The sequence below is a fragment of the Cervus canadensis genome, chromosome X (assembly GCF_019320065.1).
Source record: "Cervus canadensis isolate Bull #8, Minnesota chromosome X, ASM1932006v1, whole genome shotgun sequence".
NCBI classification, from domain to species: domain Eukaryota; kingdom Metazoa; phylum Chordata; class Mammalia; order Artiodactyla; family Cervidae; genus Cervus; species Cervus canadensis.
In genome coordinates, this window is record NC_057419.1 from 104,279,592 (window position 1) to 104,351,680 (window position 72,089).

The 72,089-nt window shown below is 39.3% G+C and overlaps 2 protein-coding genes across 2 annotated transcripts; one reads left to right on the top strand and one right to left on the bottom strand.

Annotated features, from left to right (window-relative positions):
* Window positions 1–27,203: 27,203 nt before the first annotated feature.
* On the bottom strand, window positions 27,204–28,160 carry LOC122435131 (putative monooxygenase p33MONOX). Its single transcript, XM_043459049.1, has one exon. The coding sequence runs from the start codon at window positions 28,116–28,118 to the stop codon at window positions 27,204–27,206; it is 915 nt and encodes a 304-aa protein (XP_043314984.1). The 5' UTR covers window positions 28,119–28,160.
* Window positions 28,161–42,080: 13,920 nt separating this feature from the next.
* Window positions 42,081–42,595, top strand: LOC122435132 (spermatid nuclear transition protein 4-like). The gene is made up of 2 exons (XM_043459050.1): window positions 42,081–42,203; window positions 42,416–42,595. Exons 1-2 carry the CDS (start codon window positions 42,081–42,083, stop codon window positions 42,593–42,595), a joined length of 303 nt encoding a protein of 100 aa, XP_043314985.1.
* Window positions 42,596–72,089: the final 29,494 nt, after the last annotated feature.

Below are 72,089 nucleotides of genomic sequence, written 5' to 3' on the forward strand. Positions count from 1 at the left end.
CTGCAAATGGTGAAAGTTTTCTTTTTTTCCAATTTGGATTCCTTTTATTTCTTTTTCTGCTCTGATTGCTGTGGCCAAAACTTCCAAAACTATGTTGAATAGTAGTGGTGAGAGTGGGCACACTTGCCTTGTTCCTGACCTTAGGGGAAATGCTTTCAAGTTTTCACCATTGAGGATAATGTTTGCTGTCAGTTTATCATATATTATGTTGAGGTATGTTCCTTCTATGCCTGCTTCCTGGAGGGTTTTATCATAAATGGATGTTGAATTTTGTCAAAGGCTTTCTCTGAATCTACTGAGATAATCATATGGTTTTTAATCTTTCAATTTGTTAATGTGGTGTATTACATTGATTGATTTGCGGATATTGAAGAATCCTTGCATCCCTGGGATAAAGCCCACTTGGTCATGATGTATGATCTTTTTAATATGTTGTTGGATTCTGTTTGCTAGAAATTTGTTAAGGATTTTTGCATCTATGTTCATCAGTGATATTGGCCTATAGTTTTCAATTTTTGTGGCATCTTTGTCTGGTTTTGGTATTAGCGTGATGGTGGGCTCATAGAATGAGTTTGGAAGTTTACCTTCCTCTGCAATTTTCTGGAAGAGTTTGAGTAAGATAGGTGTTAGCTCTTCTCTAAATTTTTGGTGGAATTCAACTGTGAAGCTGTCTGGTCCTGGGCTTTTGTTTGCTGGAAGATTTCTGATTACAGTTTCATTTTCCATGCTTGTGATGTGTCTGTTAATAGTTTGTATTTCTTCCTGTTTCAGTTTTGGAAAGTTGTGCTTTTCTAAGAATTTGCCTATTTCTTCCAAGTTGTCCATTTTATTGGCATATAGCTGCTGATAATAATCTCTTATGATCCTTTGTATTTCTGTGTTGTCTGTTGTGATTTCTCCATTTTCATTTCTAATTTTGCTGATTTATTTCTTTTCCCTTTGTTTTTTGATGAGTCTGGCTAATGGTTTGTCAATCAATTTTATTTATCTTCTCAAAGAACCAGCTTTTAGCTTTGTTGATTTTTGCTATGGCCTCTTTATTTCTTCAGCATTTATTTCTGCCCTCATTTTTAAGATTTCTTTCATTCTACTAACCCTGAGGTTATTCATTTCTTCCTTTTCTAGTTGCTTTAAGTGTAGAGTTAGGTTATTTCATTGACTTTTTTCTTGTTTCTTGAGGTAAGCCTGTATTGCTATGAACCTTCCCCTTGCACTGCTTTTACAGTGTCCCATAGGTTTCGGGTTCTTGTGTTTTCATTTTCATTCATTCCTATGCATATTTTGATTTCTTTTTTGATTTATTCTGTGATTTGTTGGTTATTCAGCAGTGTGTTGTTCAGCCTCCTTCTGTTAGAATTTGTACTAGCTTTTCTCCTGTAATTGACATCTAATCTTACTGTATTGTGGTCAGAAAAGATGCTTGGAATGATTTCAATTTTTTCAATTTACCAAGGCAAGTTTTATGGGGCAGTATGTGATCTATCCTGGAGAAGGTTCCATGTGCACTTGAGAAAAAGGTGAAATTCATTGTTTGGGGGTGAAAGGTCCTATAGATATCAATTAGGTCAACTGGTGTATTGCATCATCTAAGCTTGTGTTTCCTTGTTAATTTTCTGTTTAGTTGATCTATCCATAGGTGTGAGTGGGGTATTAAAGCCTCCCACTATTATTGTGTTATTGTTAATTTCCCCTTTCGTACTTGTGAGCATTTGCCTTAGATATTGCTGTGCTCCTATGTTGGGTGCGTATATAATTTTTATATGTTCTTGTTGGATTGATCCTTTGAGCATTATGTAGTGTCCTTCTTTGTTTCTTTTCACAGCCTTTATTTTAAAGTCTATTTTATCTGATATGAGTATTGCGACTCCTGCTTTCTTTTGGTCTCTATTTGCATGGAATATCTTTTTCCAGCCTTTCACTTTCTGTCTGCTTGTGTCCTTGTTTTGAGGTGGCTCTCTTATAGACAACATATATAGGGGTCTTGTTTTTTAACCATTCTGCAAGTCTTTGTCTTATGGTTGGGGCATTCAACCCTTTTACATTTAAGGTAATTATTGGTAAGTATGATCCTGTTGCCATTTATTTTGTTGTTTTGGGCTTGAGTTTATACACCCTTTCTGTGCTTCCTGTCTAGAGAAGATCCTTTAACATTTGTTGGAGAGCTGGTTTGGTGGTGCTGAGTCCTCTCAGCTTTTGCTTGTCTGTAAAGCTTTTAATTTCTCCTTCATATTTGAATGAGATCCTTGCTGGTTACAGTAATCTGGGCTGTAGGTTTTTCTCTTTCATCACTTTAAGTATGTTCTGCCATTCCCTTCTGGCCTGAAGAGTTTCTATTGGAAGATCAGCTGTTATCCTTATGGGAATCCCCTTGTGTGTTATTTGTTGTTTTTCCCTTGCTTCTTTCAATATCTATTCTTTGTGTTTAATCTTTATTAATTTGATTAATATTTTGGGGGTGTTTTGCCTTGGGTATATCCTGTTATGGGACTCTCTGGTTTCTTGGACTTTGGCGACTATTTCCTTCCTCATTTTAGGGAAGTTTTCAACTATTATGTCCTCAAGTATTTTATCATGGTCTTTCTTTTTGTTGTCTTCTTCTGGGACTCCTATGATTCAAATGTTGGGGCGTTTAGCATTGTCCCAGAGGTCTCTGAGGTTGTCCTCATATCTTTTCTTTTTTTCTTTTTTCCTCTCTGCTTCATTTATTTCTACCATTTTATCTTCTACCTCACTTATCCTATCTTCTGCCTCCGTTATTCTACTGTTGGTTCCCTCCAGAGTGTTTTTGATCTCATTTATTGCATTATTCATTATATACTGACTCTCTTTTATTTTTTCTCGATCCTTGTTAAACTTTTCTTGCATCTTCTCAATCCATGTCTCCAGGCTATTTATCTGTAACTTCATTTTGTTTTCAAGATTTTGGATCATTTTTACTGTCATTATTTTGAATTCCTTTTCAGGTAGATTCCCTATCTCTTCTTTTGTTCTGTTTGGTGGGCATTTATCCTGTTCTTTACCTGCTGAGTATTTCTCTGCCTTTTCATCTTGTTTAGATTGCTGTGTTTGGGGTGGCCTTTCCATATTCTGGCAGTTTGTGGTTCTTCTTTATTGTGGAGGTTCCTCACTGTGGGTGGGGTTAGATGGGTGGCTTGTCAATGTTTCCTGGTTAGGGAAGCTTGTGTCTGTCTTTTCGTGGGTGGAGCTGGAATTTTTCTCTGTACAGTGCAATGAAGTGTCCAGTAGTGAGATCTGAGATGTCAGTGGGTTTGGTGTGACTTTGGGCAGCCTGTATATTGAAGCTCAGAGCTATGTTCCTGTGTTGCTGGAGAATTTGCGTGCTATGTCTTGCTCTGGAACTTGGGTCTTGGGTGGTGCTTGGTTTCAGTGTAGGTATGGAGGCTTTTGGATGAGCTCTTATCGATTAATGTTCCCTGGAGTCAGGAGTTCTCTGGTGTTCTCAGGTTTTGGACTTAAGCCTCCTGCCTCTGGTTTTCAGTCTTATTCTTACAGTAGCCTCAATACTTCTCCATCTATACAGCACCAATGATAAAACATCTAGGTTAACGATGAAAAGTTTCTCCACAGTGAGGGACACCCAGAGAGCTTCACAGAGTTACATGGAGAAGAGAAGTAGGAGGATAGAGATAGAGGTAATCAGAAGGATAAGAGGGGGAATCAAAAGGGGAGAGAGCAAGCTAGCCAGTAATCAATTCCCTATGTGTTCTCCACAGTTTGAACCCCTCAGAGATGTTCAGGGAGTTACACAGAGAAGAGAAGAGGGAGGAAGGAGACAGAGATGACCTGGAGGAGAAAAGGCGGAATCAAAAAGAGAGAGACAGATCCAGCCAGTAATCAGTTCCCTAAGTGTTCTCCATAGCCTGGAACACACAAAGAGCTTCACAAAGTTTGGTAGAGAAGAGAAGGGGGAGGAAGGAGATAGAGGTGACCTTGTGGAGAAAAAGGATAGTCCAAAGAGGGAGAGAGCAATCAAGCCAGTAATCACACTCCCAAGTAAGTACTGAAGATTGGGTTCTTAAAGGTACAAAATTGATAACAAATACTAAAAGGCAAAGATTAAAAATCTAGAGTAGAGGTTAAACTCTCAAAAATACAATATTAAAAATAAAGTCACAAAAATATATAATATATATATATGAAATTTACTCTAAAAATAGGGCCTTTTATTGCAAGATAATAGTTACAAAAATGAAAATTAAAGGAGTAATAGAGGACTTAAACAAAAAAAATTTTAAAGTTTAAAAAATGATAATAGTAAAATTATACCTAGGAATTGCTCTGGAGCTGTTGCAGACAGTGTAGGGTCAGTTCCTTTTCAGATAGTTCCTTGATCTAGCTTATCCTTCTCAAGATCTACAGGCCCTTTCCAATGTAGTTGGTGCTCACTACCAGGTTTTAATCTGCTGCACCTGTCACTTCCAAAGCAGTTCCCTCTGTTTATTTTAGCTTCTTCTGTTTGCTGGTCTCTTCAGTGTCTAATTTCCACCCTGACACAGGGTGGCGATGGTGGTCACTTTTTTAGGCTCACTTGTTCAGTCGTGCTATGGGGAGGGAGGAACACTGCAAACAAATATCACTGGCATGTGTGGGAAGTGCTTGCAGTATTTCAGTCATACTGGGTTTGCCCCGGCTAATGGTGTGTGTGCTTTCATGGTCTACACTTCTCAGGGTGTAGGTTGCTCTGCTGGGAACTGTCTGATGCAGGCCCTGGGTTGCATTCACTTCCCAGGTCTAAGCCACTCAGGTTTAGGTTCTCCAGTACTCCCCAAAGGTGCAGACTTGGTTGGGCCTGCATCTTGTGCCCTTCCCAGGTCCAAGCAGCTCAGGTGACCAGGTGCTTGGCAAGAGCATCACCCCCAGGTGGGGGGTGTGTCTTATGGCCTTCCCCATCCCAGCCACTCGGTTTTCTGGGTGTACAACTGGCACACTTTCTCAGGTGTGCCGTGTGTCTCTTCTGGGGAGCTGATCTCTGGCTGCAACCCTCCCGGCTGATGTCAACCTTCCAAAATCCCAAGAAGTCTGGGCTAGCAACGAAGCCTGCTTGCAGTTTGGTAGTGGCTGCCTTACTGGGGCCACGATTGCCCCTTTCCAGCTCTGGCTGCCCCTCTGCCTGCTTGTCTCCAGTGGGGGATGGACTGGCCGCAGCCTGATAGCTCTCCTCTGGTATTCGCTCAGTCCTTTGTTCTGTGAGCAGGCCTGGCAGTGTCTTAGGTTAGGGCTTTTCATGGGATTGTTCTCTCTCTCTCTCTCTCTCTTGCACGCGTGCATGTGCACGCATGCATTCTTTTTGTTGTTTTTTTCTCTCTCTCTCTGGCTGTCGCACAGTCTGGGTTGCTATCTCTAGTTAGTTCCCTCAGATTGCCATCAGGGCATTTGGCCAGGTCCTTACCCTAAGCAATGCAGCCCACGCTTTCCTTTTCAGCCGCCTCTTGCTGGTGGCGGCTGTGAGCTCTGGCAGTTGCCCTTAGGCATGTAATCTGTGGGTTTTAATTATTTATTTATCAATTTTTCTTCCCGGTTATGTTGCCCTCTGAGGTTCTAAGGCTTGACACACACTCACTGATGAGAGTGTCTCCTGGTATTCGGACACTTCTCTCTTTTTTAAGACTCCCTTCCTGGGATGGATCGCCATCCCTACCTCCTTTGTCTCTCTTTTTCTTTTATATTTTGCCCTACCTCCCTTGGAAGACAATGGGCTGCCTTTCTGGGTGCCCCATATCCTCTTCCAGCATTCAGAAGTTGTTTTGTGGAATTTGCTTAGTGTTCAAATGTTCTTTTGATGAATTTGTGGGGGAGAAAGTGGTCTTCCCATCCTATTCCTCCACCATCTTAGGACCACAACCGGTAGAGAAGATTTTGGGGACAAATTTACACTTGAGCAGCATGTAAAAAGATGACAAAGATATTAGTAGGCAAGCAAAAGTAAAGGTCTTTTACATAAAGAGAAAAATACATTTTGAGAATGTGTAATATTTGCATGTTTGGAGAAGAAAGAGAAGTACTTTTGCTAGAGAGTTGGATGTTTAGTTGGATTGGGTGATAAGTGAGCAGCTAAAACAAAGCTTGGATAGTTAATACTGAATGGTCATGTATGGAATTGAAAGTTGGACTATAACGCTTAGTGCTCAAGAATTGATGCTTTTGAACTGTGGTGCTGGAGAAGACTCTTGAGAGTCCCATGGACTGCAAGGAAATCCAACCAGTCCATCCTAAAGGAGATCTGTCCTGGGTGTTCATTTGGTAGGACTGATGTTGAAGCTGAAACTCCAATACTTTGGCCACCTGATGTGAATAGCTGACTCATTTGAAGACCCTGATGCTAGGAAAGATTGAGGGCAGGAGGAGAAGGGGACGACAGAGGATGAGATAGTTGGATGGCATCACCAACTCAATGGACATGGGTTTGGGTGGACTCTGGGAGTTGGTGATAGACAGGGAGGCCTGGCATTCTGCGGCTCATGGGGTCGCAAAGAGTCGGACATGACTGAACAACTGAACTGAACTAAATACAGTCTTTGTACTTTATAATTTAAAATGTTGACTCCTCCTGGTAACTGAAAGGGATTCATCAAAACTGTATAAAATGAGATGATGGTAGCTTGAACAAAGCAGTCATAGAGGGAAAGGCAATGAAATATTGAATTTAATATACATTTTTCATGAGGAATCAACAGATCTTGGTATGTAGGTGACAGAGTAAATTTGCTAGAAAAGGGGGACTTGAAGATGGCTGTACAGGATGAACCAGGATGGTTAGATAGATCATTATATCAAAATTTTGGGAAAAAGGGAAACAAAGGAAGCAAGATGAATGTGGTAAAGTCACTTTCCTTCACAGAGCTTCAGTTTACTCAACTCCAAGTAGTTAAATATTGAACAAGTCATCTTAAAAACTGTGCCCAACTGTAAAGATGTATGGAAAATAATTTGGTTTTATGTAAAAAAATACTTCCTAGTGAGTTTCCAAAGGTTTTCATATTTATTTAGATGCTATTACTAAGGCTGAAGGTTGATTTCAGCTATTGCCAAGTGCAGTTATCAGTGGAGAGGGATGGGAGAGAAATATTCTCATTATTGAAAACCTATTCCCAGAGAACAATTGAATGAAGTATTCACTGAGTGACAGAGCTTAGAATTTTTAGCATAATTTTGCTTATATGCTTTCAGATTTGCTCTGCCATAATTGAGATTCTTATAAGTTTGCCAAAGTTAGAAGTGAATCAAAAGAAGAATTCTCTATTTGATTTTTAGTATTGATGCTGCTAAATATCTGTATTAAAATCTTGCCTTTTGGCTGAATTCCAAGGACATTTAAATAATAAATAATTCCAAGGACATATTGAAGGACATTTAAATATTTTCTATGAATAATGAAATTTGGTGATAAAGATTTTACTTTGCCTCAAATTAAGGTTGCATTTCTACCCCTACTTTCATTTTAGTTTCATAGTAAAAGTGAAGTTGCTCAGTCGTGTCCAACTCTCTGAGACCCCATGGACTGTAGCCTACCACGCTCCTCCATCCACGGGATTCTCCAGGCAAGAATACTGGAGTGGGTTGCCATTTCCTTCTGCAGAGGATCTTCCCGGCCCAGAAATCGAATCTGGGTCTCCCGCACGGGTAGGCAGACGCTTTATCGTCTGAGCCACCAGGCAAGTAATACATTTCACTAAAATATGTTTCAGAACAGAAAAACTTTACCTTGATGACGAATGGTTTTGACAGAAGAAAATAATATAAATACTTCAAATTTAAGATGAGAAATTGTTGCCAAAAACAGCAAAAGCCTCAACAAGAATTTTGCTTCACTTTAGAAGAGATCTGCTTATTTAACTTATATGCAGAGTACATCATGAGAAACGCTGGGCTGGAAGAAGCACACGCTGGGATCAAGATTGCCAGGAGAAATATCAATAACCTCAGATATGCAGATGACACCACCCTTATGGCAGAAAGTGAACAGGAACTAAAAAGCCTCTTGATAAAAGTGAAAGAGGAGAGTGAAAAAGTTGGCTTAAAGCTCAACATTCAGAAAACTAAGATCATGGCATCTGGTCCCATCACTTCATGGCAAATAGATGGGAAAACAGTGGAAACAGTGTCAGACTTTATTTTTTTGGATTCGAAAATCACTGCAGATGGTGATTGCAGCCATGAAATTAAAAGATGCTTACTCCTTGGAAGGAAAGTTATGACCAACCTAGATAGCATATTAAAAAGTAGAGACATTACTTTGCCAACAAAGTTCCGTCTAGTCAAGGCTCTGGTTTTTCCAGTGGTCATGTATGGATGTGAGTTGGACTGTAAAGAAAGCTGAGCGCCGAAAAATTGATGCTTTTGAACTGTGGTGCTGGAGAAGACTCTTGAGAGTCCCTTGAACTGCAAGGAGATCCAACCATTCCACCCTAAAGGACGTTCATTGAAAGGGTGTTCATTGAAAGGACTGATGCTGAAGCTGAAACTCCAATATTTTGGCCACCTGATGCGAAGAGCTGACTCACTTGAAAAGACGCTGATGCTGGGAAAGTTTGAGGGCAGGAGGAGAAGGGGACGACAGAGGTTAAGATGGCTGGATGGCATCACCGACTCAATGGACATGGGTTTGGGTAGACTCTGGCATTTGGTGATGGACAGGGAGGCCTGGCGTGCTGTGGTTCATGGGGTCACAAAGAGTCGGACACGACTGAGTGACTGAACTGACTGAACTAAATGTACACCAGGGGCTTCCCTGGTGGCTCAGACAGTAAAGCATCTGCCTACAAGGCAGGAGACCTGGGTTCAATCCCTGGGTCGGGAAGATCCCCTGGCAACCTCCTCCAGTATTCTTGCCTGGAGAATTCCCTGGACAGAGGAACCTGGCAGGCTACCTCCCATGGGATTGCAGAGTCAGACATGACTGAGTGACTCACACATACACACACACACACACACACACACACACACACACAGTGTACAGTCAATTCTCAGTATGTTTCCATCTGCCCCACCCCCAGACCAAATTCTTGGAGATCAGAATTTTGTCCCAGATAGGTTAGTCAAGTCCAAGGAATTGACATTTCCCAATAAAGGTTCTAGGATTTCAGTTCCAGTTAACCTGAATACTTCCTGATTGTCCTATTCCTATTTTAATGACACTTCTATGAAACCTTTATTTCTCCAACCCTCAGTCATATTCTAATAGTTTCCTCCTTCATGATATTACAAAGCATTGATTATTCTTGCAATTTCCAGAGATCTGGACACTTATATTTTAGTTAGGTATTTATATGTGTGTATGTATTATATGTATACATACATGCATATATACCTATATATATACACACACATGTGTATACATCTATACACATATCTATAATACTCATGTATAGCTATGTATGCATATACACATATATGATACATAAACTTGTGACACACATACACATATGACACAAAGACATGTATGTATGTAAATCATACTCAACTGTGGTCTCCTTAAGACGTCTAATTTATCTCTGAGTCATCGTGCCCTAGAAGCTTCAGATTTTAAATAGACTCCTGGATCTTGGTAAGCTCTAAAGCCACAGCAGAACATAGGCCTTTGGATGTTTATAAGCTAGAGGTAGGTGTGTCTCAAAATCACTAACTTATCTTCTTCATCTAGTTCACTTCTTTTACAGGAGGACTGTAGTTGTTAATAGAAGTGTCTCTCCTATCCAATTAGAATCTTATCAAGGCAGAACTATGTAAGATTGAAATGCTTCATGAAAAACCCATGGACACTGAAATCATTTACACTTGGGTTCAAATTCTGTAAGTGTTATTTATTGTGTGGCCTTGTGTACTGGATATGTATGTGCCTCCGTATATATTTTCCACCCTCCTCCATCCAACTTTCTGCCCCGTGGACTGACTGATAGGAAATCCATACACATGCTCATCTGATTTGAGGTTGTTTGGTCAACAGAAAACCCCAAGGAGATTGAAGGAGGGAGGGCAGCAAGATCAAAGGGCTGATCCCCCTGGTCACCTCTCTGTTAGGTGGTTGATGCCAGATTGTCCCTAGATAGACTGTCACTGTTCCTCTTCAGGAGTCCACCTTTACCCAACCACCCCAACCCCTGCCCTGCTCCTTTCACACTATGGGTAGGGACAATTTTGCCACTTTTAGCCCAGTTTCCTGCAGTATCCTTTGAGTTTCCTCTGTACCCTACCCACACCTTTACAATTAATTCCTTTATAAAATCCTGCCCTCCTCCACAAATGATCCTAATCTGAATAGGTTGTTTCTTATGGAGACCCTTTAACTGATAAATATTAGAAAAGTCATTAGGAATAATAATAACTGTCATTCAAAGTCCTTGTGAGGAATAAATAAGAAAGGGCATGTTAATAGCCTGCCTACCATAAGTACTGTTGCATAATAAGCACTCAGTAGACAGTAGTAATTATTATTATTCTCAGGTCTATATTCCAGGCACCAAGCAGAGAATCCAGCATGAGCAATATTGGTAAATGAATGAATAAAGCTGCAAAAAATAAGGCCAATTTAGAGCTATCATTTAAAAATCAATCCAGCATCCTTCCACTGACTTCAATCTTCCTATATTCTTCCTCATAATTTTCTCTCACATTGAAATGATATAGATATATGGATGTCAGCTGTGTCTTTATGACCTGACTTATATTTTAAATTCTTTTAGATTAGGAACTGTAATTTTAGCACCTGTTCTTATCATTTCTATTCCTTCTAAAGACTGCGCCCCACACTGTGGGCACATGCCTTTTGTGGACTTTAGGGATGGATTACCCATTCTGAAAAGTAATTTCATGTCTTTCTGATGTTACGCTTTGAATGAGTAACATTTAACACATGACAGGTTGAAATATTTTGCCACCTAAATTCCAACAACAGTCCAAGAGCAGTATGTTCTTGGAGAAAACAAATACATTGGTGGCAAAACCTAGTAACTACTCCTTTACAGTTCATATTTTTCATCTCATTTCATCCCAACAGAACACAATTTCCTTTTGGTATTGTACATTTGTGCCCCTTGTCCTGTTAAGTCACACAGTACAGCCAGAAAAACTTTGTTCTTCTCTTGGTTGCAAACAATGCTAATAACCTCAATTTATGGCATAATATGACATTATCTCCAAGTAATCATCACACCTATCTCACGTGGAATTGTTTGAAGTGACAAGCCTATTGCCAGAACAAGGACTAAATGTTTTAAATAATTTTGCCAACTTAATAAATAGGAAGTTAGCCCCTTTACTTGACATCAAAGGAATAGAATCTCCATTAAAATATGTGTTTAGCCTTCAAAATTAAAGTCTAAAAGACAAACTGGAAACAATAAAGCCTTATTTTCTTTCATTGTATATATATTTTTATTTAATTCCTTGAGGAATTCAGAGGTAGCTCATTTCCAAATTAATGTAGTTTATATATGCAAATCCCTGCCATGAAGAATACTCCAGGTTTTACTAGATATGTAAATCCCTCATGCTTAGTCCAGTGGTATAAGATAATAAGATGGGAGACTGAATATACACATCTAATTTCAATTCCTCTGAAAACCACAAGAAAAATAAATGCAAAAAAGCCAACTGGCTACTTGAGGAGGCCTAGGAAATAGCTGTGAAAAGAAGATAAGTGAAAAGCAAAGGAGAAAAGAAAAGATATACCCATTTGAATACAGAGTTCCAAAGAATAGCTAGGAGAGATAAGAAAGCCTTCCTCAGTGATCAATGCAAAGAAATATAGGAAAACAACAGAATGGGAAAGACTAGAGATCTCTTCAAGAAAATTAGAGATACCAAGGGAAAATTTCATGCAAAGATGGGCTCAATAAAGGACAGAAATGGTATGGACCTTAAAGAAGTGGAAGATATTAAGAAGAGGGGGCAAGAATACACAGAAGAACTATACAAAAAAGATCTTCATGACCCAGATAATCACAATGGTGTGATCAATCACACTCACCTAGAGCCAGACATCCTGGAATGTGAAGTCAAGTGGGCCTTAGAAAGCATCACTACGAACAAAGCTAGTGGATGTGATGGAATTCCAGTTGAGCTATTTCAAATCCTGAAAGTTGATGCTGTAAAAGTGCTGCACTCAATATGTCGACAAATTTGGAAAACTCAGCAGTGTCCACAGGACTGGAAAAGGTCCGTTTTCATTCCAATCCCAAAGAAAGGCAATGCCAAAGAATGCTCAAACTACCACACAATTGCAGTCATCTCACAAGCTAGTAAAGTAATACTCGAAATTCTTCAAGCCAGGCTTCAGCCATATGTGAAATATGAAATTCCAGTTGTTCAAGCTGGTTTTAGAAAAGGCAGAACCAGAGATCAAACTGCCAACATCTGCTGGATCATCGAAAAAAACAAGAGAGTTTCAGAAAAAAACATCTCTTTCTGCTTTATTGACTATGCTAAAGCCTTTGACTGTGTGGATCACAATAAACTGTGGAAAATTCTGAAGGAGATGGGAATACCAGACAAACTGAACTACCTCTTGAGAAACCTGTGTGCAGGTCAGGAAGCAACAGTTAGAACTGGACATGGAACAACAAACTGGTTCCAAGTAGGAAAAGGAGTATGTAAGGCTGTATATTGTCACCCTCCTAATTTAACTTATATGCAGAGTAAATCATGAGAGACGCTGGGCTGGAGGAAGCACAAGATGGATTCAAGATTGCTGGGAGAAATATCAATAACCTCAGATATGCAGATGACACTACCCTTATGGCAGAAAGTGGAGAAGAACTAAAGAGCCTCTTGATGAAAGTGAAAGAGGAGAGTGGAAAAGTTGGCTTAAAGCTCAACATTCAGAAGACTAAGATCATGGCATCCAGTCCCAGCATGTAATGGCAAATAGATGGGGAACAGTGGACACAGTGGCTGACTTCATTTTTTTTTGGGGGGGGGGTTCCAAAATCACTGCAGATGGTGACTGCAGGCATGAAATTAAAAGATGCTTACTCTTTGGAAGGAAAGTTATGACCAACCTAGATAGCATATTAAAACGCAAAGACATTACTTTGTCAACAAAGGTCCGTCTAGTCAAGGCTATGATTTTTCCAGTGGTCATGTATGGATGTGAGAGTTAGACTGTAAAGAAAGCTGAGCACCAAAAAATTGATGCTTTGAACTGTGGTGCTGGAGAAGACTCTTGAGAGTCCCTTGGACTGCAAGGAGATCCAACCAGTCCATCCTAAAGGAGATCAGTCCTGGGTGTTTGTTGAAAGGACTGATGTTGAAGCTGAAACTCCAATACTTTAGCCACCTGATGTGAAGAGCTGACTCATTTAAAAAGACGCTGATGCTGGGAAAGTTTGAGGGCAGGAGGAGAAGGGGACGACAGAGGATAAGATGGCTGGATGGCATCACTGACTCAATGGACATGGGTTTGGGTAGACTCCGGCATTTGGTGATGGACAGGGAGGCCTGCTGTGCTGTGGTTCATGGGGTCACAAAGAGTCAAACTCGACTGAGTGACTGAACTGAACTGAAAACTCTACTAGGATCCAGAAGGACAGAGGGTATAAACAAAAACAGCATTTTTTAAGTTAGAAAGCAAATGAACCAGTGATAATTAACTTAGCAGAATTAAGAAAAGTGAATCTCAAACAGACCTTAGGAAAAGCTGAAAACCAAGCAGATGTATATTATTGAATCCTCAAAGATTCAGGAAATACTAGCCCCAGATACTTATGGAATGGGGCATGAACGGTTCAGTTCAGTTACTCAGTAATACCCGACTCTTTGCAAGCCCGTGGACTGCAGCACGCCAGGCTTCCCTGTCCATCATCAACTCCCAGAGCAGACTCAAACTCATGTCCATTGAATTGGTGATGCCATCCAACCATCTCATCCTCTGTCGTCCCCTTCTCCTCCCACCTTTAATCTTTCCTAGCATCTGAGTCTTTTCCAATGAGTCAGTTCTTCGCATCAGGTGGCCAAAGTATTGGAGTTTCAGCTTCAACATCAGTCCTTCCAATGAATATTCAGGACTGATTTCCTTTAGGATTGACCAATTGGATCTCATTGCAGTCCAAGGGACTCTCAAGAGTCTTCTCCAGCACCACATGTCAAAACCATCAATACTCTGGTGTTCAGCTTTCTTTATAGTCCAACTCACACATGCATACATGACTCCTGGAAAAAAACATAGCTTTGACCAGACAGACCTTTGTTGGCAAAGTAACATCTCTGCTTTTTAATATGCTGTCTAGGTTGGTCATAGCTTTTCTTCCAAGGAGCAAGCATCTTTTAATTTTGTGGCTGCAGCAAACTTCTGCAGTGGTTTTGGAGCCCAAAAAAATAGAGGAAAAGGAGAGGCTCAAGTAAAGGTTAGAGTAAGAATTGTCAATAAACACTCAGATTTCTTGATCTCCTTACTAGTCTCTGTCCTTAGGGAACTCTTTGTCTCCCACTCCAGCAGATACATGAAAGTTTATTCTCTGGAAATACCTGGCACAGTTGAGGGTATGGGTACTAAAAATTAGGGATATTAAGTGACCATGCACCATGTGCATATCGAAAAATGAGAATTTCAGGCTTCACTTCCTCCATTCTCTTTGAGTGCTTCTCCCAAACCTCTGGCAACCAGGTTTTTACCATCCAGATAGCAGATTAGAAATCTCTCTTCAGTTAAACTTCATCAGACACAAAATAACTGCATATAAATACAAAAATGTGGCATTATTGATTTAAGAATTTGCATCCAGATAATTATACAGCAAAATTCAAAGTCAACCAGTTAGATGCACAGACTCAGAACTTACAAACCTCATTTTATTCCCCTATCTTTAAGTATAAACAGACAATCAAGGATTACCAGACATCTGAGAAAAACTTCAAGCAAGAAAAATGAATAATCCAGACATGAACAAAGCAAAAAAAAAAACAAAAAACAAAAAAACCAAACAGCTATTGGAAGCACCAGAGACTACAGTGGGAAAAGAAAACTTCAAAAGACTCTTATCATTGCAATATCAAGTGATATAATAATCACTCAATCAAAGAGATTAGACTAGGTTCTATTTACTACATTTCCATGGGTGGAGAATTTTAGGATTTGTAGAAGCTGAAAGACTTGTTAATATTACATAGAAAGTGATTTAGAATATATATTCAACTGAAAATTTTATATGTAGAGTGATACATCATAGCTTAAGCACTGATATGTGGTAGTGGCTTATAAGGTATATAATGCAGCATTTTATAATCTTCCACTATATAGTTTTCTCTTTATATCCAATTTTAACCTCCAACATCTACCACATAGGTTTCATTGAAATATATTTGTCAAAAAAAAAAAAAAAAGAAATATATTTGTCATATACAAAGAAAGAGATAGAGGGGAGGAAGAAGGGAAGGAGAGAAATTCCACTATAGACCCCAGGATGGGGTATTTTATTTTCCTATAAATATTAGAAAACACTACACACATAACTATACAGCTCATTTACCCTTTGGATCACTCAACTGACAGCCATGCCAAGATTTATACATCAGTGAAGAGTGAACAGATATATAAATATCTATTATATTTATATAATATAAATAGTAGTGAAGTGAATAATAGTGAATAATAGTGAATATTCATTATTCACTAATAGTGAATAGATACGTAAATAGATATAGAGAGCAGATTTTAAAATTAGTCTCTGGATGCTACAAACAATATCTTGTGAGAAGAGTTAGTTTTTGTAATATGGAATTTTGATTTTTGAATATGAATTCAAATTTATTTAATAGCATTTTATGTGTTCATTTATTTCCCTATTTACACTTCACTGAAACTCTAGCTATATATATATATTTTTAAAAACTAGATAATGTCATATTTTTTAAATGAATATATGACAAAGCCTTCATATATTTTGGTTTCTGCTATTGCCAATCTCCTTAGCAGGCTCCTTTTTTTTATGGTAAATCTAGATTTTTTGCTTGCTCAGTGGTAAAGAATTGGCCTGCCAATGCATGAGATGCAGGTTCAATCCCTGGGTTGGGAAGATTGCCGGGAGAAGGAAATGGCAACCCACTTCAGTATTCTTGCCTGAGAAATCTCATGGACAGAGGAGCCAGACAGGCTACAGTCCATGGAGTCATATAAGAGTCGGACATAAGTTAGCGACTAAACAGCAACAAAGACTTCGTGGGGCAAATAACTAAAAGTTGTCCAGGTTTGCAAATACCAGTTGTGCTGACTGGAGATTTGACATATAAAAAAATGAAAATAAAATGCAATAACGAATATTTTGGAAAAAATGAAAAGCTGTGACCATTGGTGAGAATTTGAGGGTAATAATAGCCTGATAAGATAATAAGGAATTATGATACACACATTATAAGCAGAGGCCCTAGAATCTGGGAGATTGGATCTAAGTCTCAGTTCTATCGTTACACAATAGTGCAAATTAGGGCAGGTTACTGAACTGCTCTGAGATTCACTGTTCTGATCTTTAAAATACTGGAATAGCAAACATTTCTGTAATGGGCCAGGTAGTCAATACTCTAGGTTCTGTAGGCGATATAGGGTTCTTCTGTATTAGCACAAAAGCAATCACAGACACTACGTAAATGCATGGTATGGCTATGTTCCAACAAAGTTTTATTTGTAAAAAAAAAAGCAGCTAAAGTCTATATTTGACCTTCACATGGACACTGGTTTTCTGGCCAATAAATAACAGTGATAATTCATTTATCAGTTCAGTTGAGTCGCTCAGTTGTGTCCAACTCTTTGAAACCCCACAGAGTGCAACACACCAGACTTCCCTGTCCATCACCAACTCCCAGAGCTTGCTCAAATTCATGTCCATCGAGTCAGTGATGTCATCCAACCATCTCATCCTTGGTCATCCCCTTCTCCTCCTGCTTTTAGTCTTTCCCAGCAAGAGGGTCTTTTCCAATGAGTCAGTTCTTTGCATCAGGTGGCCAAAGTATTGGAACTTAAGCTTCAGCATCTTTCCTTCCAATACTCTTATATTCAGGACTGATTCAGGAATATCCAAGAATATTCAGGATTGAATTTCTTTAGGATGGACTAGTTTGATCTCCTTGCAGTTCAAGGGACTCTCAAGAGTCTTCTCCAACACCACAGTTCAAAAGTGTCAATTCTTCAGCACTCAGCTTTCTTTATAGTCCAACTTTCACATCCATACTTGACTACTTGAAAAACCATAGTTTTTACTAGATGGGCATTTGTCAGCAAAGTAATGGTATCTCTTGACTTCCTACTTTTGCATTCCAGTCCCCTATGATGAAAAGGACATCTTTTTTTTGTTTTGGTGTTATTTCTAGAAGGTCTTGTAGGTCTTCATAGAACCAGTCAACTTCAGCTTCTTCAGCGTTGGTGATTGGGGCATAGATTTGGATTACTGTGATATAGAATGGTTTGCCTTGGAAATGAACAGAGATCATTCTGTCACTTTTGAGATTGCACCCAAGTACTGCATTTTGGACTCTTGTTTACTATGAGGGCTACTCTGCTTCTTCCTAGGGATTCTTGCCCACAGTAGTAGTTATAATGGTCATCTGAATTAAATTCACCCATTCCGGTCCATTTTAGTTCACTGATTCCTATAATGTTGATGTTCACTCTTGCCATCTCCTATTTGACCATTTCCAATTTACCTTGATATATATATATACATATTTTTCAATAATTGTCATTAAGAAAGAAGAGTTCAAGCAATAATGTAAAATATCCCAACATAATAAACACACATAAAAGAGATTTTAAAATGAAGGATTATTATAAGCCACTCTAAGATAATAAGTTTGAAAAATGCAGTCTAATAGAGTTCTTGAAAATTATAAAATACCAATATTCACATATTAAACTTCAAAAAAAGAAAGAAAGCTGAAATAATTGATCCAAATATGAAGGCATTAGATATATTCTATAAATCTCATTTGGTACTTGATACAAAATACAGTAAAGGAGAGTTCACTCTAAAGGCTGCTTTAACATAAAGGCAAAACTCTGACAATCTTGCCTATCAGTACACACCCAAATAATTTAATTTTGATGTAAATAAAATATAATATAGAAGTACAACATTATTGATTAAAGAGGAAAACATTTGATTTTTAGAAAATATATTATTTAAAATTATTTGTTAGTCTTGGATTTATATTTAGAAAGATAGATTACTCATATCCTAAAACTGCTTTACCAGAGACAGAGCATTTTTTTTTTACCAGTAATAAGAAATATTAATCATTCCATCAGGTCATTACTAACAGTCCTATATTGACTATTTCTTGGCATTATATACAAAAAGAATATTTTATTCATTAATACTTTACTATTAGAAGTTCTTCTGGGTTTGAAAGTTAATTCAGTTTCCAGAAAGACTTAATTTTAAATATTGAGTTATGTAAAGCTCAACACTTAAAAATATTCCTCCTTTGCAGTCATCCCATTGCACATTGTTTTTTTATTATTTATCATGAAATTTCTGGGAAGTACCTAATGTCACAAAATAATTGTTTTATCTTTGCAACAAATAGTTACTGAGTGTCTACTATGCACTTAATTTGAATGATGATTAAAAAATTATAAAAAACAAGAGAACATTAGGAAATATTAGAAAAAATGCTTAAGCAGATCATACAGAAATACAGCATATTTGTATTTTACCTGTGAAAGAATGATGATAATTCCTGTCTGAAAACCTTTCTATGCTTCACTTGGCTTCCTTTGTATTTGCATTAGAATCCATTTACGGCTTTATAATACACATGGACTTGGCACTGATGAATAAGTCTTCCTCACTGTGGAAAGAAGTAACTGACCTTCCTAAAAATATAGCACAAAGACAGCCTAAATGAGCTTTCAATTTCATGGCCCAAAGTCTCAGTTGGTACAGGAAATCTAGTCTCAAGAGCGATGGGATTCTACCCTTAGTTCTCATCTCCATTCTAATCATGTTATTACTTTGAGAAATTAAAACAACACCTGAAGGGAAAGTACAGTGATAATGCTGTAGATGTTTGAATTAGCATGTTATTTGAGACAATGATATGGTTGTTAGTATTCAACAGTGGTGCCTTCATTGGAAATGTTTTCTTATTTTACTTATTTTCAACTTATTGTTTCTAGATATTTCAAGGATACCAGCTAAAGAACATCAATCACCACCTGGTTCTACAAGGACTAAGTCATTAGGCACTGCATTCATTTACCTTCAACACACTTTGAAAGGAATTCAGAGTGAAGATGAGGAACAAGGCACTCTGTGCTCTAGGAGAACTGGCAGAACAGTCATTCAGTTAGTTAGATATTTTCAGGAGAAGATTTTTATGAACCTGAATTCTTGCATCTTCCCATATTAGATAAGCTCTGAAATAATTAGCTGAGACCTCTGCTCTTCATTACTAACAGCAACCTTCTACAAAGATGTGTGCTTGACTGCATGTACTCCCTTGGCCAAAATCACATATACTGACCTCCACCCTACCTCTTCAGAACAGTTTCCCAGAGCTATCCAAGAGACTGTCTCTCAGACTATAGTCCTCAGTAAGACACTGAATAAATTCAACTCACAGCTCTAAAGTTCTGGGTTTCTTTTATGTTTGTTTTGGTTTTTCAGTTCATAAGGATCAATCAAATGCTGTCATCTGAAAGAAGACACAGATAAATTAAACCTAGATTCTGCCTTCAGAAAGCTCATGAACCTACCGCATGGTGGACAATTTTTTTTTTTTTTTCTATTCACCTAGATGGCAAATAATTTTGGCTTTGTGTACCATATGATCTCCACCAAAACTACTCAACTCTGCCTCCATAGCATGAAATTAGCCATAGAAAATAGAAACATGAATGTGTATATGGTTATTTTGGTTTGTTCTCTTTTGGCCTAACCGGGCAGCCAAACTGAATTTCGTATACTGGCTGTCATTTCACTAACTATTGATCTGGCCTCAGGAAAACAGATAAGTTGTATATGTTTGGTCAATGCTTGTCCACTTGTAAGGACTATCTACAAGTTGTTTTTTTTTTTTTTTTCATTTATTTGTATTACTTGGAGGCTAATTACTTTACAATATTGTAGTGGTTTTTGCCATACATTGACATGAATCAGCCATGGATTTACATGTGTTCCCCATCCCGATTCCCCCTCCCGCCTACCTCCCCATCCCATCCCTCTGGGTCTTCCCAGTGCACCAGCTCTGAGCACTTGTCTCATGCATCCAACCTGGGTTGGTGATCTGTTTCACCCTTGATAGTATACTTGTTTCAATGCTATTCTCTCAGAACATCCCACCCTCGCCTTCTTCCACAGAGTCCAAAAATCTGTTCTGTACATCTGTGTCTCGTTTTCTGTTTTGCGTATAGGGTTATCATTACCATCTTTTAAAATTCCATATATATGTGTTAGTATACTGTATTGGTGTTTATCTTTCTGGCTTACTTCACTCTGTATAATGGGCTCCAGTTTCATCCATCTCATTAGGACTGGTTCAAATGAATTCTTTTTAATGGCTGAGTAATATTCCATGGTGTATATGTACCATAGCTTCCTTATCCATTCGTCTACTGATGGGCATCTAGGTTGTTTCCATGTCCTGGCAATTATAAACAGTGTTGTGATGAACATTGGGGTGCACGTGTCTCTTTCAGATCTGGTTTCCTCAGTGTGTATGCCCAGTAGTGGTATTGCTGGGTCATATGGCAGTTCTATTTCCAGTTTTCTAAGGAATCTCTGCACTGTTCTCCATATTAGCTGTATTAGTTTGCATTCCCACCAACAGTGTAAGAGGGTTCCCTTTTCTCCACACCCTCTGCAGCATTTATTGCTTGTAGACTTCTTGACAGCAGCCATTCTGACTGGAATGAAATGGTACCTCATTGTGGTTTTGATTTGCATTTCTCTGATAATGAGTGATGTTGAGCACCTTTTCATGTGTTTGTTAGCCATCTGTATGTCTTCTTTGGAGAAATGTCTGTTTAGTTCTTTGGCCCATTTTTTGATTGGGTCATTTATTTTTCTGGAATTGAGCTGCAGGAGTTGCTTGTATATTTTTGAGATTAATCCTTTGTCTGTTGCTTCATTTGCTATTATTTTCTCCCATTCTGTGGGCTGTATTTTCACCTTACTTATAGTTTCCTTTGTTGTGCAAAAGCTTTTAAGTTTAATTAGGTCCCATTTGTGTATTTTTGCTTTTATTTCCAATATTCTGGGAGGAGGGTCATAGAGGATCCTGCTGTGATTTATGTCAGAGAGTGTTTTGCCTTTATTCTCCTCTAGGAGTTTTATAGTTTCTGGTCTTACATTTAGATCTTTAATCCATTTTGAGTTTTTTGTGTGTATTGTGTTAGAAGGTGATCTAGTTTCATTCTTTTACAAGTGGTTGACCAGTTTTCCCAGCACCACTTGTTAAAGAGGTTGTCTTTTTTCCATTGTATATCCTTGCCTCCTTTGTCGAAGATAAGGTGTCTGTAGGTATGTGGATTTATCTCTGGGCTTTCAATTCTGTTCCATTGATCTATATTTCTGTCTTTGTGCCAGCATCATACTGTCTTGATGACTGTGGCTTTGTAGTAGAGCCTGAAGTCAAGCAGGTTGATTCCTCCAGTTTCATTCTTCTTTCTCAAGATTGCTTTGGTTATTCGAGGTTATTTGTATTTTCATACAAATTGTGAAACTATTTGTTATAGTTCTGTGAAAAATACCATTGGTAGCTTGATAGGGATTGCATTGAGTCTATAGATTGCTTTGGGTAGTACAGCCATTTTCATAATATTGAGTCATCCAATCCATGAACATGGTATATTTCTCCTTCTATTTGTGTCCTCTTTGATTTCTTTCATCGGTGATTTATAGTTTTCTATATATAGGTCTTTTGTTTCTTTAGTTAGATTTACTCCTAAGTATTTTATTCTTTTTGTTGCAATGGTGAATGGTATTGGTTCCTTAATTTCTCTTTCTGTTTTCTCATTGTTAGTGTATAGGAATGCAAGGGATTTCTGTGTGTTAATTTTATATCCTGCAACATTACTGTATTCATTGATTAGCTGTAGTAATTTTCTGGTTGAGTATTTAGGGTTTTCCATGTAGAAGATCATGTCTCCAAACAGTGAGAGTTTTACTTCTTTTCCTATCTGGATTCTTTTATTTCTTTTTCTGCTCTGATTGCTGTGGCCAACACTTCCAAAACTATGTTGAATAGTATTGGTGAGAGTGGGCACCCTTGTCTTGTTCCTGACTTTAAGGGAAATGTTTTCAATTTTTAACCATTGAGTATAACGTTTGCTGTGGGTTTGTCATATATAGGTTTTATTATGTTGAGGTATGTTCCTTCTATGTCTGCTTTCTGGAGAGTTTTTTATCATAAATGGATTTTGAATTTTGTCAAAGGCTTTTTCTGTATCTATTGAGATAATCATATGGTTTTTATCTTTCAATTTGTTAATGTGGTGTATTACATTGATTGATTTGCAGACATTAAAAAATCCTTGCATTCCTGGGGTAAAGCCCACTTGGTCATGATGTATGATCTTTTTAATATGTTGTTGGATTCTGTTTGCTAGAAATTTGTTAAGGATTTTTGCATCTATGTTCATCAGTGATATTGGCCTGTAGTTTTCTTTTTTTGTAGCATCTTTGTCTGGTTTTGGAATTAGGGTGATGGTGGCCTCATAGAATGAGTTTGGAAGTTTACCTTCTGCAATTTTCTGGAAGAGTTTGAGTAAGATAGGTGTTAACTCTTCTCTAAATTTTTGGTAGAATTCACCTGTGAAGCCGTCTAGTCCTGGGCTTTTGTTTGCTGGAACATTTCTGATTACAGTTTCGATTTCTTTGCTTGTGATGGGTTTGTTAAGATCTTCTATTTCTTCCTGGTTCAGTTTTGGAAAGTTATACTTTTCTAAGAATTTGTCCATTTCTTCCAAGTTGTCCATTTTATTGGCATATAGTTGCTGATAGTAGTCTCTTATGATCCTTTGCATTTCAGAGTTGTCTGTTGTGATCTCTCCATTTTCGTTTCTAATTTTGTTGATTTGGTTCTTCTCCCTTTGTTTCTTGATGAGTCTGGCTAACGACTTGTCAATTTTATTTACCTTTTCAAAAAGCCAACTTTTAGCTTTGTTGATTTTTGCTATGGTCTCTTTAGTTTCTTTTGCATTTATTTCTGTCCTAATTTTTAAGATTTCTTTCTGTCTACTAACCCTGGGGTTCTTCATTTCTTCCTTCTCTAGTTGCTTTAGGTGTAAAGTTAGGTTATTTATTTGACTTTTTTCTTGTTTCTTGAGGTAAGCCTGTATTGCTATGAACCTTCCCCTTAGCACTGCTTTTATAGTGTCCCATAGGTTTTGGGTTTTGGTGTTTTCATTTTCATTCGTTTCTATGCATGGTTTGATTTCTTTTTTGATTTCTTCTATGATTTGTTGGTTATTCAGAAGCGTGTTATTTAGCCTCCATATGTTGGAATTTTTAATAGTTTTTTTCCTGTAATTGAGATCTAATCTTACTGAATTGTGGTCAGAAAAGATGACTGGAACGATTTGAATTTTTCTGAATTTACCAAGGCTAGATTTATGGGGCAGTATGTGATCTATCCTGGAGAAGGTTCCATGTGCACTTGAGAAAAAGGTGAAATTGGTTGTTTTGGGGTGAAATGTCCTATAGATATCAATTAGGTCTAGCTGGACCATTGTGTAATTTAAGTTTGTGTTTCCTTGTTAATTTTCTGTTTAGTTGATCTGTCCATAGGTGTGAGTGTGGTATTAAAGCCTCCCACTATTATTGTGTTATTGTTAATTTCCCCCTTCATTCTTGTTAGCATTTGCCTTACATATTGTGGTACTCCTATGTTGGGTGCATATATATTTATACTTGTTATATCTTCTTCTTGGATTGATCCTTTGATCATTATATAGTGTCCTTCTTTGTCTCTTTTCACAGCCTTTATTTGAAAGTCTATTTTATCTGATACGAGTATTGAGACTCCTGCTTTCTTTTTGTCTCCGTTTGCGTGGAATATTTTTTCCAGCCCTTTACTTTCAGTTTGTATGTGTCCCTTGCTTTGAGGTGGGCCTCTTGTAGATAGCATATATAGGGGTCTTGCTTTTGTATCCATTCAGTCAGTCTTTGTCTTTTGGTTGGGGCATTCAACCCATTTACATTTAAGGTAATTATTGATAGGTATGGTCCCATTGCCATTTACTTTGTTGTTTTGGGTTCATGTTTATACACCCTTTCTCTGTTTCCTGTCTAGAGAAGATCCTTTAGCATTTGTTGAAGAGCTGGTTTGGTGGTGCTGAATTCTCTCAGCTTTTGCTTGTCTGTAAAGCTTTTGAATTCTCCTTCATATCTGAATGAGATCCTTGCTGGGTACAGTAATCTAGGTTGTAGGTATTCTCTTTCATTACTTTAAGTATGTCCTGCCATTCCCTTCTGGCCTGGAGGGTTTCTGTTGATAGATCAGCTGTTATCCTTATGGGAATCCCTTTGTGTGTTATTTGTTGTTTCTCCCTTGCTGCTTTTAATATTTGTTCTTTGTGTTTGATCTTTGTTAATTTGATTAATATGTGTCTTGGGGTGTTTCGCCTTGGGTTTATCCTGTTTGGGACTCTCTGGGTTTCTTGGATCTGTGTAAATATTTCCTTCCCCAGTTTAGGGAAGTTTTCAGCTATTATCTCCTCGAGTATTTTCTCATGACCTTTCTTTTTGTCTTCTTCTTCTGAGACTCCTATGATTCGAATGTTGGGGCGTTTCACATTGTCCCAGAGGTCCCTGAGGTTGTCCTCATTTCTTTTGATTCTTTTTTCTTTTTTCCTCTCTGCTTCATTTATTTCCACCACTTTATCTTCTACCTCACTTATGCTATCTTCTCTCTCCATTATTCTACTCTTGGTTCCCTCCAGAGTGTTTTTGATCTCATTTATTGCATTATTCATTTTTAATTGACTCTTTATTTCTTCTAGGTCCTTGTTAAAAATTTATTGCATCTTCTCAATCCTTGTCTCTAGGTTATTTATCTGTAACTCCATTTTGTTTTCAAGATTTTGGATCATTTTTATTATCATTATTTTAAATTCTTTTTCAGGTAGATTCCCTGTCTCCTCCTCTTTTGTTTGGCTTGGTGGGCATTTTTCATGTTTCTTTACCTACTGGGTATTTCTCTGTCTTTTCATCTTATTTAGATTGCTGGGTTTGGGGTGAACTTTTTGTTTTCTGGTAGTCTGTGGTTCCTTTTTATTGTAGAGGTTTCTCCCAGTGGGTGGGGCTGGGTGTTTGGCTTGTCAAGGTTTGCTGGTTAGAGAAGCTTGTGTTCTGGTGGGTGGAGCTGGATTTCTTCTCTCTGGAGTGCAATGGAGTGTCCAGTAGTGTGTTTTGAGATGGGTCTATGGGTTTGGTGTGCCTTTGGGCAACCTGTATATTGAAGCTCAGGGCTATGTTCCTGCGTTGCTGGAGAATTTGTGTGGTATGTCTTGCTCTGGAACTTATTGGCTCTTGGGTGGTGGTTGGTTTCAGTGTAGGTATGGAGGCTTTTGGATGTTCTCTTATTAGTTAATGTTCCCTGTAGTCAGGAGCTCTCTGGTGTTCTCAGGTTTTGGGCTTAAGCCTCTTGCTTCTGGGTTTCAGTGTTATTCTTTTAGTCGCCTCAAGACTTCTCCCTCCATACAGCACTGATAATAAAACCTCTAGGTTAATGGTGAAAAGATTCTCCACAGTGAGGGAAACCCAGAGCAGTTCAGAGTTACATGAAGAAGAGGAGAGAGAGGAAGGAGATAGAGGTGAGCAGGAGGAGAAAAAGGGGGATTCAAGGAGGAGAGACAGATCTAGGTTGTACTCTGTTCCCTAAGTGTTCTCCGCAGCCCAGAATACCAAGAGAGATTCACAGAATTGGATTGAGAAGAGAAGGGGGAGGGAGGAAATAGAGGTGATCTGGGGGATAAAAAGGAGAATCAAAAGGGGGAGAGAGTGATCAAACCAGTAATCACACTCCTGAGTAAAAATGGGTACTGAAGGTTGGATTATTTTTTTTTTTTTTTGAAAGTAGTAAGGATTTTTATTGTCAAAACAAGTAAGAGATACAAGCATAACAGAAGACACAAATAAATTAATTCTGATCATTTGAGACTCCAGGGTGCCTCTGGGGGAAGGTCAGCTCGGCTCCTTGAGTAGACACAATAACGTCCAAAGCAAAAGACAGCAGGATGGGAGACAGCGCTCAAGACAGTGTTTGTACATGTACACAGTGAAGAGAAATGAAAAAGTGGCTTCCCCAGTTCCTTTCCTCAGTGAGGTACATGTTTACAAAGGTATGAGGCTCATTTGAGGGGAAAATGATTGCATACAGAAATTTTTTAATTCTTCCACCTCCCAGGAAAAAAATTTTCAAGCCCTAGCCTGAACAAGAAAATCAAAATAGAGTGACACTAGTTTCATATGAACCTCAAGACTATATCCAAACCGCAGTTGCCACCTCTTTTTTAAAAAAGTTTAACATCCATTTATCTATAGCAAGCAAGTAGACTGAATTTTCTCCTTAGGAAGTTTTCAACCAAATGGAAGTTAAATTAATCTCACTTTAAAGTGCAACAAAGGATATGTTAAGACTAGTGTTTGTTCTGTGACATGCAGAAGAGAAGCACCCCTCCTGCAGCACGGGCCCCAGAGGTCCCAGAGGAAAGGCTGGCTGCGGGACTCAGGGGCCCGTGAGGTCCCCCAGAACTTGAGGAGGCTGCTGCCAGCACAAACGGGGGGTCCCTGCCGGGCTGGCTCCTAGCTGCACCCACATCTCCAGCGGGCCTAGGGTTCCCTAACAGCAGACCGGAGCACCCAGCACCAGCACAGCCGCAAGGGCCGAAGCTGCCTGCACTAGTCCGCTGGACATCCCTATGCCATGGTCTGTCCATGCATACCTGGACAGTGCTGAAGGAATCCTGAAGCCTTGGTTTTGGAACATTGCAGACAGTCACCTAGTAAGCAGTGGCCCAAGTTCTAGAGAGGTCCCCATACATCACTGCTCAAGTTTAGTCTAAAGCTAGAGCAATACAAAAATGGCTTTTCCACACAAGGACAAGCTTTGCACTAATGTTTCGCAAAAAACAATTATGTCTCCACCTAGCCTCAGTTTGATTTTCACAAAGACAAAACTTTTCCTACGTCAGAGCCACGGTAAAGGGAGCTGGGCTCGACACCCTCGATGCAGCATCCCCGGGACAGAAAGCTCTAAAAGCCAGTGGGTGTGAGAACATTCAGGTCGCGGGGCTTGAGGCTGTGGGCCCGCGGCAGCTGTCTCGTCCCTTCCGTCGCTGGGATGTCCATCTTGGGCGGCTTGGACGCTGCTGGCTCCTCCGCCCTTCGGGCGGCTTGTGCGTGCATCACTTCCATTGGAGAAGGCTTCTGAGCTCCTCGGTAGGCTTGGATGGCAAAGCCTCCTGACTCAGACTTCTGGAGTGATCTTGATCCAAAGAGGCTCCATTTATCAGTCGAGCTTCTGTCTTTATCCCCGCTTCCAGAATCCATGGTGCTAAGACTGGGGCCAGGTAAGGCTGTGGAAGAACCAGAAGTGAACCAGCCTCTGGTCTTCTGCTTAGGAGAGGCCTGGGGACTGCTGCTCGGGGTGGACTGCGTGGAGGCTGGCTGCCTCTCCTCTCTTGCTGTCTCTCCACTCTGGAGCTTTAGTTTGTGGAGTGTTTCTGCCACTCGAAGGTACTTGGTCTCCTCAGTGGTGAGGCCCTTGTGAGGGGTGTAGCCAGCATCTCGCAGCCCTGCCTGTTGCTCAAAATGCTGAATGCTCTCCTGGGTCTGTTTTGTGATCAAAGAGCTCATGATGACGTGGGTAGCTTTGGCCTTCACCACAGGGGCCTTCTCACTGTTGCTGGCCGACGGCAGGGCCGGGGCACATGGGGAGACACCGGGCTCTCCCTCCTCCACCTTGGTGAGGTGCTGATACTTGCGCTCTGGAATCACTGGCTTCCAGGGGATGCTGCCCATGTCCGATGTTGGAGGAGTCATGGGCTTAGGGTCCTCGAGGGCATCATCATAGCTGAATGCCCGGCGGTACATCCCGATGGGCAGGGACATCTTGCCTAGAGGCCCACTAGGCTCAAGAGCAGGCACTTCTGGTTGTCTTGAAACCATTGAGAGACTGGGATCCAGGCGTTTTTCCTACACAGATTTTGAGCCGAGTCCCCGCCACCAGAGAAAGGATGTAACGATTATGCCGACAGACAGGTAAATGTCCAAAATTGATATCAAATACTGAAAAACAAAGATTAAAAGAGTAGATTAAAAGATTAAAACAGGGGGAGGAGCCAAGATGGCGGAGGAGTAGGACGGGGAGACCACTTTCTCTCCTACAAATTTATCAAAAGAATATCTGAACGCAGAGCAAACTTCACAAAACAACTTCTGATCGCTAGCTGAGGTCATCAGGTGCCCAGAAAAGCAGCCCATTGTCTTCAAAAGGAGGTAGGACAAAATATAAAAGATAAAAAGTGAGACAAAAGAGCTAAGGACGGAGATCCGTCCCGGGAAGCGGGTCTTTAGAGGACGTTTCCAGACAACAGGAAACCCTCGCACTGTCGGGCCTGGGGGAAGTGTTTGAATCTAGGAGGGCAACCTGACTGGGAGGGAAACAATAAATAAAACCCACAGATTACGTGCCTAAAAGCAACTCTCAACAGAAAAGTGCCCCAGACACCCGCATCCGCCGCCAGCAAGTGGGGGCGGCACGGAGAGGAGCGGGCGGCATTGTTTGGGGCAGGGTCCGGGCCTGAGTGCCCTGAGGACAATTGGAGGGAGCTTTTGTGAGTTGCCAACTTGAACTGTGGGAGAGCAGGGAAGAGAGAGAAAATTAACTGGCCCGAACACGCTGCCGGCCGTTCGCAGAACAAAGGGACCGAGAGAGTCCAGAGAAGAGCTCGCAGACTGCGGACCTGCCCAGACCCGCCGGAGGCGGGAGCAGGTCGCAGCGAGACACAGGGCGCAGGCACCCGACCGACGCGGGCGGGGACTGGGGCTGGGGACGCGGAGGGCAGAAGGCGCATGCACCCGACTGGCGCCCGCGGAAACCAAGATTGGGACCGCGGAAGGTAGTGGGTGCGCCGCACCCGGGGAAAGTGCGCCTGTCAAGCTCCTGGCTGCCTGGACCGCTCTGACGGGGAAGGCACAAGAGCGGACGCAGCCTTTTGTTCCACGCTTTTGTGGAGCACCCGAGGGGAGCTGCGCGCGGCGCGCTCCATATAGAGCAGCCGGGATCCTGAGCAGCGCAGACCGAGAAAGCAGCTCCTCTCCCGGCAGCGCCAGCCCATCCCCGCAGCGTCAGCCCATCCCAGCAGCGCGACAGAACTAGCTACCTGAATAAGAGTCCACCTCCGCCCGCCTGTGTCAGGGCGGAAATGAGGCTCTGAAGAAACCGGCAAACAGAAGCCAAATAAACAAAGGGAACCACTTCAGAAGGGACCGGTGCAACAGATTAAAATCCCCAAGTGTAAGCTGGAACGAGGAGATATCTGAAACTGAGCCGAACTGACACTGACCTCAACAGCTCCAGAGAAATTCCTAGATATATTTTTACTTTTTTTTTTTTAATAAGAAAAAAAAAATTATTTTTTCTTTTTTATTTTTTCTCTTTTATTTTCCTTCAAAATTCCCTATTACTCCCCCATCACTCCTTAACTTTCATTTTCATAGATTTTTACGATTTTTTTTAATTAGGGAAAAATCTTTTTTTTTTCTTTTTTTCTCCTTTTTCTCTTCTATTTTCTATTTTTCTTTTTCTCTTATTTCTTTTATAGTCCTCTAGTACTCCTCTACTACTCCTTAATTTTCATTTTCAATACACTATAACCTTACAAAAAAAAAAGAGAGAAGCCCTATTTTTTAAACTGAACTTCATATATATTTAAAAAAAAATTTTTGTGTGTGTTTTGGTTTTTGTTTTTAATATAGTATTTTTAAGAGTCTAATCTCTACTCTAGATTTTTAATTTTTGTTTTTCAATATATGATATAAATTGTGAACATTTAAGAATCCAATATTCAGTTCCCATTTTTATTCAGGAGTGTGTTGATTATTCTCTCCCAATCTTGACTCTCTGTTTTCTACCTCAGAACACCTCTATTTCCTCCTTTCCCCTTTTCTTCCCAATCCAATTCTGTGAATCTTGGTGGGTGTCTGGGCTACAGAGAACATTCTGGGAATAGACAACTGCGTAGATCTGTCTCTCTCTCCTCTTGAGTCCCCTTTTTTCTCCTCCTGCTCAACACTATCTCCCTCCTCCCTCTCCTCTTCTTCATGTAACTCTGTGAACCTCTCTGGGTGTCCCTAACGGGGGAGAATCTTTTCGCCATTAACCTAGAAGTTTTATTATCAGTGCTGTGTAGTTGGAGAAGTCCTGAGACTACAGGAAGAATAAAACTGAAATCCAGAGGCAGGAGACTTAAGCCCAAAACCTGAGAACATCAGAAAACTCCTGACTACAAGGAACTTTAAGTAATAAGTGACCGTCCAAAAGCCTCCATACCTACGCTGAAACCAACCACCACCCAAGAGCCAATAAGTTTTAGAGCAAGACATACCAAGCAAATTCTCCAGCAACACAGGAACATAGCCCTAAACGTCAACATACAGGCTGCCCAAGGTGACACCTAACACATAGACCCATCTCAAAACTCATTACTGAGCACTCCATTGCTCCCCAGAGAGAAGAAATCAAGTTCCACGCACCAGAACACTGACGCAAACTTTCCTAACCAGGAAACATTGACAAGCCAATCGTCTAACCCCACCCACTGGGAAAAACCTCCACAATAAAAAGGAACCACAGACCTCCAGAAATACAAAAAGCTCAGTCCAGACACAGCAATCTAAACAAGATGAAAAGGCAGAGAAATACCCAACAGGTAAAGGAACATGAAAAAGGCCAACCAAGTCAGGCAAAAGAGGAGGAGATAGGGAATCTACCTGAAAAAGAATTTAGAATAATGATAATAAAAATGATCCAAAATATTGAAAACAAAATGGAGTTACAGATAAATAGCCTGGAGACAAAGATTGAAAAGATGCAAGAAATGTTTAATAAAGACCTAGAAGAAATAAAAAAGAGTCAATTAAAAATGAATAATGCAATAAATGAGATCAAAAACACTCTGGAGGGAACCAAGAGTAGAATAACGGAGACAGAAGATAGGATAAGTGAGGTAAAAGATAAAATAGTGGAAATAAATGAAGCAGAGAGGAAAAAAGAAAAAAGGATCAAAAGAAATGAGGACAACCTCAGGGACCTCTGGGACAATGTGAAACGCCCCAACATTCGAATCATAGGAATCTCAGAAGAAGAAGACAAAAAGAAAGGTCATGAGAAAATACTCGAGGAGATAATAGCTGAAAACTTCCCTAAAATGGGGAAGGAAATAGCCACCCAAGTCCAAGAAACCCAGAGAGTCCCAAACAGGATAAACCCAAGGCAAAACACCCCAAGACACATATTAATCAAATTAACAAAGGTCAAACACAAAGAACAAATATTAAAAGCAGCAAGGGAGAAACAACAAATAACACACAAAGGGATTCCCATAAGGATAACAGCTGATCTATCAACAGAAACCCTCCAGGCCAGAAGGGAATGGCAAGACATACTTAAAGTAATGAAAGAGAATAACCTACAACCTAGATTACTGTACCCAGCAAGGATCTCATTCAGATATGAAGGAGAATTCAAAAGCTTTACAGACAAGCAAAAGCTGAGAGAATTCAGCACCACCAAACCAGCTCTTCAACAAATGCTAAAGGATCTTCTCTAGATAGGAAACACAGAAAGGTTGTATAAACGTGAACCCAAAACAACAAAGTAAATGGCAATGGGACCATACCTATCAATAATTACCTTAAATGTAAATGGGTTGAATGCCCCAACCAAAAGACAAAGATTGGCCGAATGGATACAAAAGCAAGACCCCTATATATGCTGTCTACAAGAGACCCACCTCAAAGCAAGAGACACATACAGACTAAAAGTGAAAGGCTGGAAAAAAATATTTCATGCAAACGGAGACCAAAAGAAAGCAGGAGTTGCAATACTCATATCAGATAAAATAGACTTTCAAATAAAGGATGTGAAAAGAGACAAAGAAGGACACTACATAATGATCAAAGGATTAATGCAAGAAGAAGATATAACAATTATAAATATATATGCACCCAACATAGGAGCACCACAATATGTACGGCAAACGCTAACGAGTATGAAAGAGGAAATTAATAGTAACACAATAATAGTGGGAGACTTTAATACCCCACTCACACTATGGATAGATCAACTAAACAGAAAATTAACAAGGAAACACAAACCTTAAATGACACAATGGACCAGCTAGACCTAATTGATATCTATAGGACATTTCACCCCAAAACAATCAACTTCACCTTTTTCTCAAGTGCACACGGAACCTTCTCCAGAATAGATCACATCCTGGGCCATAAATCTGGTCTTAGAAAATTCAAAAAAATTGAAATCATTCCAGTCATCTTTTCTGACCACAGCGCAGTAAGATTAGATCTCAATTACAGGAAAAAAATTGTTAAAAATTCAAACATATAGAGGCTAAATAACACGCTTCTGAATAACCAACAAATCATAGAAGAAATCAAAAAAGAAATCAAAATATGCATAGAAATGAATGAAAATGAAAACACAACAACCCAAAACCTATGGGATACTGTAAAAGCAGTGCTAAGGGGAAGGTTCATAGCATTACAGGCTTACCTCAAGAAACAAGAAAAAAGTCAAATAAATAATCTAACTCTACACCTAAAGCAACTAGAGAAGGAAGAAATGAAGAACCCCAGGGTTAGTAGAAGGAAAGAAATCTTAAAAATTAGGGCAGAAATAAATGCAAAAGAAACTAAAGAGACCATAGCAAAAATCAACAAAGCTAAAGCTGGTTTTTTGAAAAAATAAACAAACATGACAAACCATTAGCCAAGACTCATTAAGAAGCAAAAGAGAAAGACCAAATTAACAAAATTAGAAATGAAAATGAATTATCACAACAGACAACCACTGAATAAAAGGATCATTAAGAGGACTTACTTACCAGCAGCTCTATGCCAATAAATTGACAACTTGGATGAATGGAAAATTCTTAGAAAGTATTAACCTTCCAAAAACTGAACCAGGAAGAAATAGAAGATCTTAACAGACCCATCACAAGCAAGGAAATCGAAACTGTAATCAAAAATCTTCCAGCAAACAAAAGCCCAGGACCAGATGGCTTCACAGCTGAATTCTACCAAAAATTTAGAGAAAAGCTTACACCTAACTTACTCAAACTCTTCCAGAAAACTGCAGAGGAAGGTAAACTTCCAAATGCATTCTATGAGGCCACCATCACCCTAATTCCAAAACCTGACAAAGATGACACAAAAAAAGAAAACTACAGGCCAATATCACTGATGAACATAGATGCAAAAATCCTTAACAAAATTCTAGCAAACAGAATCCAACAACATATTAAAAAAATCATACACCACGACCAAGTGGGCTTTATCCCAGGAATGCAAGGATTCTTTAATATCCGCAAATCAATCAATGTAATACACCACATTAACAAATTGAAAGATAAAAACCATATGATTATCTCAATAGATGCAGAGAAAGCCTTTGACAAAATTCAACACCCATTCATGATTAAAACTCTCCAGAAAGCAGGAATAGAAGGAACATACCTCAACATAATAAAAGCTATATATGACAAACCCACAGCAAGTATCACCCTCAATGGTGAAAAATTGAAATCATTTCCCCTGAAATCAGGAACAAGACAAGGGTGCCCACTCTCACCACTACTATTCAACATAGTGTTGGAAGTTTTGGCCACAGCAATCAGAGCAGAAAAGAAGTAAAAGGAATCCAGATAGGAAAAGAAGAAGTGAAACTCTTGCTGTTTGCAGATGACATGATCCTCTACATAGAAAACCCTAAAGACTCTACCAGAAAATTACTAGAGCTAATCAATGAATATAGTAAAGTTGCAGGATATAGAATTAACACACATGGTGAAACAGATCACCAGCCCAGGTGGGATGCATGAGACAAGTGCTCCGGCCTGGTGCACTGGGAAGACCCAGAGGAATCGGGTGGAGAGGGAGGTGGGAGGGGGAATCGGGATGGGGAATACGTGTAAATCTATTGCTGATTCATGTCAATGTATGACAAAACCCACTGAAAAAATAAATAAATAAGAACACACACACAAAAAAAATAAAATAAAATAAAAATAAAAATAATTAAAAGATTAAAACAAAGAGTAGAGGTTAGATTCTTCAAAATACAATAGTAAAAAACCACAAAAACACAAAAAAATTTAAGAAATATATATGGAGTTCATTTTAAAAATAGGGTCCTTTTTTTTGCCAGATTATAGTGGGTTATAAAAATGAAAATTAAGGAGTAATAGAGGACTTAAAAAAAAAGAAAAAGTAAAAAAAGAAAGAGAAAAAATTTTTTTAATTAAAAATTAAAAAAAAAATAGTAGTAAAAATATATCTAGGAATTTCTCTGGAGCTGTTGCAGGCAGTGTGGGTTTGGTTCAGTTTCAGATAGCTCCTTGTCGAGCTTACACTTCTCGCTATCTATAGGCCCCTTCCAGTGTAGTCAGTGTTAACTACAGGGATTTTAATCTGTTGCGCCTGTCACTTCTGAAGCGGTTCCCTTTGTTTCTTTGGCTTCTGTTTGCTGGTCTCTTCAGTGTCTAATTTCCACCCTGGCACACACTTGCGGAGGTGGTCTCTTGTTTAGGTTCACTTGTTCAGTCCTGCTGTGGGGAGTGGGGGGCACTGCAGACAAATGTCACTGGCCTGTGTGGGGAGCACTCACGGTTTTCCAGCCACACTGGGTTTGCCCCCACTCGGGGCGGGTGTGTGTGCTTTCCCTGTCTACACTGCTCAGGCTCCAGGCTGCTCTCCAGGGAGCGGGCCCTGCATTGCGTGGACTTCCCAGGCCTAAGCCGCTCTGATTCAGGTTTTCAGGTATTCCACAAAGGCCCAGACTTGGTTGGGCCTGTGTTTTGTGCCTTCCCCGGTCGGAGCAGCTCAGGCAGCCAGGAGCTTGACGAGCACACTCTCCCTGGGTGCAGGGCGCCTTATCCCCTCCTTGGCCCCAGCCTCAGTTTCCCTGCCCGCCGGTTGGGTGTGCCTTGTGTCAGTTCTGGGGAGCTGGACTCTAGCTGCGACCCTCCCGGCAGATGTTGACCATCCAGAATCTCAAGGAAGTCTTCGGTGAAAAGCTGGAAGCTTGTTTGCAGTTTGGTAGGGGGTGCCGTCTCTGGGACCGAGTTTGCCCCTTTCCCCTCCCCCCTGCCTCCTGCCTCCAGTGGGGGATGGGCCGGTCTGCCGCCGGCTAGCTCTTCTCTGGTATTTGCTCAGTCCTTCATTCTGGGAACCGGTGGGTAGTGCCTAAGTTTAGGGCTTTTCCCAACTTAATTATTTCTCTCTTGCGATCCCACAGTTTAAGTTGCTATTTCACATTAGCTCCCTCCAATTGCCCTCAGGGCATTCAGGCCCAGTCCTTACCCTAAGCAATGCCGCCTGCTCCTCTCCATTCTGCCCCCACTTGCTGGTGGTGGATGCGAGAGTCTGGGGTACTTTTCTGCTGGGAGTTGCTTTTAGGCATGTAATCTGTGGGTTTTATTTATTTTTCCTCCCAGTTATGTTGCCCTCCGAGATTCAAAAACTTCACCCAGACCCGCCAGTGTGAGGGTTTCCTGGTGTTTGGAAACTTCCTCTATTAAGACTCCCTTCCCAGGACGGATCTCCGTCCCTAAATCTATTGTCTCTCTTTTTATCTTTTATATTTTGTCCTAGACAATGGGCTGCTTTTCTGGGTGTCTGATGTCCTCTGTTAGAGATCAGAAGTTGTTTTGTGGAGTTTGCTCAGCGTTCAGATGTTCTTTCAATGAATTTGTAGGGGAGAAATTGGTCTCCCCATCCTATTCCTCTGCCATCTTAGTTCCCTCCCTAGAATGTTTTGTTTAACTAGATTCTGAGGCTGCAGCAGAAAATTATGGCACCATCAATTAGCTATGCTTTCATATATGCATTGACGTGGTTGTAGAAATGTCATTTCCTTACCTATTTTAGCATGGAAGTGTTAGTCACTCAGTCATGTCTGACTCTTTGTGACCCCATGGACTGTAGCTTGCCTGGCTCCTCTGTCCATGAAACTCTCCAAGCAAGAGTACTGGAGTAGGTTGCCATTCTCATTAACACTAAAATATTAAAACTTGTGAAAATGCCATAAAAGATACATGCATGTAAGTCATGTTGACTGACTACAATAAAATTAGTTTATTTTTTAAAGGACAGCTTAAACACTCAACACGCTTCAAAACTAAAATTATACTACTTAATAATCCTTGGATTAAAGAAGAAATAAAACATATATATTCCTAACACAAATTAGCAGTGCTTCTGTGACATATAACTAAAAGATCTTAGTGAGAAACTTACTGCTCTAAATATGTTTATCAGAATTAAAGGAAAATATTGAAGACAAATAACTATATGTTCAATTTAATAAGCTAGAATGAAGGGAAACAAAATAAATATGAAAGAAACCATAAGGAGGAAACAGACATAAATACAGAAATGAGGAAATAACTACCAAAGATAAAGAATTATAAATCAAGAAATGATTACTTTAGAATATTTACAAAATGAACTACGGGGAAACATCAAGAAAAAAAGAGCAAAGACTCAAGTAAAATATGAATGAGAAAAGCAGAAATAGCCATTTAAAAAGTAATGAAATATTATGAATTAGTATATGCCAATAAGTTTAAAGTCCAAGAAGAAATGAGCATATTACTGGAGGAAATAGTATAAATGGCTAAATTTTGCAGAAAAAAAATCTGAAAAGGTCAATTATTTTGGAGACTCTCACTTCTTCTAGTCTACTTTTTGACTGCACTTTCATGGCATATGGAATCTTAGTTCTCTGACCAGGCATCAAGCCTGTGGCCCCTGCAGTGGAAGCACAGAGTCCTAACCACTGGACTGCCAGGGAATTGACTGTAGTCTAATTTTTAAAAACATTTAACCTCTCTCCACCACCTCATTCACCTCTCCCCATGAAAAGACATGGGTTTCTTTGGTAAAATTGTAAGAAGCAATAGGGCATCCTTCACCCAGCCCTTTCTGATCCACTCAATTTTCAAGGGATCAGCATACTAGCTGAAAGATGAATTCTGACCTGCCACATGGTAAGGAGTTGAGCAAATTCAGGGTGAACTATTAGCAAGTCCACTTGGCTACAGACCTAAAGTCACAAGGTGCAGTCAGCTCTATCTAGATCTCTCTGATGCCTACATATCTACCACACTAAACACAAGCATGAGGTTCCAAACTTGGAAAGGAAGAAATGAGTTATTAATTACCCCATCTCACAACCCCAAAGGCCTGTAACTATTACAGAAATAAAAACAGCCATCAGACTCACCCTTGTCCACTGTGCCACATACAGAAAAGCCTTAGATCTAGACTGCTTATGAGATAAGCTGCACAAAATGTTCAAGGAACAGATAATTTTCTCTCACATGTAAGCTATGTCAGAAAATTAAAAATGAGAGAAAGCTTACCAACCTGTCTTATAAGGCTAGTATAACCTTGATTTCAAAACGGAGATAGAACAGATCATACAGTGAAACATAAAGGCTAGCTCCCTTATGAACATAGACAAAACTTGTAAAATACTTTATGATAGTAGGATAATGCATCATAATCACATAACACTTATCTTAGGAGTACAAGACTGATTTAGAAAGGAAAATATGCCTCTGTGATTCCCCACGTTAATGAGATACAGAAAACATTTAATTTAAACAATCTCAATGGCGAGAGCAAAAGCATTTGATAAAGACAACATTTTTTAAAAAGTACTTTCCAACCTAAGAAAAGCAGGAAATGTCTTTAACATGTTAAAAGTCTGTAACAAATAAAATAAGACAAAACCTAGAAAAGCTCCTCCTAATAGTTACTACAACATATTAATAATGTAACGATAGTTGCTCAGTTGTGTCTTACTCTTTGCAACCCCATGGGTTGTATCCCACCAGGCTCCTCTGTTCATGGAATTCTCCAGGCAAGAATACTGGAGTGGGTAGCCATTCCCTTCTCTAGGGGACCTTCCTGACCCAGGGATCAAACCTGGAGACTTCTGCATTGCAGGCAGATTATTCACAATCTGAGCTACCAGGAAGCCCCATAACACATTACTAGCCACATAAATTTCAGGATACCCATGTATGAGATTGCCTCCATGTCAACCTAGTACTAGAGGCCTAGAGGCCACCATCAATGAAATCACTTCAGTTCAGTTCAGTTGCTCAGTTGTGCCTGACTCTTTGTGACTCCACGGACTGCAGCACGCCAGGCTTCCCTGTCCATCACCAACTCCCAGAGCTTGCTCAAATTCATGTCCATTGAGTTGATGATGCCATCTGACCATCTCATCCTCTGTCATCCCCTTTTCCTCCCACCATCAATCTTTCCCAGCATCAGGGTCTTTTCAAAAGAGTCAGTTCTTCACATCAGGTGGCCAAAGTATTGGAGTTTCAGCTTCAGCATCAGTCCTTCCAATGAATATTCAGGAATGATTTTCTTTAGAATGGACTGGTTGGATCTCTCTGCAATCCAAGGGACTCTCAAGAGTCTTCTCCAACATCACAATTCAAAAGCATCCATTCTTTGGCGCTCAGCTTTCTTTATAGTCCAACTCTCACATCCATACATGACTACTGGACAAACCACAGCTTTGACCAGACAGACCCTTGTTGGCCAAGTAATGTCTCTGCTTTTTAATATGCTGTGCAGTTTGGGCATAGATTTTATTCCAAGGAGCAAGCATCTTTTAATTTCCTGGCTGCAGCCACCATCTACAGTGATTTTGGAGCCCCCCCAAATAAAGTCTCGCACTATTTCCATCATTTCCCTATCTATTTTGAACAATCAGTGAAATAATATCCCTAAAAGTAGGAGGTGTATGAAAAAGGTATCACATGGTGCAGGAAAACTATGTGGAGGATAACAGAAGTATTGAACATAAATCTTTAGTATTTATCCAAAGCATATAAAAGATAAAGTTCACTAACAAATAATTATTACCCATAAAATACAGAGGAATGGTAATATCAACATGAAAAAGACAAGAAATCCAGTAGAATAAGAAATATTATTAATCCCCCCCCAAAAAACCTAAAGAATTGAAACTTTAAATATCTGAAACATTTGTAATCATAGAAGTGAAAGGAGATTACACTAGTTACCAGTTTATTTTTTTCAAGTGAAACAAATGTCCTTTTAAAAAAATATTTATTTAATTAGAGGCTAATTACTTAACAATTTGTGGGTTTTGTCACACATTGACATGAATCAGCCACATGTGTACATGTGTCCTCTTGTGCCAAACCCCCCCCCCTCACACCTCCCTCCCTATCCCATCCCTCTGGGTTACACTGAAACATGTATATTAGCATATGTGAAATAGATGACCAGTCCAAGTTCATTGCATGAAATAGGGCACTCAAAACCAGTGCACTGAGTTTATTTTTTTTTAATTAAAAATCCTGTAATACTAAGTGTGGGCTTCTATGGTGGCTCAGTGGTAAAGAATCCACCTGCAATGCAGGAGATCCAGGTTTAATCCCTGGGTCAAGAAGATCCCTTGGAGAAGGGAATGGCAACCCACTCCAGTATTCTTGCCTGGGAAATCCCATGGACAGGGGAGCCTGGCAGGCTACAGCCCATGGGGTCACAAAGAATCAGACATGACTGAGCATACACACAATACTAAGTGTGTTAGTTATCACTTGCTGTGTAAAAAATTACCCTAAAACTTCTTGGCTTGCAGCAACAGAATCTATTATCTCAGTGTTTCTATGGGTCAAGAATCTAGGTTCACTTTAGCTAGTCCTCTGGTTCTGGGTGTCTTATATGGCTACCTCATCTCAAGTCTCAGTTGGGAAGGATCTTCATCCCTAGTTGGTTCCTGATAGCATGCAGTTCCTTGTGGTTTCTCACACTGGAAGTTCAGGTCCTCAGGATCTGTTCCTTGATGTGTAAACCTCTGGGATGAGCATCTCACAACATGATTTTAATAGAACGAGAAGACAAAAAGGCAAGAGACACTAACACCAGCAAAGTTCTAGCAAGAGGAAACTTAACCATGTTAATAACATCCTATGATTTTTGCTGGATTCCAGTGATTCAACTCAGTAGAAGTCAGTAGGTACAGCCCAAACACAAGGCGAGTGGATTACCCAAGATGTTAACATCAGGAGACTGGGATTATTATGAGTCATATAAGAAGTTGCTTCCACACTGAGTATTAAGAAGTATGTAGGGAAATAAGTAATACAGCATTCTATTGGGAAGATAGATTTGGTACCATCATTTTGGAAAGCAACCTGGCAATATTTAGGAAAAAAAATATTGCTTATAGACTGAATGTTTGTATCCCTCCAAAATTCATAACTTGACACTCTAACCCTCTACCTGTGATGGTATTTGGAGGTAGGGCTCTAGGGAGGTAATTAGAGTTTGATTTTGTCATGAGGATGGGGGTCTTATGATGGGGCTAATGCCCTTAGAAAAAGAGGAAGAGACACAGGATAGTCCTCTCTCTGTGCGTGTACCCACTGAGCAAGGCCATGTGAAGACATCAGCAGGAAGAAGGTCCTCATCAAAAACCCAACTATGCTGCCATCCTAATCTTGGCCTTCCAGCCTCCAGAACTGTGAGAAGTAAATGTTTTTTGTTTAAGACACCAGTCTATGGTGTTCTTTTTTAGCAGCTTGAACAGACTAAGGCTATCTATGACATAGAAATTCTACTCCTGAGTGTATATTCCAGAAAATATATGCAGAAATCCACAAAGGGACATCAATGAGAATGTTTCTCATAATGTTGCTTGCGGCAGAGGAGTGGAAAGTAAACATAAGAGTCCCTCAAGAGAGGAAAGAATGGACAAGTGATACATGGGATATTCATCCTAATGTAACATGATGCAGTATTAGAAACAATGAACTAGGAAAACAGAGAACTGCATAAGTTAAACTTCAAAGTATAAGGTAAGAAACAGAACAAGATCTATGGCACAATGCACCACATTCAAACACTCACATATTTAACAGGGCCATATATTTCACAGGAGTACAAACATACACGAGGGTGTAATTCAGACACAACAGAGCAGATGCCTAATAGTGGGAAGGAAATGAGTGGCGTACTCCAGGATGAAAGAAAAACAGAAAAATATAAGAAAAAGAACCTTGTAAAAATCAATGATGATAATATGGCTAGAGTCCAAAAATAGAATAAAAGTAAAAATAAAAGCAACCTTCATGACTGGGCAGTTAATTCTAATCCCTGTCTTTAAGTTGCAGGGCTGGCAGAAAATAATTTAATCAAAATCAGCAGGCTTTAATGCCAGTTGCTCTAGGTAGGGAGATGTTTATTAATGAGAAATGTCTTTTTGTTAGTTTGTAAGACTCATAGCTCCAACAACATTTAAGTTCAGCTATATAGCTTTTGGAGGGATTTTGGGTAAAATACCCAAAATATTCACTAATAATTAAGGGTGGGAGATATCAGAACAAACCACTGAGTAGGACAGAGCCTTGGAGACTAGCTTGGAGGAAAAGATTCTTTCTCTAGCATATGTACAACCACACTTGAACATGGGGAATGAGGTGGGATGGCAGTTCTGCTTAGGGAGACTCTGTTGGGGTGTTAAAGAAAGCCCCTTCTCTGTTAACTGAGCCATCTTTGCTTCATTATCATCCCCCCATTCCCACCCTCTGAGGTTTCAGGAATGATTTGCTGAAATGTCTAAGCTACATCTTAGTCTTCCCTGAAACCTGTCCTACACACAGAGGTGTCATAATTTGTGCTTTATGATGTCCAAGCCCCTCCATAGCCACCATTGGCTAGGGGAGTGCCGTGCTGACCAATCAAAACTGAAGGGTGTGGCCCCTTCATTGTCCTGGGGAGCCACATATATAGCGTGGCCAGTAGGCCTGGGGTAGACCACTAGGAGGCTTCAATATGGCCAAGGTGTCCAGAAAACCAGCAGAGCCTAATTCAGAGACAGACCAACCAACCTCAAGTTCCAAACAGGGGAAGATGAAGAAGGTTCCTGGTCAACCCAAATCCGAAAGTGGTGGCAAAGTAAGATGACCTGACTCAAGCTATTCTCTTTTCACTGATTCCCTCTCTCCCAAGAATCTTACCTTTGCCCTGCCTGGCTCACCCCTCACCCCCCACCGCACCTCAGCCCTGACTCCTTCTCATGAACTCCCCCTTTCTGTCAATATCACATTTTCTACCCCCCTAAACCACTGTCTTTTTGACCTCACTCTGTTGTCCTGTTGTCCTTCCAGGTGCTGAAGACAACCACAAAGGTTAAAAAAACCCTTCAAAGTACTTTGAGTAAAAATGTCTCTGAAAAAACTACCAACTCTATAAGAAAGCTGAAGAAAACTAGACAATCAACACGATTCGGCCATTATCACCGGTTGAATGAGACACTGCGTCAGAATGATCCAGAACAGAACCAATAGTAAGTGCAGAAGCCCATCAGTGGAAGTAAAGACCTGGGCAGCCAGGTTACTTCAGAGTGAGACCGGGGACCTCAAGAAATATCCATGCAGTCTGAGGTCTGAGAAGTTGCCAAGTGTGTAGACATTGAATTTTACAGCAACAGGGTACACTGATGGTAATTCAATAAAAATCAACTTGTGAAAAGTTCTGTGTGTTTCTCCAAGTTCTCTCGTCGTGGTGGGGTGGGGTGGGGAGGAGCAGGGAAGGAAGGGAAGAGACGAATGTGTGAGGAGGGAGGGACAAGGGTCCTGCAGGGTTGGGGGCCAGACTGACAGAATCACAGTTAACCAGCCAGTGGGGGAAAGAAATGCCTCAGGACTGAGTGCTGAAGACAAATTTCTTCAACACTTCAACCCACAAGCAAGACCCAGAAGGACTCGGCGTTTTTTATCTATTAGGTGGCTGGAGGAGGGGCATGACAGAGTGTAGATAACCAGAATGTATGCGGTTTGAGGTGTGTATTGCATGCACAGTCACTCAGTCGTATCCAACTCTTTGTGACCCCTTGGACTATAGCCCACCAGGCTCCTCTGTCCATGAGATTTCCCAGGCAGGAATACCGGAGTGGGTTGCCATTTCCTAGAAGTATGCATGACGTTTCACTTTATGACGTCAGCAACTACAGGTCCTATGAAGGGCCAAAAGATCTCACGCTACTAAAAATTATTGCTAGGTCCCTAAGGACTAAAGTAATGGTGATAGGAAGCCACAAATGCAACACTGATTAGCCCACTTTCTAAGGAAACAAGCGTGGAGCAGTGGCTTTCCAAGAGCAGGTCAGTGGGAGCTGTCTCTTTTCAGGGCAGGCGATGGTCTATAGAGAACACTAGAACAGCATTATCTCTCCCTCAAAAATCTTTTGTCTTTATTCCTTCCAAAGTTGCTTTTTTCTCTGAAAAGAGGATCCTTTTAGAGGGGTTTTCCTGAAGTATAATTGACATATAATATGTTGCACATATTATAAAGTAACAGTTTGTTAAAGTAACAGTTTGATTAATTTGGTCATATGTGTACACTAGTTAAACCATCACCACAATTTTAAGTGTGAAAATACTCATCACTCTCAGACATCTCCCCTTCCCCTTGGATAATTGTTCCCTCTTGCCCCTTTCTGCATACCCATACTCATATAATCACTGACTTGCTTGCTGTCTCCGTAGATTACATTTTCTAGCATTTTATACAAATGGAATCAATATGTACTCATTTTTAACCAGCTTCTCTCACTCAGCATATTAGAGTCAATGTTCTTGGGTACATCAATAGTACATTTCTTTTTAATATTATGATTGTTGTTTGCTTGAGAGTTAAGTAGCATTTAAATGATGCCACAAACTTTCTTTAATTGTATTAAAAAATTGGTCATTGTAAAGCCGTGTGCAGTCCTAAGAAAGAGAGAGGTACCTTATCCCCTTTACCCTAGTTTCTCCCAATGGTAATATCTTGCATATCTGTAGTACAATATCACAATCAGGAAATTGAAAGTGTTATGATCCATTTACCTTATTCAGCTTCACCAGTTTTATGTGTACGAGCTTGTGTACATGTGTGTGTATAAACTGAAGTGAAGTTGCTCAGTCGTGCCCGACTGTTTGTGACCCCATGGCTCCTCCGTCCATGGGATTTTCCAGGCAAGAATACTGGAGTGTAATGTGTGTGTGTATAGTTCTATGCAATTTTATCACCTGTGTAGATTCCTGTGGTTATCACCACCACAGTCAAGATAAAGTTTCCATCCTAAGAATCTGTCATGCTATTCATCCATATCCACAACTACCTCCCTCCCTCATGATCCCTAGAATCTAGTAATTTGTTCTTTATCTAATTTTGCCATTATAAGAATGCTACATACATGAAATCATGTTAAATAAATGAAATCATTTAACACATAACCTTTTGTGATTGGCTTTTTACATTTGGTATAAATGCCTTGAGATCCATTCAAGTAGTTGTATGTTATCAGTTTTTTTTTTTTTTTTTTTTTTGCTTTATTGGTGAGTAATATTCTATGGTATGAATGTACCACAGTTTAAAAAAAAAATACTCATTGAAGAACATTTTGGTTGTTTTGCTTTTGCTTTTTTGACTATTAGAAATAAAACTGATATGATTGTTCCTGTCTAGGTTTTTGTGTGAAATTAATTTTATTTCTCTGAGATAAATGTCCATAAGAGTAATTACTGGGTCATATGGTCATGGAGTACTCAGTTTTGTAAGAAATGTCCGTACTTCTTTCTAGAGTGGCTATACCAGTTTACAATGCTGCCAGTGAGAGAGTCAATTCCTAGGCAGATTGATAAGAAGTTCAGGGTCCCCAAGGAGGAGAAAGGGGTCTGGGGCTGTTGAAATGGAGATTGGGGGTCTGGAATTCTCAAGGGGGACAAAAGGACAAACTTTTTTTCCTCTGCATTCCTTAGGCTCAGTAAATTACACTACTCAGTTTAAACTCTGTACTAGGGATTATACAACAACAATGTATCTGGCTGGAGGACAGTTTCTCCTTCCCGAAAACCTTCTGACTAATCCTGATATTTTAGAATGTATATTATGGGAGTGGGTCTGGAGGATCTTTCTATTGTTAAATTCTAATCTTGTTATCCTAAAATGTAAATTGCTGGAGTATGTCTGGTAAAATTTTCACAAACCTGAGGCATTCTTTTGGTTTATTGTAATAACTAATTAAAAGGTATATAACTCCATTGCTAACACTAGCAAGAGAGTACTCTTTCTGCCCCCTTCTGATGTCTATGTCGGAAGCTTTCTCTATCCCTTTATACTTTAATAAAATTCTGTTAAACAAAAGCTCTGAGCAATCAAGCCTCGTCTCTGGCCCCGAATTGAATTCTTCTCTTCCGGAGGCCAAGAATCCTGACGTCTTTTAGTGGGTCAGAAACAACCTTTCACCAGCAGTTCCTCTGGATTCTCACCAGTATTTGGTGTTATAATTAAATATATATATATATATATATACACACATATATATATATGTCATTCTGGTTCACGTGTAGTGATCTCTCACTGAAGTTTTTATTTGCATTTCCCTGATGGTTAAGTGTTGAACATCTTTTTCTGTACTCATTTGCCATCTGTGTATCCTTCATTGAGATTTCTATTCATGTCTACAGCCTATTTTTTAAACACTGGTAGAATCAGACTTTCATGAATTTGAACACAAAGCACAGGTTTCCAGGTATACAGAAATACATCTCCATTTTACAATTACTTTTTTAAAAATCTCAATCTTTTTGGACAGGGATAAAAGAATAAACTGTTTCTTATTTAAGCAACAAGATCTTTCTTACTGTAATCTTATGGGCTTTTTAAAGAGCTTATCATCTGAATTTCTAGAACTTCTTGTAACCATATATACATTTTGCCTTCTACACCCACCTACCATCTAGGTGGTTGTTGCCTCCTGGATTCTGGTGAGTTTTTCCATGGTTAAATGCTGTCTTAATTTCTGTATCAACACAGAGCCTCTTTGTTGGCCTCCATAAGTAATATTTTCTTCTTCTAGTCTGGCATTATATAGTCCCTTTAGGCTTTTTGTTTCCTCTTCATGAAATACATGTAGATGCTCATGTACATCCCCTGCTTACAAGATGCTGGATTGGGAGTCCTATCCTTGACATGTAGGATCATCTATTAGAGGCTTATAGTGTGCATTTCCTTCTACTACAAATGCAATGCTCTGCATTATGACAGAGTTATTAACTTTTCTTTATTCTATCACTCCCTCCATCTTTGGTCCTTTCCCATGGGGAAACTGCAACCGAGTCCAGTCCTTCTAGCACACTCTACAGCATTAAGTTCTAAGAGTGTATTTAACCTCAGTATTTGGTGGTGGGTAACACTGAATGCCTGAAACTCCCAGTCATAAAATCCAGTGGCTATCTTGAAACTTAAAGTCTCATAGACAAGAGAAAATTCTACAGCTGTACCATATTGAGGTTTCAAGGGATATTTCTCTATGCTTAGCAGCTCATCAATAGTCTGTCTTCTCCATTTCTTGACCAATTAGCAAAAGGAGAACCATCATACAACAGACATGATGATAAAGGAACACCTGGCCTATAATTTCAAGTTGACATACTAGAAAAGTTCTTGCCCTCTCCCTTCACTCAGGCGCTGGACTACTAGCTATACCTGGGCAGAGAGAAGAGTCCACTGAAAATTAATCACTCTGTTGGCTACATCTATTTATACAAGTTCCTGAAGTCTTATGTGTCATCATACTTTTGATGTTTATAATATCTAAGTCACCACAAGGGGGAAATGGCAGTAGGTCCACTCATGATAGCTGAACCTCGCACTGAAGCTGAGTTCTACAGGGGCCCAGGCCAGTATATGGAGGTCTGGAGGGAGCACCTGATTGCAAATGTGGGGATAAGAGCCTCTTTAGCAGCATGGCTGACCCTGTTCAAATCAACATCCTCTGAATCCAGCTCCTTGCAAAGTAAAAACAAAGGCCAAGAGAAATCACCTTTTAAAGTCACTTAATATATTTCTTTCTTCACCCTTATCAATGAGAGTTGGAAGTCAGCCTATTTTCTCCTAGTCCAGTCATGTTTAGGGCCTCTGTTTCTCTTCAGTGGTTTTGTGTTCTCCTGACTGGTAAAGCTTCAGTATCCTTAGTTCAAACCAGATAGACTATCCTTAGGACTACATGTCTTTGGTAATGAGCACTGAAAATTAAAAAACAAACAAAAAGCAAACAAACAAAAAAACAACCACCAAACAAAGTAGCACACTTAGGATTTCCAGTTCTCAAAAGATGTTCTCTAGTGTGCAAGTCCTTGTTGTTGTTGGCCTGTTCCTTCTTAAGCCATTATGCCTTCTTCTCCAGTTTTTATACATTTAAGAGTTTCTCTAATTTCTGTCTATGACATTTTTAGCAATAACATGATAACCGCAGGAATAAAGGAATCATACAGGTTCACCACATGTACTTATCGTGGGTCACAGATGTAGTCCATTTTCTAGTTGGAATTTTAAATTTTATCACTATTGAATGTCAAGAGTTCATTATACATTTTTGGCTTCCCTGGTGACTCAGACAGTAAAGAATCTGCCTGCAGTGTGGGAGACCTGGGTTCAATCCCAGGGTCAGGAAGATCCCCTGGAGAAGGGATTGGCAATCCACTCTAGTATTCTTGCCTGGAGAATTCCATGGACAGAGGAACCTGGAGGGTCACCATCTATGGGGTTGCAGAGTTGGACATGCCTGAACAACTAACATTTTATACATTTTAGATACAAGTCCTTTGTCAGATAATGTTGTTTATATTTTTCCCAGTCTGTAGCTTATGTTTCATCATCGTTACAGCATGCTTCACAGAGTAAAAGTTATAATTGTGTTTATGAATATTTTCCTTTTATGGATCATGCTTTTGGTGTCTAAGGACTTTCACTTGGTCTTTGGTACTGAACATCTCTAAAATTATAGGTTTACATTTAATCCATGATTTGTCCTCTGTTTTTGTATAAGGTATAAGCTTTGGGCCAAGGTTCTTTAAAAAATTAGCTATATTAATTATTATATAATTAACTATATTAACTATGTCCAATTGCTTCAGGAAAATCTGTTTAAAAAGGCTACTCTTCCTCCATTTTCCTTTTTATTGAAAATAGTTGAGAATATTGTTTTGAGTCTATTTCTGGGTTCTTTATTCTGTTCCATTAATATATGTGTCCATCCCTCAGCAAACACCATGCTATCTTCAGTATTGTGACTATATAGTAAACCATAAAACTAGGTATAGAGACTCCTTCCACTTTATTCTTATATTCTTTGTAATTTTATTATCAGAGTAATATTGGCTTCATAAAATGAAATGAGAAATGTTCTCATCCTCTTTAATTCTGTGATAGAAATTGTAAATTGACATTTACTCTTCTTTAAGTGTTTGGTAGAGTTTTCCAGTGAAATCATGTGGGCATGGGTATATTTCAGGACATAAACTACAAATTCAACCTCTTTATTGGTTATAGGACTAATTATATTGCCTATATAACCTGGTTGGGGTGGGGGTTGCGGTCATTTGGGATTATTTCAAAGGATTGATTCATTTCTTCTAATTTTTCAAGTTTACTAGTTAATAAAAGCATCTACCTATTATCTATTTAATGACTGCAGGATATGTGGTGACATTCCCTGTTTTATCCCTGATATCTGTCATTGTCACCTCTCATTTTCTCTTTTCAGTCTTGCCAAAGGTTTATCAATTTTATTGATTTTGGGGGAAGAAATAGAGAAAGTCAATAAGAAAAAAAATTCTTCCTTTCAATTTCATTGATTTCTGCTCTTTATTAATTTCCTTCCACTTGCTTTGGGTTTTTTCTCTTTTCTCCTATATTCTTTAGGTAAGAATTTAGGTCTCTGATTCAAGGCCTTTCCTTTTTTCTAATGTAAGCATTTAATGTGATAGATTTCTCAGTGCCACTTAAGTTGCATTCCATATATTTCAATATGTCTTTTCATTGTCATTCAGTTCAATGTCTTTCTTAAAAGTTTTCCTTTGAGATTCTGTCCTTAACCTATGGATTAATTAGAAACATACTTAAATTGCCAATTGTTTAAAGATTTTCCTGTTGTCTTTCATATTTAAAGAATTCTAGTTTGATTCCATTATTCTCTGAAAATATGTTCTGTAAGATTTCATTGTCTTCAATTTGTTGAGGCCCATTTTATGGCCCAGCATAGAGACTATCATGGTATGTGTTCTGTAGACTCTTGAAACAAGTGTGTACTTTGCTGCTGCTGAGTGGAGTGTTATATATATAAATTAGATCCTGTTGGTCGTTGTATTGTTCAGTCATTCTCTTTGCTGATTTTCTGCCTAGTAGTTCTATCATTTGCTGAGTGTTAGGTGTTTGAAGTCCAAGTATAACTGTGGCTAGGTCGATGTCCTCTTTCAACTCTTGTCAGTCTTTCCTTTATATGTATTTGGAAACTCTGTTGTTTTCTTGATATACATTCAGTTATATCTGTGGTGGATTGATACTTTAATAATACTTTAATTGATACTTTAACGTCCCTCTTCACTCTTAGTAATTTTTATTGCTATGATGTCTACTTTATCTGATACTAATATAGTTATTCCTACTTTTTATTTTTGTGATAAAATACACATAACAAAATTCATCATCTTAACCATTTTTAAGCATGCATTTCAGTAATATTAAATCCATTTATGTAAGAGATCTCAAAACTGTTTTCACCTAGGAAAACTGAAATTGTACCAATTAAACAACAACTCCTTAGTTCCCTTCCCTCCATTTCTCCATTCAACTTTCTGTTTCTATGAATTTAACAACTCTATGTTGTTGTTGTTTAGTTGCAAAATTGTTTCCAACTTATTGTGACCCCATGGACTGCAACATGCCAGGCTTCCCTGTCCTTCACTATTGTCTGGAGTTAGCTCAATCTCATATCCATTGAGTCCATGATGCCATCCAACCATCTCATTCCACTGCTCCCTTCTCCTTTTGCCCTCAATCTTTCCCAGCATCAGGGTCTTTTCTAATGAGTTCACTCTTCGCATTAGGTGGCCAAAGTATTGGAGCTTCAGCTTCAGCATCAGTCCTTCCAATGAATATTCAGAATTTATTTCCTTTGACTGGCTGGATCTCTGGTCATCCAACGGACTCTCAAGAGTCTTCTTCAGAAGAACAAGATGGCTAAGGAATAGGTGGACGTGGAGTACATCTCTCTCCACGGATACACCAGGAATATACCTCAGACACAGAAGTGCATGCAGAACACCAGCTGAGGGCAGATAGGAGTACCTGATGAGCAGAAAAGAATATATAGAACCATGCAAACCTCGGTAGGACAAAGGAACTAGGGGAAAAAACAGGAGTGTTAGTAGGACTGGACCTGCCCTTGGTGGGTGAGGGAACTGAAGCAGGGGTCTGATCCCCTCATCGGGGCAATTGTCTGAATCAGAGGAGAAACATTTAAGGCTATGAATGAAACAGCTGATCTGTGGCAGCCTAAATGGAATGAGAATTAGACAGTCCTTGCTGAAGCAATACATACAGTGGACAGGGATGCAGGTCCCCTGGAAGGTGCAGCTGCTGGCAGCTGGAGTTTAGGGATTGTGGAGCAATACCAGGGCAAGGGTTGCTATTGACTTTGGACAGACAGATCGAGGGGGTGTGAGCAAGGAGACTGTGGTGGGAAATGCCTGTGGAGGAAGGCCAGGCAGCCAGGGAAGCAAGGTGATACTACTGAGTCATGCATAGGGGGTGGAGCCATCCCATAGCCTCTCTCCCCACATGCCAGCATCAGCAGCTGAACAATAGAGAGGCTGGCCCATCAGGCACCTGACTCACCAAACTACAGAGTAGGAATAGACCCAGAGTACTCCTTTAAGTGACTGATGCACCAAACTACAGAGTAGGAACCCACCCAGGGTGTCCCTTTAAGTGCCTGATGCGCCAATCTACAGAGTAGGACCCCAGCCGGGGCGGGGGAGGTGGCCTCTATATGCCTGACGCACAGAACAACAGAGAAGGACCCCAGGCAAGGGAGCCCTCTAAGTGCCTGAACAGGCAGAGCTACAGAGAAAGACTGGCCAAAGAGGCTTTCTGATACCCAGCTATAAGAGGCTCGAAAAAAGACTGATAGGGCCATAACTCCTGTGGCAGAGGCAGTCTGTGTCCTAAAACACTTGGCACCGCCAGGGTCCTCAGAAGCCAAGCAGCTGTGCCACCTTTATGCTCAACTCTCACTGGGGCAGAGCTGCCACAGGCCAAAAAAAAAAAAAAAATCTTGCATCTATGCACACAGGATCACTTTGGTCATGTCTGACTCTGCGACCCTGTAGACTGTGGCCTGCCAAGCTTCTCTTTCAGGGAGGGGATTTTTCCAGGCAAGAACACTGGAGCGTATTGGCCAATACTGATTGCCATACCCTTCTGATGCTGCTGCTGCTGCTAAGTCGCTTCAGTCGTGTCTGACTCTTAGTGACCCCATGGACTGCAGCCTACCAGGCTTCTCCATCCATGGGATCTTCCAGGCAAGAGTGCTGGAGTGGGTTGCCATTTCCTGCTCCAGCCATCCCCTTCTAGAGCACTATATTTCCTGCTGCCCTAGCCGCCAACTCCCCTGAGTACTTGGTGCTGCCAAACTCCTGTGACCCAAATAGCTGCACCACCTGCACACCTGGCTCTCACAGGGGCAAACCCAAGTCCTCCAGAGCAGCTTCAGAAGCAGTCCCCAGTGGACAACCCACACACAGAGGTGGAAATAAAACCACAATTGAAACCCAGGGGCAGTGTGACTAAGGAAGAAGACCCAAAACCTTCCCACCAGCTGTACAAGCTGTAGATTAAATCCCAGACTCTGTCTATGGAATATATAAAAGGACATTGAGAGCACCCACAAAAGAAAATTCACTAGTTCTGATAGCTGTGGACATTGTAGGCAGGAACACACAGGAGTAGGACCAGATTAGAATCTGAGCTGCCCCCACAGCAGGTCCAGAAATAAGCACAGTGTTGAAGGGTATCCTAAGGAGGTGAAGTAGACTATGACTCCCAGCGAGGGAAATGACTCTAACAGCAGTGATTCAAGAAAAACATTTATTATTCTTATGTTTAGACTTGTACTATAGATTCTTTTGCATTTTCCCCCTTTATCCCCCTCTGTTGTCAGTTCAGTTCAGTTGCTCAGTCATGATCAAGTTGGGTTTATTCCAGGGATGCAAGGATTCTTCAATATTCTCAAATCAATCAATGTCCCCCCCCCCAAAATTATTTTTATTAGTTGGAGGCTAATTACTTTACAACATTGTAGTGGTTTTTGCCATATGTTGACATGAATCAGCCATGGATTTACATGTGTTCCCCATCCTGAACCCCCCTCCCACCTCCCTCCCCATCCCATCCCTCTGGGTCATCCCAGTGCACCAGCCCTGAGCACTTGTCTCATGCATCCAACCTGGACTGGCGATCTATTTCACACTTGATAATATACATGTTTCAATGCTGTTCTCTCAGATCATCCCACCCTCACCTTCTCCCATAGAGTCTAAAAGTCTGTTCTATACATCTGTGTGATACACCATATTAACAAATTGAAAGATAAAAACCATATGACCATCTCAATAGATGCAGAAGAAGCCTTTGACAAAAATCAGCACCCATTTATGATTAAAACTCTTCCAAAAATAGGCATAGAAGGAACCTACCTCAACATAGTAAAGAACATATATTATAAGCCTACAGCAAACATTATTCCCAATAGTGAAAAACTGAAAGCATTCTCCCTAAGATCAGGAAAAAGAGAAGGGTGTCCACTTTCACCTCTATTATTTAAGATACTTCTGGAAGTCCTAGCTACAGCAATCACAGAAGAAAAAGAATTAAAAGAAATCCAGATCGGAAAAGAAGTGAAGCTCTCAGTGTTTGCAGATGACATGATACTGTACCGAGAAACCCTAAAGGTAGTATCAGAACATTACTAGAGATAATCAGTGAATTTAGCAAAGGTGCAGGATACAAAATCAATACACAGAAATCATCTGTATTTGTATATACTAACAATGAAAAATCAGAAAAAGAAATTAAGGAATCAATCCCATTCACCACTGCAACAAAAAGAATTAAATATCTAGGAATAAACTTACCTAAGGAGACAAAAGAACCATACACAGAAAATTATAAGACATTAATGAAAGAAATCAAAGATGACATAAACCAATGGAGAGATATTCCATGTTCCTGGGTGGGAAGAATCAATATTGTGAAAATTACCATACTACCAAATGCAATCTACAGATTCAATGTGATCTCTATCAAATTACCAATGACATTTTTCACTGAACTAGAACAAAAAAATTCACAATTTTATGGAAACACGAAAGACCCTGAAAGGCCAAAGCATCCTGAGAAAGAAGAATGGAGCTGGAGGAATCAACCTTCCTGACTTCAGATTATACTACAAAGCTACAGTCGTCAAGACAGTATTTTACTGGCACAAAAACAGAAACAGAGAACAATGGAACAAGATATAAAGTCCAGAAATAAACCCATGCATCAATGGGTACCTTATTTTTGACAAAGGAGGCAAGAATACACAATGGGGCAAAGACAGCCTCTTCAATCAATGGTGCTGGGAAAACTGGACAGCTACATGTAAAAGAACGAAATTAGAACACTTCCTTACACCATACACGAAGATAAACTCAAAATGGTACTACATGTAAGACCAGAAACTATAAAACTCTTAGAGGAAAACATAAGTAGAACACTCCATGACATAAATCAAAGCAAGGTCCTATTTGACTCACCTCCTAGAGTAATGGATATAAAAAGAAAAGTAAACAAGTGGGACCTGATTAAACCCATAAGTTTTTGCACAGCAAAGGAAACAGAAACAAGGTGAAAAGACAACCCTCAAAATGGGAGAAAATAATAGCAATTGAAACAACTGACAAAGGATTAATTTCCAAAATATACAAGCAGCTCATACAACTCAAGACCAGAAAAACAAACAACCTAATCAAAAAGTGGGAAAAAGACCTAAACAGACATTTCTCCAAAGACATACAGATGTCTAAGAAACACATGAAAAGATGCTCAACATCGCTCATTATTAGAGAAATGCAAATCAAAACAGCAATGAGATATCATCTCACACCGGTCAGAATAGCCATCATCCAAAAGTCTACAAACAATTAATGCTGGAGAGGGTGTGGAGAAAAGGGAACACTCTTGCACTGTTACTGGGAATGTAAATTGATACAGCCACTATGGGAGACAGTATGGAGATTCCTTGAAAAGCTAGGAATAAAACCACCATATGACCCAGCAATCCCACTCTTAGGCGTATACCCTGAGGATACCAAAATTGAAAGAGACACATGTATCCCATTGTTCATTGCAGCACTATTTACAATAGCCAGACCATGGAAGCAACCTAGATGTCCATCAACAGATGAATGGATAAAGAAGATGTGGTACATATTCACAATGGGATATTACTCACCATAAAAAGGAACACATTTGAGTCAGTTCTAATGAGGTGGATGAACCGAGAACCTATTATACAGAGTGAAGTAGAAAAGAGAAAGATTAAAAAAATATCATATTCTAACACACATATTCTAACACACATATATGAATTCTAGAAAAATGGCACTGAATAATTTATTTACAGGGCAGCAATGGAGAAAAAGCCATAGAGAGTAGACTTATGGACATAGGGAGAGGGGAAGAGAGGGTGAGATGCATGGAAAAAAGTAACATGGAAACTTACATTACCATATGTAAAATAGAGAGCCAATGGGAATTTGCTGTATGGCTCAGGAAACTCAAACAGGGGCTGTGTATTAACCTAGAGGGGTGGGATGGGGAGGGAGATGGGAGGGAGTTTCAAAAGGGAGGGAGTATATGTATACCTATGGCTGATTCGTGTTGAGGTTTGACAGAAAATAACAAAATTCTGTAAAGCAATTATTTTTCAATAAAAAGTAACTAAATAGAAAAAAAAAAAAAGAATCTCTTCAGCACCACAATTTGAAAGCATCGATTCTTCAGCATTTATCCTTCTTTATGGTCCATCTCTCCCAACCATACATGACTACTGGAAAAATCATAGCTTTGACTATACAGCTCTAGGTACCTCATATAAATGGAATCATACAATATGTCTTTTTATAACTGGTTTATTCATTTGGCATAATGTTCTTAAGGCTCACTGATGCTGTAACAATGTGTCACAATTCCCTTCCTTTTTTATGGCTAAATATCATATTTTATGTACAGACTACATTTTTTTTAATCAATTCACCTATTAATAAAAACTTGAGTTACTTCTATCGTTTGCCTATTGTGAATACTGCTGCTATGAGCTTGGGTATACAAATGTGTCTTCAAGGTTCCTGCTTACAGATCATTTTGTGTATATAGCCTGAAATAAAATTGCTGGAACATATGCCAAATTCCATTTTTTCCTCTTTTTTGCAAAACCTCCCTATTGTTTTCCATAGTGGCTGCACCAATTTGTAGTCCCACCAACAGTACACAAGGGTTCCGCTTTCTCCACATCAGCTTGTGGTGAGAATGAGTGCTTGGAGTTGCTGAAGAGGTTTTCTTAATGCTGGTTTGCTATTCTTATTTTTTGGTTGTCCCTATATGTCTGCTCCATACAGAGTGTCTCTCATGATTTTGCCAGTCACCTAGTTCTGAATGCTTTTATTTCTTATTCATTGGTAGGTTAGCAGTACGGAGAGAGAGTTCTCTATTCTCCTACTAAAACTTCAGTCTTAGGTAGGCCCTGTAAGCCTGGTCTTCATAGTTGGGCTCTTCAGCATTCCTAGCCTTACTCTTTGTGATGGTTAGACTGTAACTTGTTATACATATTTTGTGGGAGATTGATTCTACCTCATCACACAGCAGTAGATACTTACTGCATATTTTTATCACCTGTAAAACATTTTTTTTTTTTTTGGCAGGAAATCATGCTAGGTAATCTTGGTGGTAGGCAAGGTTACAGGTCTGAATGAACATGTAAAAGAAAGAAAGTCAAGTCACTCTTTGCGAGCCAATGGATTACAGCCTACCAGGTTCCTCCATCCATGGGATTTTCCAAGCAAGAATAGTGGAGTGGTCTGCCATTTCCTTCTCCAGGAGATCTTCCTGACCCAGGGACTGAACCCAGATCTCCCGCATTGTAGGCAGACACTATCGTCTGAGCCACCAGGGAAGAATGAACATGTACCTGTGTGCTATTAGTGGAAACATCTGTATGGCCTGAAAAATCCTTCAGTGTCACATTTAGTTTGAAACTGCTACTTTGGATGCTGGTAGATACATTAGTATCTGAGAGCTATTACTGCTGTCATTATTACTGTCTGGAACATTCCAGGAGGATGGCACTTATCACTAGTTGCTTGGACTGGAGTCTTCTCTGATAGAATGTGTTTGGTACATCAATTTCTGTTCATTTACTGATGATTCTATCTGCACCTATGTGCACAGAAAGTATCAAAGGCAAAAAAAATAGTGCACGCTGAGAGCAGGCCTATTTAATGAACTGAGTAGTGTAGCTTTGCTATTGTAAAAAGCAACAGTAACCTGGAGACACCTTTTCCACGCTTCTGTCGTAAAATTATCTCTACCATCAAAATAAGGTGGTAACCACTGATCTGCCTATATAAAAGTGGCCTCCCTCATTCACCATGCATGCATTCAGTCCTCATCAGGTGGCAAGTACACTTTGGGGTGTTGGAAAAAATTATACACAGATATGACTGTCAAATAACTTTGCAATAAAAGGAAACCAGGTTGTTCAAGGCCCCCTGAATTTCACATAAACCTTTCAGTTCAGTTGCTCAGTAGTGTCTGACTCTTTGTGACCCCGTAGACTGCAGCATGCCAGGCTTCCCTGTCCACCAACAACTCCCAGAGCTTGCTCAAACATATGTCCATCCAGTCAGTGATGCCATCCAACCATCTCAACTTCTGTCATCCCCTTCTCCTCCTGCTTTCAATCTTGCCCAGCATCAGGGTCTTTTGCAACGAGTCAGTTCTTTGCATCAGGTGGCAAAAGTATTGGAGTTTCAGCTTCAGCATCAGTCCTTCCAATGAATACTCAGGACTGATTTCCTTTAGGAGGGACTGGTTGGATCTGCTTGCAGTCCAAGGGACTCTCAAGTCTTCTCCAACACCACAGTTTAAAAGCATCAATTCTTCAGAGCTCAGCTTTCTTTATGGTCCAACTCTCACATCCATTCATGGCTACTGGAAAAACCATAGCTTTGACTAGATGGAACTTTGTCAACAAAGTCACATCTCTGCTTTTTAATATGCTGTCTAGGTTTGTCATAGCTTTTCTTCCAAGGACCAAGAGTCTTTTAATTTCATGGCGGCAGTCACCATCTGCAGTGACTTTGGAACCCAAAAGAATAAAGTTTGTCACTGTTTCCACTGTTTCCCCATCTATTTGCCATGAGGTGATGCCATGATCTTAGTTTCCTGAATGTTGAGTTTTAAGCCACCTTTTAAACTCTGCTCTTTCACTTTCATCAAGGGTCTCTTAAGTTCTTCTTCACTTTCTGTCATAAGGGGTGTATCATCTGCATATCTGAGGTTATTGGTGTTTCTCCCAGCAATCTTGATTCCAGCTTGTGCTTCATTCAGCCCGGCATTTCACATGATGTACTCTGCATATAAGTTAAATAAGCAGGGTGACAATATACAGCCTTGACATACTCCTTTCCTAATTTGGAACCAGTCTGTTCTTCCATGTACACTTCTAACTATTGCTTCTTGACCTGCATACAGATTTCTCAGGAGGCAGGTCAGGTGGTCTGATACTCCCATCTCTTGAAGAATTTTCTAGTGTTCATTGTGATCCGCATAGTCAATAAAGCAGAAGTAGATGTTTTCCTGGAACTCTCTTGCTTTTTCTATGATCCAACTAAAACTCTCTTGTTTTTCTATGATCCATCTAAACCTTCAGAATTCCTTAAAGCTGCCATCATACCCACTTTTGAGAAGTGTGATACTCAATCTCTAGCCCAAAGGTGTTCCTTTGTTTCACTTAATCTAGTTGACCCAGGTTGGCATTTTTTAAAGTAGTAATTTTTTTTTTTCAGAATTAATGGAAGAAATACATCAGAATAAGTTAGGAAGCAAAAACTTTTCAAACTTGCCAATTCAAAGTTTCTATTCCAAATATTGTCACATTCTAAGGACTGCAGCAACATCCCCAGCACCTGACCATCTTCCTACTCTCTCACCTCTTGTCATCTTCTTCACTGACTGAAGTGTCAGCTAGCTGTTCACACCATCTTCTCCTCAGAGAAATACAAGCAACCATATTTTAGCTACATGACTCAGTCTTTTTATGTGGCTTTGGTCTCTAAAAACCTACTTTTTTCAGAGGCAAATGATAGGACAGTGATTTTTTATCATCAACTATCTCCATCATTTTGAATAATTTTGTTGCCTTCCAAATCTCTGACAGCATATGTTTTCTCTGATTCATAATTAGATTTTACCAAATTGTCCATTTATGATTATCTTTTCAATGTGACAATGCTTGGAATGCTTTTAATCTATATTGTCAATCCAATAATTTATGTTGTTATATTTAACAATTCATCTCTCATGGTTCCTTTTATTCTTTTAGTATTTTTAACTTTTTGAATTGCATCTTCAGTTCACTTATTTTCTTCAGCTTTAATGATGAAATTCTTTTGGACTATGCATTTTCTCATATGTACAGTTTGCCCTTATTTAATAGTAATGCTGATACCTAAGGGCTTACTCTATGTCACCTTTATAAATACTCTATTATATTTATTTAATCCTCCAAGAATCTTATTGAATAGTAAAGTGCATGGAGGTTTTACATTTTCTCATATTTACACCAGATTACACTAGCAGTGGATGGCAGAGACAAACTGGAATTCAGGCAATCTGTATGCAGGTATTGTCCTCCAAATCATCATAATTTAAAAAGCACTCTAGAGAAGTTCCTCTGTTTCCCTTTGCCCCCCAGAAATTTCTGGCTAGGATGTGGTGGCTAATTACATTATCCTGGTACAAATTAAGACAAATAGCAATATAAAATCCCTTTGAGTCTTCATAAACTGTTAACAACTACATTTTGGAAACCTATTTGTCAACAGGAAGACTATTTCTTGTACAGTGTGATCATGAGTAAATATTTCAAGGAAATCTTAACACTAAATAGCAATCGTTGAATTAGTTATCAAATGTTCATGTCTCCTCACTTCAGAATGTGTGACCCTGAAACCCCTCCACCTCGAATATCCTCAATACATACAATATATCATTAGGTGGCTTCAACAAGGTTTTAAGACAAATTTCTGTTCTGCAATAACCTATAAAAATATTGTAAATAAATATATTATTGAATTTTGAAAAACAAATTTTCAGTGATTGGAAGCAAGGAGATATTTCTAGTCTTAAAATAATTTAGATATTTTTCCACTTAAAATTAACTTCCTATCGAATCTCCATCTTGGAGAATTATGAAAGCAATGATTCAGATTTATGTAGGTAATATATCCTTCATAAAGAAGCTAAATGAAGATTTTTGTGATGAATAGCATCCAAAACAGTTTGTTTGTTTGTTTGTTTTTTTCCTGTCAGTAGAAAAGAACCTACAATTGAGTATTCAGTTCAGTTCAGTCACTCAGTTGTGTCCAACTCTTTGCGACCCCATGAATCGCAGCACTCCAGGCCTCCCTGTCCATCACAAACTCCCGGAGTTTACTCAAAATCATGCCCATAGAGTCAGTGATGCCATCCAGCCATCTCATCCTTTGTCGCCCCTTCTCCTCCTGCCCCCAATCCCTCCCAGCATCAGGGTCTTTTCCAAGGAGTCAACTCTTCGCATGAGGTGGCCAAAGTATTCGAGTTTCAGCTTCAGCATCAGTCCTTCCAATGAATACCCAGGACTTATCTCCTTCAGGATGGACTGGTTGGATCTCCTTGCAGTCCAAGGGACTCTCAAGAGTCTTCTCCAACACCACAGTTTAAAAGCATCAATTTTTCGGCTCTCAGCTTTCTTCACAGTCCAACTCTCATGTCCATACATGACCACTGGAAAAACCTTAGCCTTGACCAGACGGACCTTTGTTGGCAAAGTAAATGTCTCTGTTTTTAAATATGCTATCTAGGTTGGTCATAACTTTCCTTCCAAGGAGTATGCAATCTTTTAATTTCATGGCTGCAGTCATCATCTGCAGTTATTTTGGAGCCCCCCAAAATAAAGTCTGACACTGTTTCCACTGTCTCCCCATCTATTTCCCATGAGGTGATGGAACCAGATGCCATGATCTTAGTTTTCTGAATGTTGAGCTTTAAGCCAACTTTTTCACTCTCCTCTTTCACTTTCATCAAGAGGTACTTTTTAGTTCATCTTCACTCTCTGCCATGAGGGTGGTGTCATCTGCATATCTGAGGTTATTGATATTTCTCCTGGCAACCTTGATTCCAGCTTGTGCTTCTTCCAGTCCAGTGTTTCTCATGATGTACTCTGCATAGAATCTAAATAAGCAAGGTGAGAATACACAGCCTTGACATACTCCGTTTCCTATTTGGAACCAGTCTGTTGTTCCATGTCCAGTTCTAACTGTTGCTTCCTGACCTGCACACAGGTTTCTCAAGAGGCAGGTCAGGTGGTCTGGTATCCCCATCTCTTTCAGAATTTTCCACACTTTATTGTAATCCACACAGTCAAAGGCTTTGGCATAGTCAATAAAGCAGAAATAGATGTTTTTCTGGAACTCTCTTGCTTTTTCGATGATCCAGAGGATATTGGCAATTTGATCTCTGGTTCCTCCATCTTTTCTAAAACCAGCTTGAACATCTGGAAGTTCTCGGTTCACGTATTGCTGAAGCCTGGCTTGGAGAATTTTGAGCATTACTTTACTAGCGTGAGATGAGTGCAATTGTGCAGTAGTTTGAGCATTCTTTGGCATTGCCTTTCTTAGGGATTGGAATGAAAACGAACCTTTTACAGTCCTGTGGCCACTGCTGAGTTTTCCAAACTTGCTGGCATATTGAGTGTAGCACTTTCACAGCATCATCTTTCAGGATTTGAAATAGCTCAACTGGAATTCCATCACATCCACTAGCTTTGTTCGTAGTGATGCTTTCTAAGGCCCACTTGACTTCACATTCCAGGATGTCTGGCTCTAGGTGAGTGATCACACCATTGTGATTATCTGGGTCATGAAGATCTTTTCTGTACAGTTCTTCTGTGTATTCTTGCCACCTCTTCTTAATATCTTCTACTTCTGTTAGGTCCATACCATTTCTGTCCTTTATTGAGCCCATCTTTGCATGAAATGTTCCCTTGGTATGTCTAATTTTCTTGAAGAGATCTCTAGTCTTTCCCATTCTGTCGTCTTCCTCTATTTCTTTGCATTGATCACTGAGGAAGGCTTTCTTATCTCTCCTGGCTATTCTTTGGAACTCTGCATTCAAATGGGAATATCTTTCCTTTTCTCTTTTGCTTTTAGCTTCTCTTCATTTCACAGGTATTTGTAAGGCTTCCTCAGACAACCATTTTGCCTTTTTCCATTTCTTTTCCATGGGAATGGTCTTGATCCCTATCTCCTGTACAATATCATGAACCTCCGTCCATAGTTAATCAGGCTGTCTGTCTATCAGATCTAGTCCCTTAAATCTATTTCTCACTTCCACTGTATATTCATAAGGGATTTGATTTAGGTCATAACTAAATGGTCTACTGGTTATCCCTACTCTCTTCAGTTTAAGTCTGAATTTGGCAATGAGGAGTTCATGATCTGAGCCACAGTCAGCTTCTGGTCTTGTTTTTGCTGACTGTATAGAGCTTATCCATCTTTGGCTGAAAAGAATATAATCAATCTGATTTCGGTCTTGACCATCTGGTGATGTCTGTGTGTAGAGTCTTCTCTTGTGTTGTTGGAAGAGGGTGTTTGCTATGACCAGTACAATTGAGTGTACAGATCTATAAATAAGTTCACATTGGATTCAGTTGAATATGAATAACAATTTGGCAAACATTAGCATGTATCATCATATGTGTATGCCAAGATATGGTAAGGTTCAACACTTTTTTCATTCACTTAGTCTTTGTTCTCTTAGGCGTCTTGTATTTGTACATTATGAGTATGATTTTTAAAATCTATTTATTTTTTAATTGAAGGATAATTGCTTTATAGAATTCTGTTTTCTCCCAAAAATCAACATGAATCAGCCTCAGCTATACATATGTCCCCATATGATTATTCAGTGCCTTTTTAGGATACTATAACTGAAGCCAACTTATTCTATTATCACTACCCCAAAAATAAACCTTCCTGACATTATAAAAATAAATTTTCTTAAAATGACACATAGCATTGCCTAAAAACCAGTATTTACAAGACTATTTGCAATGTTTTATGTAAATATCTAAATGGGGAGACCAAGAGACTGACACTTCAACCACATAAAACATGCTGTGAGATTTCTTTCCTACTACTTCCTTTCTGCCATATTGGGAAATTCCCCTGGTACCATCTAGAAAAACATTTGCTTCCCTTCTTGTCCATACCATTATCATTTCACTATTTGCTCTATTCCAAACCAATATTGAACAGAAATTGAAAATGAGTATACTCCAAATTGGCCTTTCAATTCTTCCTCTTTTTCAAATCAGAGAGTGGACAGAATGAAAACATCCATCAATGCTAAGTCAATAACACTTGGAAGAAAATGTTGTTTCTTGTTTCCTTACTCTCTCTTGTTCTAATTACTTCCCGAACCAAGTCTGACTTTGAGAACTATGATATGACCTTCATTTTTACTTTATATTGAGTCAAATCAGAAGTTTCATACACTTGGTATGTCAGCTCCCACTACCAGAAAAAGTAATTTTGACAGTGGCAGCCTGAGTGATTGCTTTTAACTAAGGGTAGGTAAAACATGTCTTAGTTCAGCCCAATGCCCTGGTTTTTCACAGGCACATAAGTGAAATATTTGGCTGAGGACCACCACTGCAAATCAGTTACCCAAACCTATATGTTGTGGTGTGTTTTCTTTCTGGCCTGTAGACAGTCATGCCTTATATTGAACCATTTTGAATTGATGGAAGTTTCCTAGTCATATTATAGTATTGCATTTGAATCTCTATACTGCATTTTATGAAAGAATATTATTCAGAACTTATTCTGAGCACTCCTGTAGTACCCTACTCCATAAAGATTCTGCCAACCACACAACATTCCCTGTTTTCAATATCACATCCATTATTCACACTCAAAAAGGCACTGAAGATAAGGCTCAGCATTCTGTGTGAGTCCTGGCTTCTACTGAGTATTGACCTTAAACATTCCTCCTGCACTTTGTGTACACAGGCCTGGACTGCATTATTCTACAAGACATTAAAATATGCATATAGAACTTTAAAATCACTCTTTTTAACCATAATAATAATTCATTCAGTACAAGATATTTATATAGCTTTTCCTCCAAAAGTTATATGTTAATACGGCAAAAGAGTGACTTCATGTTGGAAGAACTTAAATACCAACTTAACTAAGTGATTAAGATGATTATCACTAACAAAAGAAAAGTTGACATCTACTATACCTACTGACAGGGTGCAATAAGAAGAACACGGAGTTTTTTCAGTGTTAATCCTGCCCAAAATGTTTAACCTAAATCTACCATGAGGTGATATCAGATAAATTTATAGTAAGATATTCTACAAGTGGTTTTTATTCTTTAAAAATTTCAGCATCATTAAATACAAACAAAGGACGAGGAACTGCTGTGGCCAGAAAGACTAAAGAAACAACTAAATGCTCTGAGAGATCTCGGGTGTGTCTGTCCTAAATGAGGAAATTTAACTATGAATATTATTATTTGGATATGTGCAATTTTGACAATGGAGTTTGAGTTAGGAGGATCAGAAAACTTTTTCTGTAAATGATCAATTATTAAATAGTTATAGCCTTATGGGTCATATGGCACCTGCTATAATCATTTAATTGTGTTGTTGTAGCTCAGAAACAGTCATATACAAAATGTCTCTAATATTGAATAAATAAAAAATCCCAACAATACCCTGCTTTTATAAGATATACTTAAAGCAAAAAATAAAAATTGTTATAAATAAAGGTATGGGGAAACAAATGCGGTACATACAAACCACATGATTTAACAACATACAGAAGCAAGTTCTTTGAACACAGTATGACTAAGGTAGTATTTAAACATTACCCAAAGCTTATTAGAGACTTTTTTATTCAAGAGTAGAGTGCTGTTTCCCCTCTCCTTGAATCTGCACTAACCTGGCATGCCTTCAACCAATAGAGGACCATGGATGCCACTCTATGTGCCTTCCGACTGACTCATAAAAAAGTCAAGCCTATTAAGTCTTGAATTTCTAAGTCTTTTAGAATACCTGCTGTCTGGATGCTTCCTCTGGGAACCCATCTGTTAGGATGTGAGAAGCCAAATACAGAGTCCACATAATCACTACAGTCTACTATCCCAACTAAGCCCAGCCCAGGGCTCAAATTTGAAAGAAAGTTCTAGAAGATGTTACAGATGCCTTCCTCCAGATACTCTAAGCTCTGGGCTCATGTTGTTCCATCAGTGGTATTTGCACCTGAACAAGTTTGCCTTGTTTCCCACAGAATGACCCACCTAAAACCTCATTTGATACAACATTTAGCATTTCTGGAGAATTCATTTGAGAAAAATCTATCTGAAGAGGGTTGCTATGTTGATTAAAAACTGAAGCTGAAGATAAGTGTCCCCTCATATGTCCTTCTTAGAATTCAATGTCAAGAAAACTGCTATTTGGGTAGCTGAAATTGTTTACTTCTTTTCATCAGAAAATCACACAATATTATCCAGTAGATCCAGCTTCTTCTTTGGGCTGCTAAATTGATTTTGCTCAGTTTCTATACATCATTCATTCCAGATTCCAACCTGATTCTCTCTCCCTTCTTTAAAATAGGGTCTCGTATGTACATTAATTTGTATTTGTGTGTACTCATTTTTTTTTTTGCATTTTAACGGTACTTTTCAAGAAATATTTTTATATTGTATCATAATCCTTTTAGAAATAGGCATGGTATAATTTATAAGTAATTTAAATTTCTTAAATACCACCTGGAAAGTGAGTTATTGCCAGGCTGACCCTTCAGATAAATTTGCACAACCTTTAATCAAATCCACCAAGTCATAAGCCATGGATTCGGTTTACTCTATAGGCTAAACTGATACTTGTTTCTACAAAAAAATAAGTGATTAAAAAAATCTACTAAGCTCTTTATAGCCAATCTCAGGGTACAACAAAAATAACACAGATTCATGAGCTCATTCCTCAATATTGAGCTTTGAAATATCTTGGCCAAACTAGACAGCTCTGTACAATGTAACTCTGAGGATTAAAATGGTGCAAATAAAATGATGTATAAAGCAATTTACTCCAAATGAACTTGCAGTGACTGCCTGAGTCTTTATTCTTTTGAGCCTTTGATCTTGATACCTGAGATAACTCAGCCTGCACATTAATAAGGTTTGATCAAAAACAATATCCTAGAAGTCCAGACAAGGGTAAATGCAACTATTACTAACAGCAGGCTTCAGTCCCCCTTGCTACATTTCTTGAGATAAGAGACATTATGAATTTTAATCAATTATTAGTTTAATTTTTTTCAAAAAATATGTAGAGCCTTAATATCAAAAATAGAAAAAGCAAAATCACCTGAAACACAGATAAAATGCCCTAAAACATGGCTCAAACAGGTCTCATTTGGCTATCTCTGTTCTGATGACTCACTGTTTTTGGTGCATTTAGTTCTACTGAGGAAAATACCGATCAATCAGAGAGCTCCAACCAGCACCCAGGAATTCATATGTTCATGTAGAGATTAATATGTAAGAAAGAAACCTGAAAAATATGTAAACAAGTTTTGAAGATACCTGAATCTAAACAAAAGTGACTGCCCTTTAGGATTAAATGAAGTATTCTGTATGTTGAAGCACAAAAGAGGTTCAGTAACTTCTAGGAGAAAATCAAAATAAAATATTCTGTAAAATTATTTCTGAAATTATAGGTTACAGTTGACATAATTCACCATTATTTTTCAATTTGAAGTTAAAAATCACTACAACATGAATTGAAACTACTTTCTGAATTTATTGAGATATGTAAGTATATAAATACATTATAATCTGTATAAGTATACAAATATATAACATATAAACATATCATTTGTATTACATATTATAATATATAAGCATATAAACATATAAAATTGCATATATTTAAGGTTTACAATGTGATTATTTGATATCCTATACACTATGAGGATATTTGATATCCTATAGATCCTTAAAAACGACAGAATGATCTCTGTTCATTTCCAAGGCAAACCATTCAATATCACTCTAATCAAGGCCTATGCCCAACCACTAATGCCAAAGAAGCTGAAGTTGAACGATTCTAGGAAGACCTACAAGACCTTCTAGAACTAACACCAACAAAAGATGTCCTTTTCATCATAGGGAACTGGAATGCAAAAGTAGAAAGTCAAGAGATAACCTGGAGTAACAGGCAAGTTTGGCCTTGGCGTACAAAATGAAGTGGGGCAAAGGTTAACAATTTTGTCAAGAGAACACACTGGTCATAGCGAACACCCTCTTCTAACAACCCAAGAGATGACTCTACAAGTGGACATCACCAGATGGTCAATACCAAAATCAGATTATTATATTCTTTGCAGCTGAAGATGGAAAAACTGTATACAGTCAGCAAAAACAAGACTGGGAGCTGACTGTAGCTCAGATTATGAACTCATTACAAAATCCCAACTTAAAATGAAGAAAGTAGGGAAAACCACTAGGGTATTCATGTATGACATAAATCAAATCCCTTATGATTTTACAGTGGAAGTGAAAACAGATTCAAGGGATGAGATCTGATAGACAGAGTGCCTGAAGAACTATGGACAGAGGTTCGTGACATTGTACAAAGGTGGTGATCAAAACTATTCCCAAGAAAAGAAATACAAAAAGGTAAAATTGCTGTCTGAGGAGGCCTTACAAATAGCTGAGAAAATAAAAGAAGTGAAAGGCAAATGAGAAAAGGAAAGATATATCCATCTGAATGCAGAGTTCCAAAGAATAGCAGAGATATGAAAGCCTTCCTAAATGATCAATGCAAAGAGATAGAGGAAAACAATAGAATGGGAAAGACTAGAGAGATTTCCTCAAGAAAATTAGAGATACCAAGAGAACATTTCATGCAAATATGGGCACAATAAAGCACAGAAATATTATGCACCTAAAAGAAGCAGAATATTTTAAGAAGAAGTGGTAAGAAGTGGGATTTCCCTGGTGGCTCAGACAGCAAAGTGTCTGCCTACAATGCGGGAGACCCACATTCAATCCCTGGGTCGGGAAGATCTCTTGGAGAAGTAAATGGCAACCCACACCAGTATTCTTGCCTGGAAAATCCCATGGACATAGGAGCCTGGTAGGCTGCAGTCCAAGGGGTCTCAAAGAGTCAGACATGACTGAGTGACTTCACTTTCACTTAAAAGAAACAGAAGATATTAAGGAGAGGTGGCAAGAAAACACAGAAGAATTATACCATAAAGTCTAATGACCCAGATAACCATGATGGTGTGATCAGTCACCTAGAGCTAGACATCCTGAAATGTGAAGTCAAGTGGGCCTTAGGCAGCATCACTATGAACAAAGCTAGTGGAGGTGATGGAATTCAAGCTAAGCTTTTTCAAATCCTAAAAGATGATGCTGTTTAAAGTGCTTCACTCAACATGCCCAGCAAATTTGGAAAACATAGCAATGGCCACAGGACTGGAAAAGGTCAGTTTTCATTCTAGTCCCAAAGAATGTTCAAACTACCACACAATTACACTCATTTCACAGGCTAGCAAAGTAATGCTCAAAATTCTCCAAGCTAGGCTTCAACAGTATGTGAACTGAAAAGTCCTAGATGTTCCAGTTGGATTTAGAAAAGGCAGAAGAACCAGAGATCCAATTGCCAACATCTGTTGGATCATAAAAAAGGCAAGAGAATTTCAGAAAAAATAAAGCAAACATCTAATTCTGCTCCATTGACTATGCTAAAGCCTTTGACTGTGTGGATCACAGCAAACTGTGGAAAATTCTTAAAGAGATGGGAATACCAGACCACCTTACCTGCCCCCTGAGAAACCTGTATGCAGGTCAAGAAGCAACAGTTAGAACAAGATATGGATTAACAGATTCATTCAAGCCGGAAAGGAGTATGTCAAAGCTGTATATTGTCACCCTGCTTATTTAACACTTATGTAGAGTACATCATGCAAAATGCCATGCTGGATGAAGCACAAGCTGAAATCAAGATTGCTGGGAGAAATATCAATAACCTCAGATACACAGATGATACCACCATTATAGCAGAAAGTGAAGGGAACTAAAGAACCTCTTCATGAAGGTGAAAGAGGAGAGTGAGAAAGCTGGCTTAAAACTCAACACAGAAAAACTAGGATCATGGCATCTGGTCCCCTCACTCCATGGCAAATAGATTGGCAAACAATGGAAACAGTGAAAGACTTTATTTTCTTGAGCTCCAAAATCACTGCAGATGGTGACTGCAGCCATGAAATTAAAAGTCACTTGGTCCTTGGAAGAAAAACTATGACCAACCTAGACAGCATATTAAAAAGCAGAGGTATGCCTTTGCTGACAAAGGTCCATCTAGTCAAATCTATGGTTTTTCCAGTAGTCATGAATGGATGCTAGAGTCGGACCATAAAGAAGACTGAGCACCGAAGAATTGATGCTTTTGAACTGTGGTGTTGGAGAAGACTCTTGATAGTACTTTGGACTTCAAGGAGATCCATCCAGTCAACCCTAAAGAAAATCAGCCCTGAATATTCATTGGAAGGACTGATGCTGAAAAGCTGAAACTCCAATATTTTGGCCACCTGACTCAAAGAGGGGACTCACTGGAGAAGACCCTGATGCTGGGAAAAATTGAAGGCAGGATGAGAAGCAGATGACAGGGAACGAGACGTTTGGATATCATCACTGACTCAGTGGATGCACGTTTGAGCAAGCTCCAGGAGCTGGTGAACAGCAGGGAAGCCTGGACTGCTGTAGTCCATGGGGTCACAAAGAGTCAGACACAAATGAGACATTGAACAACAATACACTGTGACATGATTGCTAACAGCAGGTTGATTGATTGATGAGAAAACAGCTATTCTGAGATGCTCCTTAGGCATTTGACAGTATGACAACCCTGCTCACAACCGAAGTCTGAATTTTTAGATAAGATCTGAGTTTAGGTTTAGTGCCCTAAGTGTCTGCTTTGATTTTCCTGGAGCATTTTTTAAAATAACCACTTAGAGATGAGCCCACAAAAAGTTAGTGATGTCCACTCCTCCCATTTTGTAAGTAGTAGGTGCTTGCTACCCTGCTCTCAATCTCCTGCTTGCTCATTGCTGGGGACTGTGCTGCCATCACTATTTATACTCTATAATATATAGGGGGGTTGTTGGGGGGAGTTAGTGCATTTTGTAATAATCCTCAAGAATAGGTTTGTGGTTGGCCTAGTCTTCACCTTCTCCAACTTCTCCAGGATTATAGGCAATATGATCAATATAGTCCTTCTTACCACAGAGGTATTTGAGTGAAATTTGAATTAATCACTGGAAACACATGCCAATTGTATCTGGAGAATTTTCATGTGGTCCGCCACACACACTTGCAATCAAGAATGTAACCACTGGGTGTCCACCCTCACCTGTGCAGGTAAGTGGCCATTGCGTCCATTTTCCCCAGGGCTTCAGTTTTTGTACATCACTTCTAACCCTACTCCAATATACAGAGGCAATTAGATCATCTATAGCGTAACTCTGATATAGTCTTGACCCTTTATGCTACAGAGACTACTCAGCCTCCTCCTGCTTGGGGTATCCCCTAGTCTGAGGTGGGGGGTAACCACTGAATTGCAAAGTTTGAAGAACAGTGAATGACTATGAATTATAATCTCATCAACAAAGATGAGGACCCAAGCAGAATTCAATATAGTACAAGGAAACATATAACAGCAGAAGGTGCTCTGATAATTATATTTCAACTTGTTGGAAAGATAGGCATTCTCTCTCTGGTGGTCCTTCCACTTGGCACTAATAAAACAGTCAAGTGCAGGAAGCATTTCCTGCAGCCATTACTGCAGCCTGCTTTATGTCAATCCTCGCTGCCTTTTGTGTTCATTAAACTTCAGGAAACAAACACAAACACATAAAATGCTTTCGGACAGCCTCCCACTTTGCCATTTGGAACCTAGATGTTTCAATCACCTCACTCTATCTGTTTGCATCAGCTGCCATGTAGCGCAATGAATGAGACCAGCTGCAATAACAAATCGAGAAAAAAAGCCCAATAAAACTCTTGGCATTTGCTTCAGGCTGCCTGTTCTATGGACAAGAACAGATGACAGTCTCTGTGCCTAGATTCTTTTTTAACTCCTGAAGAACTCTGACAAAAGCTTTGGTGGACAAGGAAAACATCAGAAGTTGATCAAGGCTTACATCCATTTGACATTGTTTTATGTAAAATGCACACTGGAAAACATGCTAAGATCCTTTTTGCTTCAATCCTAATATGCTGTTGAGTGATTGAAATTACCCTCCTTCTGGTTGGGACCATAAAAACCAACAACCTAGAGAGCAAAGGTTTTGTTTGACAACTGCATTACTAAAAGATCTATGAAAAATATTAAGAACAAGTACTTTTTTATACTCATAAGAGGGCAGTGAGAAAAAACTGCAAAATCACTTTTTATTTCTTGCCAAGGGCAAGAAAACATAAGGATAAAAAGTAAACCAACCACAAACAGTATGGCTATCACTACACATTCTTCAAGTTTATGCATCATGTAATGAAAAAGGCTTTCCAGAAATACAAACTGTAAATACATCTCAGAGAAAAATGGAAATGAGGGGGGGGGGAAGCTAAGGTATTGTTTTATGTAGGAATCTCTTTTCCTTCTTGCCTTTATCTTATTTGCCTTCCCATCAAAGAGAAAACCCATACAAGGGACAGTAAATCTTTTTGAAGGGTTCTAGTTAATCTAAAGAGATGATATTCCTTAATGACAATGTTGAATCAAAGATAATAAGCCAGGCACCATGATGTACTGAAGCTCAGGGCTAGGTTCAACATTCCTGAGGCAGAAGGAATTCAGTGACAGGAGGGAGATCAGGAGCTGACTGTGGCTCAGCTCATGAATTCCTTATTGCCAAATTCAGACTTAAATTGAAGAAAGTGGGTAAAACCACTAGACCATTCAGGTGTGACCAAAATCAAAACCCTTATGATTATACAGTGGAGGTGAGAAATAGATTTAAGGGACTAGATCTGATTGACAGAGTGCCTGATGAACAATGGATGGAGGTTCGTGATATTGTACAGGAGACAGGAATCAAGACCATCCCCAAGAAAAAGAAATGCAAAAAAGCAAAATGTCTGTCTGAGGAGGCCTTAAAAATAGCTGTGAAAAGAAGAGAAGCAAAAAGGAAAGATATACCCATTTGAATGCAGAGTTCCAAAGAATAGAAAGGAGGGATAAGAAAGCCTTCCTCAGCAATCAATGCAAAGAAATAGAGGAAAACAATAGGATAGGAAAGACTAGAGATCTCCTCAAGAAAATTAGAGATACCAAGGGAACATTTCATGCAAAGATGGGCTCAATAAAGGACAGAAACAGTATGGACCTAACAGAAGTAGAAGATATTAAGAAGAGGTGGCAAGAATACACAGAAGAACTGTACAGAAAAGATCTTCATGACCCAGATAATCATGATGGTGTGATCACTCACCTAGAGCCAGACATCCTGGAATGTGAAGTCAAGTGGGCCTTAGGAAGTATCACTACAAACAAAGCAAGTGGAGGTGATGGAA

What these genes read in the sequence shown, in the direction of transcription:
- LOC122435131 (XM_043459049.1), bottom strand. Translation starts at nt 28,118, where the DNA reads ATGGTTTCAAGACAACCAGAAGTGCCTGCTCTTGAGCCTAGTGGGCCT.
- LOC122435132 (XM_043459050.1), top strand. Translation starts at nt 42,081, where the DNA reads ATGGCCAAGGTGTCCAGAAAACCAGCAGAGCCTAATTCAGAGACAGAC. An exon ending in AATCCGAAAGTGGTGGCAAA is followed by an intron (nt 42,204 to 42,415) that starts GTAAGATGACCT and finishes TTGTCCTTCCAG; the next exon opens with GTGCTGAAGACAACCACAAA.